The sequence below is a fragment of the Rhinolophus hipposideros genome (assembly GCF_964194185.1).
Source record: "Rhinolophus hipposideros genome assembly, chromosome: 21".
Taxonomy (NCBI): domain Eukaryota; kingdom Metazoa; phylum Chordata; class Mammalia; order Chiroptera; family Rhinolophidae; genus Rhinolophus; species Rhinolophus hipposideros.
The window spans coordinates 50657453-50724612 of record NC_138067.1 but is presented as its reverse complement, the minus strand read 5'-3'; positions in this window follow the sequence as shown (position 1 = coordinate 50724612).

Below are 67160 nucleotides of genomic sequence, written 5' to 3'. Positions count from 1 at the left end.
CCCTCCCACTACCCATCCCCTCCACCCCGCCCAGCCCCGCTGGCCAGGGGTCCTGTGGCGGGGTTGGCGGCTGCAGAAGGTCCTGGGGCATGGGGGCCGCAAAAGGAGTGGCGGGCAAAAGCCTAGAGCACCCGGTATTATCAGGCGGTCTCCCATGCAAGTACTAACCAGGCCAAACCCTGCTTAGCTTCCGAGATCAGACGAGATCGAGCGCGAGCAGGGTGGTATGGCCGTAGATGCTGTGACCGGGCTCCCGGCGCCCCAAGAGCAGCCGCCCGGCCTGCGTGGTGAGCGCGCACCAGGTTGTTGGGCCTCGCCAGGTTGTTGGGCCGCGCAGGCGGCGAGCCTCTCCCCGTCGGCCGGCTCCAGCAGCGCCGCGCCTCCCGCCTGCTCCCCGCCTCCTCAGGCCGCGGCGGGCGTGGGCAGCGGGTTACTCTTTGCCTGCAGTGAGGCCCCTTCGGGCCACCCGTGGCTCCACGGGGCCTCTGCCACTTCCCAGGCGGTGACAGAAGCCAGAGAGACAGCGGTTGGGAGTGGGGGGGGGGAGCAAGGAGGGACGCACAGGCTGTGTCACGAAATGGGACCGACGCAAGGGGGCAGTGTTGAAGCGACAGCTCCTCCACTGGCGAAGGATCTCGCCCGGTGCTGGGCTCCGTTAAGGATGTAGAGCCCGGGGGGGTGGGCAGTCACCGTGGGACCCCGGGGCAGGCCTCCAGTGTCTGCGGAGGGCCGGTGGGGTCCGAACCCGCCCGGGGTCGCGCAAGCGGGAGGAGAGGCTCAGGCCCAGGCACCCTACTCCTGTGGGTTGTGTGCCTGCCTGCCTGCCTGCTTTTCCCGTGTGGTGGTCTCTCCTGGAGGCCCGGGGAGAGGGCCGCGCGCGTGCAGGTGTGGCGCTCCATCCCTCCGCTGCTTTGGCCGGGCTCTTTTGTGGCTCTGCGCCAGGGGCCGCCTCGGCCGGCCAGCGGGAACCGAGCGCGCAGGGCTCTCCTGGGAGAAGGAAGGGCGCTGGGGGAGGGGCCGCGGTGCCTGCCCGCGGAGACGGAGTCCTCCGGTGGGGTGAAGCGGCTGGGCGTCCCCTTGGCTTGCTATCCTGGCACAACCGGTCCCTCTGTCTCCGGGCCCGGGTGCAGGCAGTGGGACGGTCACCCCTGTGCCAAGGTCACCGAGGTGCCAAGGAGCCGCACTGCCTTGGCAGGAGAAAGCCGCCCGAGGCCGTTTGGAGGCCTGCGCCGGCAGGCAGCCCTGAGCTTGGGCTTTGGCGGCGGGATAGTGGGCGCAGCGAAGGTCTGCGGGTTGACCGCTTGTGCTTGCGGGGATAAAAGAGGCTATAGAAGGGGCTGTGGGGGGAGACCTGGCCAGGCGCCTGGCGTGAGGCCCGGTCTGCGAGGTTGTAGTTCTCGGCGGCGGCCCGGACCCCACCCTCCCACCACCCACCCCCCCTACCCAGCCCAGCCCCGCTGGCCAGGGATCCTGTGGCGGGGTTGGCGGCTGCAGAGGGTCCTGGGGCTTGGCGGCCGCAAAAGGAGTGGCGGGCAAAAGCCTAGAGCAGCCCGGTATTCCCAGGCGGTCTCCCATCCAAGTTCTAACCAGGCCCAACCCTGCTTAGCTTCCGAGATCAGAGGAGATCGAGCGCGAGCAGGGTGGTATGGCCGTAGACGCTGGGACCGGGCTCCCGGCGCCCCAAGAGCAGCCGCCCGGCCTGCGTGGTGAGCGCGCGCCAGGTTGTTGGGCCGCGCCAGGTTGTTGGGCCGCGCAGGCGGCGAGCCTCTTCCCGCCGGCCGGCTCCAGCAGCGCCGCGACCCCCGACTGCTCCCCGCCTCCTCAGGACGCCGCGGGCGTGGGCAGCGGGTTACTCTTTGCCGGCAGCGAGGCCCCTTCGGCCACCCGTGGCTCCACGGGGCCTCTGCCACTTCCCTGGGTGTGACAGAAGCCAGAGAGACAGCGGTTGGGAGTGGGGGGGGGGAGCAAGGAGGGACGCACAGGCTGTGTCACGGAATGGGACCGACGCACGGGGGCAGTGTTGAAGCGACAGCTCCTCCACTGGCGGACGGTCGAGCCCGGTGCTGGGCTCCTTTAAGGATGTAGAGCCCGGGTTTGTGGGCAGTCACCGTGGGACCTTGGGGCAGGCCTCCAGTGTCTGCGGAGTGCCGGTGGGGTCCGAGCCCCGCCCGGGGTCCTGCACGCGGGAGGAGAGGCTCAGGCCCAGGCACCCTACTCCTGTGGGTTGTTTGCCTGCCTGCCTGCCTGCTTTTCCCGTGTGGCGGTCTCTCCTGGAGGCCCGGGGAGAGGGCCGCGCGCGTGCAGGTGTGGCGCTCCATCCCTCCGCTGCTTTGGCCGGGCTCTTTTGTGGGTGTGCGCCGGGGGCCGCCGTGGCCGGCGGGAACCGAGGGCGCAGGGCTCTCCTGGGAGAAGGAAGGGCGCTGGGGGAGGGGCCGCGGTGCCTGCCGGCGGAGATGGAGGCCTCCGGTGGGCTGGGGCGGCTGGGCGTCCCCTAGGTTGCTGTCCTGGGACAACCAGTCCCTCTGTCTCCGGGCCCGGGTGCAGGCAGTGGGACGGTCACCCCTGTGCCAAGGACACGGAGTTGCCAAGGAGCCGCAATGCCTTGGCAGGAGAAAGCCGCCCGAGGCAGTTTGTAGGCCAGCGCCGGCAGGCAGTCCTGGGCTTGGACATTGGGGGCGGGGTAGTGGGCGCGGCAAAGGTCTGTGGGTTGACCGCTTGCGCTTGCGGGGAAAAAAGAGGCTATAGAGGGGCTGTGGGGGGAGACCTCGCCAGGCGCCTGGCGTGAGGCCGGGTCTGCGAGGCTGTAGGTCTCGGCGGCGGCCCGGATCCCACCCTCCCACTACCCATCCCCTCCACCCCGCCCAGCCCCGCTGGCCAGGGGTCCCGTGGCGGGGTTGGCGGCTGCAGAAGGTCCTGGGGCATGGGGGCCACAAAAGGAGTGGCGGGCAAAAGCCTAGAGCACCCGGTATTCCCAGGCGGTCTCCCATCCAAGTACTAACCAGGCCGAACCCTGCTTAGCTTCCGAGATCAGACGAGATCGAGCGCGAGCAGGGTGGTATGGCCGTAGACGCTGGGACCGGGCTCCCGGCGCCCCAAGAGCAGCCGCCCGGCCTGCGTGGTGAGCGCACCAGGTTGTTGGGTCGCGCCAGGTTGTTGGGCCGCGCAGGCGGCGAGCCTCTCCCCTCCGGCCGGCTCCAGCAGCGCCGCGCCTCCCGCCTGCTCCCCGCCTCCTCAGGCCGCCGCGGGCGTGGGCAGCGGGTTACTCTTTGCCTGCAGTGAGGCCCCTTCGGGCCACCCGTGGCTCCACGGGGCCTCTGCCACTTCCCAGGCGGTGACAGAAGCCAGAGAGACAGCGGTTGGGAGTGGGGGGGGGGAGCAAGGAGGGACGCACAGGCTTTGTCACGGAATGGGACCGACGCAAGGGGGCAGTGTTGAAGCGACAGCTCCTCCACTGGCGGACGATCTCGCCCGGTGCTGGGCTCCGTTAAGGATGTAGAGCCCGGGGGGGTGGGCAGTCACCGTGGGACCCCGGGGCAGGCCTCCAGTGTCTGCGGAGTGCCGGTGGGGTCCAAGCCCCGCCCGGGGTATCGCACGCGGGAGGAGAGGCTCAGGCCCAGGCACCCTACTCCTGTGGGTTGTGTGCCTGCCTGACTGCCTGCTTTTCCCGTGTGGCGGTCTCTCCTGGAGGCCCCGGGAGAAGGCCGCGCGCGTGCAGGTGTGGCGCTCCATCCCTCCGCTGCTTTGGCCGGGCTCTTTTGTGGGTGTGCGCCGGGGGCCGCCGTGGCCGGCGGGAACCGAGGGCGCAGGGCTCTCCTGGGAGATGGAAGGGCGCTGGGGGAGGGGCCGCGGTGCCTGCCGGCGGAGATGGAGGCCTCCGGTGGGGTGGGGCGGCTGGGCGTCCCCTAGGTTGCTGTCCTGGGACAACCAGTCCCTCCGTCTCCGGGCCCGGGTGCAGGCAGTGGGACGATCACCCCTGTGCCAAGGACACGGAGTTGCCAAGGAGCCGCAATGCCTTGGCAGGAGAAAGCCGCCCGAGGCAGTTTGTAGGCCAGCGCCGACAGGCAGTCCTGGGCTTGGACATTGGGGGCGGGGTAGTGGGCGCTGCGAAGGTCTGTGGGTTGACCGCTTGCGCTTGCGGGGAAAAAAGAGGCTATAGAGGGGCTGTGGGGGGAGACCTCGCCAGGCGCCTGGCGTGAGGCCGGGTCTGCGAGGCTGTAGGTCTCGGCGGCGGCCCGGATCCCACCCTCCCACTACCCATCCCCTCCACCACGCCCAGCCCCGCTGGCCAGGGGTCCTGTGGCGGGGTTGGCGGCTGCAGAGGGTCCTGGGGCTTGGCGGCCGCAAAAGGAGTGGCGGGCAAAAGCCTAGAGCAGCCCGGTATTCCCAGGCGGTCTCCCATCCAAGTTCTAACCAGGCCCAACCCTGCTTAGCTTCCGAGATCAGAGGAGATCGAGCGCGAGCAGGGTGGTATGGCCGTAGACGCTGGGACCGGGCTCCCGGCGCCCCAAGAGCAGCCGCCCGGCCTGCGTGGTGAGCGCGCGCCAGGTTGTTGGGCCGCGCCAGGTTGTTGGGCCGCGCAGGCGGCGAGCCTCTTCCCGCCGGCCGGCTCCAGCAGCGCCGCGACCCCCGACTGCTCCCCGCCTCCTCAGGACGCCGCGGGCGTGGGCAGCGGGTTACTCTTTGCCGGCAGCGAGGCCCCTTCGGCCACCCGTGGCTCCACGGGGCCTCTGCCACTTCCCTGGGTGTGACAGAAGCCAGAGAGACAGCGGTTGGGAGTGGGGGGGGGGAGCAAGGAGGGACGCACAGGCTGTGTCACGGAATGGGACCGACGCACGGGGGCAGTGTTGAAGCGACAGCTCCTCCACTGGCGGACGGTCGAGCCCGGTGCTGGGCTCCTTTAAGGATGTAGACCCCGGGTTTGTGGGCAGTCACCGTGGGACCCCGGGGCAGGCCTCCAGTGTCTGCGGAGTGCCGGTGGGGTCCGAGCCCCGCCCGGGGTCCCGCACGCGGGAGGAGAGGCTCAGGCCCAGGCACCCTACTCCTGTGGGTTGTTTGCCTGCCTGCCTGCCTGCTTTTCCCGTGTGGCGGTCTCTCCTGGAGGCCCGGGGAGAGGGCCGCGCGCGTGCAGGTGTGGTGCTCCATCCCTCCGCTGCTTTGGCCGGGCTCTTTTGTGGGTGTGCGCCGGGGGCCGCCGCGGCCGGCGGGAACCGAGGGCGCAGGGCTCTCCTGGGAGAAGGAAGGGCGCTGGGGGAGGGGCCGCGGTGCCTGCCTGCGGAGATGGAGGCCTCCGGTGGGGTGGGGCGGCTGGGCGTCCCCTAGGTTGCTGTCCTGGGACAACCAGTCCCTCTGTCTCCGGGCCCGGGTGCAGGCAGTGGGACGGTCACCCCTGTGCCAAGGACACGGAGTTGCCAAGGAGCCGCAATGCCTTTGCAGGAGAAAGCCGCCCGAGGCAGTTTGTAGGCCAGCGCCGGCAGGCAGCCCTGGGCTTGGGCTTTGGCGGCGGGGTAGTGGGCGCGGCGAAGGTCTGCGGGTTGACCGCTTGCGCTTGCGGGGAAAAAAGAGGCTATAGAAGGGGCTGTGGGGAAAGACCTGGCCAGGCGCCTGGCGTGAGGCCCGGTCTGCGAGGCTGTAGTTCTCCACGGCGGCCCGGACCCCACCCTCCCACCACCCACCCCCCCCACCCCGCCCAGCCCCGCTGGCCAGGGGTCCTGTGGCGGGGTTGGCGGCTGCAGAGGGTCCTGGGGCATGGGGGCCGCAAAAGGAGTGGCGGGCAAAAGCCTAGAGCACCCGGTATTCCCAGGCGGTCTCCCATCCAAGTACTAACCAGGCCGAACCCTGCTTAGCTTCCGAGATCAGACGAGATCGAGCGCGAGCAGGGTGGTATGGCCGTAGATGCTGTGACCGGGCTCCCGGCGCCCCAAGAGCAGCCGCCCGGCCTGCGTGGTGAGCGCGCACCAGGTTGTTGGGCCTCGCCAGGTTGTTGGGCCGCGCAGGCGGCGAGCCTCTCCCCGTCGGCCGGCTCCAGCAGCGCCGCGCCTCCCGCCTGCTCCCCGCCTCCTCAGGCCGCGGCGGGCGTGGGCAGCGGGTTACTCTTTGCCTGCAGTGAGGCCCCTTCGGGCCACCCGTGGCTCCACGGGGCCTCTGCCACTTCCCAGGCGGTGACAGAAGCCAGAGAGACAGCGGTTGGGAGTGGGGGGGGGGGAGCAAGGAGGGACGCACAGGCTGTGTCACGGAATGGGACCGACGCAAGGGGGCAGTGTTGAAGCGACAGCTCCTCCACTGGCGGAGGATCTCGCCCGGTGCTGGGCTCCGTTAAGGATGTAGAGCCCGGGGGGGTGGGCAGTCACCGTGGGACCCCGGGGCAGGCCTCCAGTGTCTGCGGAGGGCCGATGGGGTCCGAGCCACGCCCGGGGTCGCGCAAGCGGGAGGAGAGGCTCAGGCCCAGGCACCCTACTCCTGTGGGTTGTGTGCCTGCCTGCCTGCCTGCTTTTCCCGTGTGGTGGTCTCTCCTGGAGGCCCGGGGAGAGGGCCGCGCGCGTGCAGGTGTGGCGCACCATCCCTCCGCTGCTTTGGCCGGGCTCTTTTGTGGCTGTGCGCCAGGGGCCGCCTCGGCCGGCCGGCGGGAACCGAGCGCGCAATGCTCTCCTGGGAGAAGAAAGGGCGCTGGGGGAGGGGCCGCGGTGCCTGCCCGCGGAGACGGAGTCCTCCGGTGGGGTGGGGCGGCTGGGCGTCCCCTTGGCTTGCTATCCTGGCACAACCGGTCCCTCTGTCTCCGGGCCCGGGTGCAGGCAGTGGGACGGTCACCCCTGTGCCAAGGTCACCAAGGTGCCAAGTAGCCGCACTGCCTTGGCAGGAGAAAGCCGCCCGAGGCCGTTTGGAGGCCTGCGCCGGCAGGCAGCCCTGGGCTTGGGCTTTGGCGGCGGGATAGTGGGCGCGGCGAAGGTCTGCGGGTTGACCGCTTGTGCTTGCGGGGATAAAAGAGGCTATAGAAGGGGCTGTGGGGGGAGACCTGGCCAGGCGCCTGGCGTGAGGCCCGGTCTGCGAGGCTGTAGTTCTCCACGGCGGCCCGGACCCCACCCTCCCACCACCCACCGCCCCCACCCCGCCCAGCCCCGCTGGCCAGGGATCCTGTGGCGGGGTTGGCGGCTGCAGAGGGTCCTGGGGCTTGGCGGCCGCAAAAGGAGTGGCGGGCAAAAGCCTAGAGCAGCCCGGTATTCCCAGGCGGTCTCCCATCCAAGTTCTAACCAGGCCCAACCCTGCTTAGCTTCCGAGATCAGACGAGATCGGGCGCGTGCAGGGTGGTATGGCCGTAGACGCTGGGACCGGGCTCCCGGCGCCCCAAGAGCAGCCGCCCGGCCTGCGTGGTGAGCGCGCGCCAGGTTGTTGGGCCGCGCCAGGTTGTTGGGCCGCGCAGGCGGCGAGCCTCTTCCCGCCGGCCGACTCCAGCAGCGCCGCGACTCCCGACTGCTCCCCGCCTCCTCAGGACGCCGCGGGCGTGGGCAGCGGGTTACTCTTTGCCGGCAGCGAGGCCCCTTCGGCCACCCGTGGCTCCACGGGGCCTCTGCCACTTCCCTGGGTGTGACAGAAGCCAGAGAGACAGCGGTTGGGAGTGGGGGGGGGAGCAAGGAGGGACGCACAGCCTGTGTCACGGAATGGGACCGACGCACGGGGGCAGTGTTGAAGCGACAGCTCCTCCACTGGCGGACGGTCGAGCCCGGTGCTGGGCTCCTTTAAGGATGTAGAGCCCGGGTTTGTGGGCAGTCACCGTGGGACCTTGGGGCAGGCCTCCAGTGTCTGCGGAGTGCCGGTGGGGTCCGAGCCCCGCCCGGGGTCCTGCACGCGGGAGGAGAGGCTCAGGCCCAGGCACCCTACTCCTGTGGGTTGTTTGCCTGCCTGCCTGCCTGCTTTTCCCGTGTGGCGGTCTCTCCTGGAGGCCCGGGGAGAGGGCCGCGCGCGTGCAGGTGTGGCGCTCCATCCCTCCGCTGCTTTGGCCGGGCTCTTTTGTGGGTGTGCGCCGGGGGCCGCCGCGGCCGGCGGGAACCGAGGGCGCAGGGCTCTCCTGGGAGAAGGAAGGGCGCTGGGGGAGGGGCCGCGGTGCCTGCCGGCGGAGATGGAGGCCTCCGGTGGGGTGGGGCGGCTGGGCGTCCCCTAGGTTGCTGTCCTGGGACAACCAGTCCCTCTGTCTCCGGGCCCGGGTGCAGGCAGTGGGACGGTCACCCCTGTGCCAAGGACACGGAGTTGCCAAGGAGCCGCAATGCCTTGGCAGGAGAAAGCCGCCCGAGGCAGTTTGTAGGCCAGCGCCGGCAGGCAGTCCTGGGCTTGGACATTGGGGGCGGGGTAGTGGGCGCGGCAAAGGTCTGTGGGTTGACCGCTTGCGCTTGCGGGGAAAAAAGAGGCTATAGAGGGGCTGTGGGGGGAGACCTCGCCAGGCGCCTGGCGTGAGGCCGGGTCTGCGAGGCTGTAGGACTCGGCGGCGGCCCGGATCCCACCCTCCCACTACCCATCCCCTCCACCCCGCCCAGCCCCGCTGGCCAGGGGTCCCGTGGCGGGGTTGGCGGCTGCAGAAGGTCCTGGGGCATGGGGGCCACAAAAGGAGTGGCGGGCAAAAGCCTAGAGCACCCGGTATTCCCAGGCGGTCTCCCATCCAAGTACTAACCAGGCCGAACCCTGCTTAGCTTCCGAGATCAGACGAGATCGAGCGCGAGCAGGGTGGTATGGCCGTAGACGCTGGGACCGGGCTCCCGGCGCCCCAAGAGCAGCCGCCCGGCCTGCGTGGTGAGCGCACCAGGTTGTTGGGTCGCGCCAGGTTGTTGGGCCGCGCAGGCGGCGAGCCTCTCCCCTCCGGCCGGCTCCAGCAGCGCCGCGCCTCCCGCCTGCTCCCCGCCTCCTCAGGCCGCCGCGGGCGTGGGCAGCGGGTTACTCTTTGCCTGCAGTGAGGCCCCTTCGGGCCACCCGTGGCTCCACGGGGCCTCTGCCACTTCCCAGGCGGTGACAGAAGCCAGAGAGACAGCGGTTGGGAGTGGGGGCGGGGAGCAAGGAGGGACGCACAGGCTTTGTCACGGAATGGGACCGACGCAAGGGGGCAGTGTTGAAGCGACAGCTCCTCCACTGGCGGACGATCTCGCCCGGTGCTGGGCTCCGTTAAGGATGTAGAGCCCGGGGGGGTGGGCAGTCACCGTGGGACCCCGGGGCAGGCCTCCAGTGTCTGCGGAGTGCCGGTGGGGTCCAAGCCCCGCCCGGGGTATCGCACGCGGGAGGAGAGGCTCAGGCCCAGGCACCCTACTCCTGTGGGTTGTGTGCCTGCCTGACTGCCTGCTTTTCCCGTGTGGCGGTCTCTCCTGGAGGCCCCGGGAGAAGGCCGCGCGCGTGCAGGTGTGGCGCTCCATCCCTCCGCTGCTTTGGCCGGGCTCTTTTGTGGGTGTGCGCCGGGGGCCGCCGTGGCCGGCGGGAACCGAGGGCGCAGGGCTCTCCTGGGAGATGGAAGGGCGCTGGGGGAGGGGCCGCGGTGCCTGCCGGCGGAGATGGAGGCCTCCGGTGGGGTGGGGCGGCTGGGCGTCCCCTAGGTTGCTGTCCTGGGACAACCAGTCCCTCCGTCTCCGGGCCCGGGTGCAGGCAGTGGGACGATCACCCCTGTGCCAAGGACACGGAGTTGCCAAGGAGCCGCAATGCCTTGGCAGGAGAAAGCCGCCCGAGGCAGTTTGTAGGCCAGCGCCGACAGGCAGTCCTGGGCTTGGACATTGGGGGCGGGGTAGTGGGCGCTGCGAAGGTCTGTGGGTTGACCGCTTGCGCTTGCGGGGAAAAAAGAGGCTATAGAGGGGCTGTGGGGGGAGACCTCGCCAGGCGCCTGGCGTGAGGCCGGGTCTGCGAGGCTGTAGGTCTCGGCGGCGGCCCGGATCCCACCCTCCCACTACCCATCCCCTCCACCACGCCCAGCCCCGCTGGCCAGGGGTCCTGTGGCGGGGTTGGCGGCTGAAGAAGCTCCTGGGGCATGGGGGCCGCAAAAGGAGTGGCGGGCAAAAGCCTAGAGCACCCGGTATTCCCAGGCGGTCTCCCATCCAAGTACTAACCAGGCCGAACCCTGCTTAGCTTCCGAGATCAGACGAGATCGAGCGCGAGCAGGGTGGTATGGCCGTAGATGCTGTGACCGGGCTCCCGGCGCCCCAAGAGCAGCCGCGCAGCCTGCGTGGTGAGCGCGCACCAGGTTGTTGGGCCTCGCCAGGTTGTTGGGCCGCGCAGGCGGCGAGCCTCTACCCGCCGGCCGGCTCCAGCAGCGCCGCGCCTCCCGCCTGCTCCCCGCCTCCTCAGGCCGCGGCGGGCGTGGGCAGCGGGTTACTCTTTGCCTGCAGTGAGGCCCCTTCGGGCCACCCGTGGCTCCACGGGGCCTCTGCCACTTCCCAGGCGGTGACAGAAGCCAGAGAGACAGCGGTTGGGAGTGGGGGGGGGGAGCAAGGAGGGACGTACAGGCTGTGTCACGAAATGGTACCGACGCAAGGGGGCAGTGTTGAAGCGACAGCTCCTCCACTGGCGAAGGATCTCGCCCGGTGCTGGGCTCCGTTAAGGATGTAGAGCCCGGGGGGGTGGGCAGTCACCGTGGGACCCCGGGGCAGGCCTCCAGTGTCTGCGGAGGGCCGATGGGGTCCGAGCCACGCCCGGGGTCGCGCAAGCGGGAGGAGAGGCTCAGGCCCAGGCACCCTACTCCTGTGGGTTGTGTGCCTGCCTGCCTGCCTGCTTTTCCCGTGTGGTGGTCTCTCCTGGAGGCCCGGGGAGAGGGCCGCGCGCGTGCAGGTGTGGCGCACCATCCCTCCGCTGCTTTGGCCGGGCTCTTTTGTGGCTGTGCGCCAGGGGCCGCCTCGGCCGGCCGGCGGGAACCGAGCGCGCAATGCTCTCCTGGGAGAAGGAAGGGCGCTGGGGGAGGGGCCGCGGTGCCTGCCCGCGGAGACGGAGTCCTCCGGTGGGGTGGGGCGGCTGGGCGTCCCCTTGGCTTGCTATCCTGGCACAACCGGTCCCTCTGTCTCCGGGCCCGGGTGCAGGCAGTGGGACGGTCACCCCTGTGCCAAGGTCACCAAGGTGCCAAGTAGCCGCACTGCCTTGGCAGGAGAAAGCCGCCCGAGGCCGTTTGGAGGCCTGCGCCGGCAGGCAGCCCTGGGCTTGGGCTTTGGCGGCGGGATAGTGGGCGCGGCGAAGGTCTGCGGGTTGACCGCTTGTGCTTGCGGGGATAAAAGAGGCTATAGAAGGGGCTGTGGGGGGAGACCTGGCCAGGCGCCTGGCGTGAGGCCCGGTCTGCGAGGCTGTAGTTCTCCACGGCGGCCCGGACCCCACCCTCCCACCACCCACCGCCCCCACCCCGCCCAGCCCCGCTGGCCAGGGATCCTGTGGCGGGGTTGGCGGCTGCAGAGGGTCCTGGGGCTTGGCGGCCGCAAAAGGAGTGGCGGGCAAAAGCCTAGAGCAGCCCGGTATTCCCAGGCGGTCTCCCATCCAAGTACTAACCAGGCCCAACCCTGCTTAGCTTCCGAGATCAGACGAGATCGGGCGCGTGCAGGGTGGTATGGCCGTAGACGCTGGGACCGGGCTCCCGGCGCCCCAAGAGCAGCCGCCCGGCCTGCGTGGTGAGCGCGCGCCAGGTTGTTGGGCCGCGCCAGGTTTTTGGGCCGCGCAGGCGGCGAGCCTCTTCCCGCCGGCCGGCTCCAGCAGCGCCGCGACTCCCGACTGCTCCCCGCCTCCTCAGGACGCCGCGGGCGTGGGCAGCGGGTTACTCTTTGCCGGCAGCGAGGCCCCTTCGGCCACCCGTGGCTCCACGGGGCCTCTGCCACTTCCCTGGGTGTGACAGAATCCAGAGAGACAGCGGTTGGGAGTGGGGGGGGGGAGCAAGGAGGGACGCACAGCCTGTGTCACGGAATGGGAGCGACGCACGGGGGCAGTGTTGAAGCGACAGCTCCTCCACTGGCGGACGATCTCGCCCGGTGCTGGGCTCCGTTAAGGATGTAGAGCCCGGGGGGGTGGGCAGTCACCGTGGGACCCCGGGGCAGGCCTCCAGTGTCTGCGGAGTGCCGGTGGGGTCCGAGCCCCGCCCGGGGTCCCGCACGCGGGAGGAGAGGCTCAGGCCCAGGCACCCTACTCCTGTGGGTTGTTTGCCTGCCTGCCTGCCTGCTTTTCCCGTGTGGCGGTCTCTCCTGGAGGCCCGGGGAGAGGGCCGCGCGCGTGCAGGTGTGGCGCTCCATCCCTCCGCTGCTTTGGCCGGGCTCTTTTGTGGGTGTGCGCCGGGGGCCGCCGCGGCCGGCGGGAACCGAGGGCGCAGGGCTCTCCTGGGAGAAGGAAGGGCGCTGGGGGAGGGGCCGCGGTGCCTGCCGGCGGAGATGGAGGCCTCCGGTGGGGTGGGGCGGCTGGGCGTCCCCTAGGTTGCTGTCCTGGGACAACCAGTCCCTCTGTCTCCGGGCCCGGGTGCAGGCAGTGGGACGGTCACCCCTGTGCCAAGGACACGGAGTTGCCAAGGAGCCGCAATGCCTTGGCAGGAGAAAGCCGCCCGAGGCAGTTTGTAGGCCAGCGCCGGCAGGCAGTCCTGGGCTTGGACATTGGGGGCGGGGTAGTGGGCGCTGCGAAGGTCTGTGGGTTGACCGCTTGCGCTTGCGGGGAAAAAAGAGGCTATAGAGGGGCTTTGGGGGGAGACCTCGCCAGGCGCCTGGCGTGAGGCCGGGTCTGCGAGGCTGTAGGTCTCGGCGGCGGCCCGGATCCCACCCTCCCACTACCCATCCCCTCCACCCCGCCCAGCCCCGCTGGCCAGGGGTCCTGTGGCGGGGTTGGCGGCTGCAGAAGGTCCTGGGGCATGGGGGCCGCAAAAGGAGTGGCGGGCAAAAGCCTAGAGCACCCGGTATTATCAGGCGGTCTCCCATGCAAGTACTAACCAGGCCAAACCCTGCTTAGCTTCCGAGATCAGACGAGATCGAGCGCGAGCAGGGTGGTATGGCCGTAGATGCTGTGACCGGGCTCCCGGCGCCCCAAGAGCAGCCGCCCGGCCTGCGTGGTGAGCGCGCACCAGGTTGTTGGGCCTCGCCAGGTTGTTGGGCCGCGCAGGCGGCGAGCCTCTCCCCGTCGGCCGGCTCCAGCAGCGCCGCGCCTCCCGCCTGCTCCCCGCCTCCTCAGGCCGCGGTGGGCGTGGGCAGCGGGTTACTCTTTGCCTGCAGTGAGGCCCCTTCGGGCCACCCGTGGCTCCACGGGGCCTCTGCCACTTCCCAGGCGGTGACAGAAGCCAGAGAGACAGCGGTTGGGAGTGGGGGGGGGGAGCAAGGAGGGACGCACAGGCTGTGTCACGAAATGGGACCGACGCAAGGGGGCAGTGTTGAAGCGACAGCTCCTCCACTGGCGAAGGATCTCGCCCGGTGCTGGGCTCCGTTAAGGATGTAGAGCCCGGGGGGGTGGGCAGTCACCGTGGGACCCCGGGGCAGGCCTCCAGTGTCTGCGGAGGGCCGGTGGGGTCCGAACCCGCCCGGGGTCGCGCAAGCGGGAGGAGAGGCTCAGGCCCAGGCACCCTACTCCTGTGGGTTGTGTGCCTGCCTGCCTGCCTGCTTTTCCCGTGTGGTGGTCTCTCCTGGAGGCCCGGGGAGAGGGCCGCGCGCGTGCAGGTGTGGCGCTCCATCCCTCCGCTGCTTTGGCCGGGCTCTTTTGTGGCTCTGCGCCAGGGGCCGCCTCGGCCGGCCAGCGGGAACCGAGCGCGCAGGGCTCTCCTGGGAGAAGGAAGGGCGCTGGGGGAGGGGCCGCGGTGCCTGCCCGCGGAGACGGAGTCCTCCGGTGGGGTGAAGCGGCTGGGCGTCCCCTTGGCTTGCTATCCTGGCACAACCGGTCCCTCTGTCTCCGGGCCCGGGTGCAGGCAGTGGGACGGTCACCCCTGTGCCAAGGTCACCGAGGTGCCAAGGAGCCGCACTGCCTTGGCAGGAGAAAGCCGCCCGAGGCCGTTTGGAGGCCTGCGCCGGCAGGCAGCCCTGAGCTTGGGCTTTGGCGGCGGGATAGTGGGCGCAGCGAAGGTCTGCGGGTTGACCGCTTGTGCTTGCGGGGATAAAAGAGGCTATAGAAGGGGCTGTGGGGGGAGACCTGGCCAGGCGCCTGGCGTGAGGCCCGGTCTGCGAGGTTGTAGTTCTCGGCGGCGGCCCGGACCCCACCCTCCCACCACCCACCCCCCCTACCCAGCCCAGCCCCGCTGGCCAGGGATCCTGTGGCGGGGTTGGCGGCTGCAGAGGGTCCTGGGGCTTGGCGGCCGCAAAAGGAGTGGCGGGCAAAAGCCTAGAGCAGCCCGGTATTCCCAGGCGGTCTCCCATCCAAGTTCTAACCAGGCCCAACCCTGCTTAGCTTCCGAGATCAGAGGAGATCGAGCGCGAGCAGGGTGGTATGGCCGTAGACGCTGGGACCGGGCTCCCGGCGCCCCAAGAGCAGCCGCCCGGCCTGCGTGGTGAGCGCGCGCCAGGTTGTTGGGCCGCGCCAGGTTGTTGGGCCGCGCAGGCGGCGAGCCTCTTCCCGCCGGCCGGCTCCAGCAGCGCCGCGACCCCCGACTGCTCCCCGCCTCCTCAGGACGCCGCGGGCGTGGGCAGCGGGTTACTCTTTGCCGGCAGCGAGGCCCCTTCGGCCACCCGTGGCTCCACGGGGCCTCTGCCACTTCCCTGGGTGTGACAGAAGCCAGAGAGACAGCGGTTGGGAGTGGGGGGGGGAGCAAGGAGGGACGCACAGGCTGTGTCACGGAATGGGACCGACGCACGGGGGCAGTGTTGAAGCGACAGCTCCTCCACTGGCGGACGGTCGAGCCCGGTGCTGGGCTCCTTTAAGGATGTAGACCCCGGGTTTGTGGGCAGTCACCGTGGGACCCCGGGGCAGGCCTCCAGTGTCTGCGGAGTGCCGGTGGGGTCCGAGCCCCGCCCGTGGTCCCGCACGCGGGAGGAGAGGCTCAGGCCCAGGCACCCTACTCCTGTGGGTTGTTTGCCTGCCTGCCTGCCTGCTTTTCCCGTGTGGCGGTCTCTCCTGGAGGCCCGGGGAGAGGGCCGCGCGCGTGCAGGTGTGGTGCTCCATCCCTCCGCTGCTTTGGCCGGGCTCTTTTGTGGGTGTGCGCCGGGGGCCGCCGCGGCCGGCGGGAACCGAGGGCGCAGGGCTCTCCTGGGAGAAGGAAGGGCGCTGGGGGAGGGGCCGCGGTGCCTGCCGGCGGAGATGGAGGCCTCCGGTGGGGTGGGGCGGCTGGGCGTCCCCTAGGTTGCTGTCCTGGGACAACCAGTCCCTCTGTCTCCGGGCCCGGGTGCAGGCAGTGGGACGGTCACCCCTGTGCCAAGGACACGGAGTTGCCAAGGAGCCGCAATGCCTTTGCAGGAGAAAGCCGCCCGAGGCAGTTTGTAGGCCAGCGCCGGCAGGCAGCCCTGGGCTTGGGCTTTGGCGGCGGGGTAGTGGGCGCGGCGAAGGTCTGCGGGTTGACCGCTTGCGCTTGCGGGGAAAAAAGAGGCTATAGAAGGGGCTGTGGGGGGAGACCTGGCCAGGCGCCTGGCGTGAGGCCCGGTCTGCGAGGCTGTAGTTCTCCACGGCGGCCCGGACCCCACCCTCCCACCACCCACCCCCCCCACCCCGCCCAGCCCCGCTGGCCAGGGGTCCTGTGGCGGGGTTGGCGGCTGCAGAGGGTCCTGGGGCATGGGGGCCGCAAAAGGAGTGGCGGGCAAAAGCCTAGAGCACCCGGTATTCCCAGGCGGTCTCCCATCCAAGTACTAACCAGGCCGAACCCTGCTTAGCTTCCGAGATCAGACGAGATCGAGCGCGAGCAGGGTGGTATGGCCGTAGATGCTGTGACCGGGCTCCCGGCGCCCCAAGAGCAGCCGCCCGGCCTGCGTGGTGAGCGCGCACCAGGTTGTTGGGCCTCGCCAGGTTGTTGGGCCGCGCAGGCGGCGAGCCTCTCCCCGTCGGCCGGCTCCAGCAGCGCCGCGCCTCCCGCCTGCTCCCCGCCTCCTCAGGCCGCGGCGGGCGTGGGCAGCGGGTTACTCTTTGCCTGCAGTGAGGCCCCTTCGGGCCACCCGTGGCTCCACGGGGCCTCTGCCACTTCCCAGGCGGTGACAGAAGCCAGAGAGACAGCGGTTGGGAGTGGGGGGGGGGGAGCAAGGAGGGACGCACAGGCTGTGTCACGGAATGGGACCGACGCAAGGGGGCAGTGTTGAAGCGACAGCTCCTCCACTGGCGGAGGATCTCGCCCGGTGCTGGGCTCCGTTAAGGATGTAGAGCCCGGGGGGGTGGGCAGTCACCGTGGGACCCCGGGGCAGGCCTCCAGTGTCTGCGGAGGGCCGATGGGGTCCGAGCCACGCCCGGGGTCGCGCAAGCGGGAGGAGAGGCTCAGGCCCAGGCACCCTACTCCTGTGGGTTGTGTGCCTGCCTGCCTGCCTGCTTTTCCCGTGTGGTGGTCTCTCCTGGAGGCCCGGGGAGAGGGCCGCGCGCGTGCAGGTGTGGCGCACCATCCCTCCGCTGCTTTGGCCGGGCTCTTTTGTGGCTGTGCGCCAGGGGCCGCCTCGGCCGGCCGGCGGGAACCGAGCGCGCAATGCTCTCCTGGGAGAAGGAAGGGCGCTGGGGGAGGGGCCGCGGTGCCTGCCCGCGGAGACGGAGTCCTCCGGTGGGGTGGGGCGGCTGGGCGTCCCCTTGGCTTGCTATCCTGGCACAACCGGTCCCTCTGTCTCCGGGCCCGGGTGCAGGCAGTGGGACGGTCACCCCTGTGCCAAGGTCACCAAGGTGCCAAGTAGCCGCACTGCCTTGGCAGGAGAAAGCCGCCCGAGGCCGTTTGGAGGCCTGCGCCGGCAGGCAGCCCTGGGCTTGGGCTTTGGCGGCGGGATAGTGGGCGCGGCGAAGGTCTGCGGGTTGACCGCTTGTGCTTGCGGGGATAAAAGAGGCTATAGAAGGGGCTGTGGGGGGAGACCTGGCCAGGCGCCTGGCGTGAGGCCCGGTCTGCGAGGCTGTAGTTCTCCACGGCGGCCCGGACCCCACCCTCCCACCACCCACCGCCCCCACCCCGCCCAGCCCCGCTGGCCAGGGATCCTGTGGCGGGGTTGGCGGCTGCAGAGGGTCCTGGGGCTTGGCGGCCGCAAAAGGAGTGGCGGGCAAAAGCCTAGAGCAGCCCGGTATTCCCAGGCGGTCTCCCATCCAAGTTCTAACCAGGCCCAACCCTGCTTAGCTTCCGAGATCAGACGAGATCGGGCGCGTGCAGGGTGGTATGGCCGTAGACGCTGGGACCGGGCTCCCGGCGCCCCAAGAGCAGCCGCCCGGCCTGCGTGGTGAGCGCGCGCCAGGTTGTTGGGCCGCGCCAGGTTGTTGGGCCGCGCAGGCGGCGAGCCTCTTCCCGCCGGCCGACTCCAGCAGCGCCGCGACTCCCGACTGCTCCCCGCCTCCTCAGGACGCCGCGGGCGTGGGCAGCGGGTTACTCTTTGCCGGCAGCGAGGCCCCTTCGGCCACCCGTGGCTCCACGGGGCCTCTGCCACTTCCCTGGGTGTGACAGAAGCCAGAGAGACAGCGGTTGGGAGTGGGGGGGGGAGCAAGGAGGGACGCACAGCCTGTGTCACGGAATGGGACCGACGCACGGGGGCAGTGTTGAAGCGACAGCTCCTCCACTGGCGGACGGTCGAGCCCGGTGCTGGGCTCCTTTAAGGATGTAGAGCCCGGGTTTGTGGGCAGTCACCGTGGGACCTTGGGGCAGGCCTCCAGTGTCTGCGGAGTGCCGGTGGGGTCCGAGCCCCGCCCGGGGTCCTGCACGCGGGAGGAGAGGCTCAGGCCCAGGCACCCTACTCCTGTGGGTTGTTTGCCTGCCTGCCTGCCTGCTTTTCCCGTGTGGCGGTCTCTCCTGGAGGCCCGGGGAGAGGGCCGCGCGCGTGCAGGTGTGGCGCTCCATCCCTCCGCTGCTTTGGCCGGGCTCTTTTGTGGGTGTGCGCCGGGGGCCGCCGTGGCCGGCGGGAACCGAGGGCGCAGAGCTCTCCTGGGAGAAGGAAGGGCGCTGGGGGAGGGGCCGCGGTGCCTGCCGGCGGAGATGGAGGCCTCCGGTGGGCTGGGGCGGCTGGGCGTCCCCTAGGTTGCTGTCCTGGGACAACCAGTCCCTCTGTCTCCGGGCCCGGGTGCAGGCAGTGGGACGGTCACCCCTGTGCCAAGGACACGGAGTTGCCAAGGAGCCGCAACCTTGGCAGGAGAAAGCCGCCCGAGGCAGTTTGTAGGCCAGCGCCGGCAGGCAGTCCTGGGCTTGGACATTGGGGGCGGGGTAGTGGGCGCGGCAAAGGTCTGTGGGTTGACCGCTTGCGCTTGCGGGGAAAAAAGAGGCTATAGAGGGGCTGTGGGGGGAGACCTCGCCAGGCGCCTGGCGTGAGGCCGGGTCTGCGAGGCTGTAGGTCTCGGCGGCGGCCCGGATCCCACCCTCCCACTACCCATCCCCTCCACCCCGCCCAGCCCCGCTGGCCAGGGGTCCCGTGGCGGGGTTGGCGGCTGCAGAAGGTCCTGGGGCATGGGGGCCACAAAAGGAGTGGCGGGCAAAAGCCTAGAGCACCCGGTATTCCCAGGCGGTCTCCCATCCAAGTACTAACCAGGCCGAACCCTGCTTAGCTTCCGAGATCAGACGAGATCGAGCGCGAGCAGGGTGGTATGGCCGTAGACGCTGGGACCGGGCTCCCGGCGCCCCAAGAGCAGCCGCCGGCCTGCGTGGTGAGCGCACCAGGTTGTTGGGTCGCGCCAGGTTGTTGGGCCGCGCAGGCGGCGAGCCTCTCCCCTCCGGCCGGCTCCAGCAGCGCCGCGCCTCCCGCCTGCTCCCCGCCTCCTCAGGCCGCCGCGGGCGTGGGCAGCGGGTTACTCTTTGCCTGCAGTGAGGCCCCTTCGGGCCACCCGTGGCTCCACGGGGCCTCTGCCACTTCCCAGGCGGTGACAGAAGCCAGAGAGACAGCGGTTGGGAGTGGGGGCGGGGAGCAAGGAGGGACGCACAGGCTTTGTCACGGAATGGGACCGACGCAAGGGGGCAGTGTTGAAGCGACAGCTCCTCCACTGGCGGACGATCTCGCCCGGTGCTGGGCTCCGTTAAGGATGTAGAGCCCGGGGGGGTGGGCAGTCACCGTGGGACCCCGGGGCAGGCCTCCAGTGTCTGCGGAGTGCCGGTGGGGTCCAAGCCCCGCCCGGGGTATCGCACGCGGGAGGAGAGGCTCAGGCCCAGGCACCCTACTCCTGTGGGTTGTGTGCCTGCCTGACTGCCTGCTTTTCCCGTGTGGCGGTCTCTCCTGGAGGCCCCGGGAGAAGGCCGCGCGCGTGCAGGTGTGGCGCTCCATCCCTCCGCTGCTTTGGCCGGGCTCTTTTGTGGGTGTGCGCCGGGGGCCGCCGTGGCCGGCGGGAACCGAGGGCGCAGGGCTCTCCTGGGAGATGGAAGGGCGCTGGGGGAGGGGCCGCGGTGCCTGCCGGCGGAGATGGAGGCCTCCGGTGGGGTGGGGCGGCTGGGCGTCCCCTAGGTTGCTGTCCTGGGACAACCAGTCCCTCCGTCTCCGGGCCCGGGTGCAGGCAGTGGGACGATCACCCCTGTGCCAAGGACACGGAGTTGCCAAGGAGCCGCAATGCCTTGGCAGGAGAAAGCCGCCCGAGGCAGTTTGTAGGCCAGCGCCGACAGGCAGTCCTGGGCTTGGACATTGGGGGCGGGGTAGTGGGCGCTGCGAAGGTCTGTGGGTTGACCGCTTGCGCTTGCGGGGAAAAAAGAGGCTATAGAGGGGCTGTGGGGGGAGACCTCGCCAGGCGCCTGGCGTGAGGCCGGGTCTGCGAGGCTGTAGGTCTCGGCGGCGGCCCGGATCCCACCCTCCCACTACCCATCCCCTCCACCACGCCCAGCCCCGCTGGCCAGGGGTCCTGTGGCGGGGTTGGCGGCTGCAGAGGGTCCTGGGGCTTGGCGGCCGCAAAAGGAGTGGCGGGCAAAAGCCTAGAGCAGCCCGGTATTCCCAGGCGGTCTCCCATCCAAGTTCTAACCAGGCCCAACCCTGCTTAGCTTCCGAGATCAGAGGAGATCGAGCGCGAGCAGGGTGGTATGGCCGTAGACGCTGGGACCGGGCTCCCGGCGCCCCAAGAGCAGCCGCCCGGCCTGCGTGGTGAGCGCGCGCCAGGTTGTTGGGCCGCGCCAGGTTGTTGGGCCGCGCAGGCGGCGAGCCTCTTCCCGCCGGCCGGCTCCAGCAGCGCCGCGACCCCCGACTGCTCCCCGCCTCCTCAGGACGCCGCGGGCGTGGGCAGCGGGTTACTCTTTGCCGGCAGCGAGGCCCCTTCGGCCACCCGTGGCTCCACGGGGCCTCTGCCACTTCCCTGGGTGTGACAGAAGCCAGAGAGACAGCGGTTGGGAGTGGGGGGGGGAGCAAGGAGGGACGCACAGGCTGTGTCACGGAATGGGACCGACGCACGGGGGCAGTGTTGAAGCGACAGCTCCTCCACTGGCGGACGGTCGAGCCCGGTGCTGGGCTCCTTTAAGGATGTAGACCCCGGGTTTGTGGGCAGTCACCGTGGGACCCCGGGGCAGGCCTCCAGTGTCTGCGGAGTGCCGGTGGGGTCCGAGCCCCGCCCGGGGTCCCGCACGCGGGAGGAGAGGCTCAGGCCCAGGCACCCTACTCCTGTGGGTTGTTTGCCTGCCTGCCTGCCTGCTTTTCCCGTGTGGCGGTCTCTCCTGGAGGCCCGGGGAGAGGGCCGCGCGCGTGCAGGTGTGGTGCTCCATCCCTCCGCTGCTTTGGCCGGGCTCTTTTGTGGGTGTGCGCCGGGGGCCGCCGCGGCCGGCGGGAACCGAGGGCGCAGGGCTCTCCTGGGAGAAGGAAGGGCGCTGGGGGAGGGGCCGCGGTGCCTGCCGGCGGAGATGGAGGCCTCCGGTGGGGTGGGGCGGCTGGGCGTCCCCTAGGTTGCTGTCCTGGGACAACCAGTCCCTCTGTCTCCGGGCCCGGGTGCAGGCAGTGGGACGGTCACCCCTGTGCCAAGGACACGGAGTTGCCAAGGAGCCGCAATGCCTTTGCAGGAGAAAGCCGCCCGAGGCAGTTTGTAGGCCAGCGCCGGCAGGCAGCCCTGGGCTTGGGCTTTGGCGGCGGGGTAGTGGGCGCGGCGAAGGTCTGCGGGTTGACCGCTTGCGCTTGCGGGGAAAAAAGAGGCTATAGAAGGGGCTGTGGGGAAAGACCTGGCCAGGCGCCTGGCGTGAGGCCCGGTCTGCGAGGCTGTAGTTCTCCACGGCGGCCCGGACCCCACCCTCCCACCACCCACCCCCCCCACCCCGCCCAGCCCCGCTGGCCAGGGGTCCTGTGGCGGGGTTGGCGGCTGCAGAGGGTCCTGGGGCATGGGGGCCGCAAAAGGAGTGGCGGGCAAAAGCCTAGAGCACCCGGTATTCCCAGGCGGTCTCCCATCCAAGTACTAACCAGGCCGAACCCTGCTTAGCTTCCGAGATCAGACGAGATCGAGCGCGAGCAGGGTGGTATGGCCGTAGATGCTGTGACCGGGCTCCCGGCGCCCCAAGAGCAGCCGCCCGGCCTGCGTGGTGAGCGCGCACCAGGTTGTTGGGCCTCGCCAGGTTGTTGGGCCGCGCAGGCGGCGAGCCTCTCCCCGTCGGCCGGCTCCAGCAGCGCCGCGCCTCCCGCCTGCTCCCCGCCTCCTCAGGCCGCGGCGGGCGTGGGCAGCGGGTTACTCTTTGCCTGCAGTGAGGCCCCTTCGGGCCACCCGTGGCTCCACGGGGCCTCTGCCACTTCCCAGGCGGTGACAGAAGCCAGAGAGACAGCGGTTGGGAGTGGGGGGGGGGGAGCAAGGAGGGACGCACAGGCTGTGTCACGGAATGGGACCGACGCAAGGGGGCAGTGTTGAAGCGACAGCTCCTCCACTGGCGGAGGATCTCGCCCGGTGCTGGGCTCCGTTAAGGATGTAGAGCCCGGGGGGGTGGGCAGTCACCGTGGGACCCCGGGGCAGGCCTCCAGTGTCTGCGGAGGGCCGATGGGGTCCGAGCCACGCCCGGGGTCGCGCAAGCGGGAGGAGAGGCTCAGGCCCAGGCACCCTACTCCTGTGGGTTGTGTGCCTGCCTGCCTGCCTGCTTTTCCCGTGTGGTGGTCTCTCCTGGAGGCCCGGGGAGAGGGCCGCGCGCGTGCAGGTGTGGCGCACCATCCCTCCGCTGCTTTGGCCGGGCTCTTTTGTGGCTGTGCGCCAGGGGCCGCCTCGGCCGGCCGGCGGGAACCGAGCGCGCAATGCTCTCCTGGGAGAAGGAAGGGCGCTGGGGGAGGGGCCGCGGTGCCTGCCCGCGGAGACGGAGTCCTCCGGTGGGGTGGGGCGGCTGGGCGTCCCCTTGGCTTGCTATCCTGGCCAACCGGTCCCTCTGTCTCCGGGCCCGGGTGCAGGCAGTGGGACGGTCACCCCTGTGCCAAGGTCACCAAGGTGCCAAGTAGCCGCACTGCCTTGGCAGGAGAAAGCCGCCCGAGGCCGTTTGGAGGCCTGCGCCGGCAGGCAGCCCTGGGCTTGGGCTTTGGCGGCGGGATAGTGGGCGCGGCGAAGGTCTGCGGGTTGACCGCTTGTGCTTGCGGGGATAAAAGAGGCTATAGAAGGGGCTGTGGGGGGAGACCTGGCCAGGCGCCTGGCGTGAGGCCCGGTCTGCGAGGCTGTAGTTCTCCACGGCGGCCCGGACCCCACCCTCCCACCACCCACCGCCCCCACCCCGCCCAGCCCCGCTGGCCAGGGATCCTGTGGCGGGGTTGGCGGCTGCAGAGGGTCCTGGGGCTTGGCGGCCGCAAAAGGAGTGGCGGGCAAAAGCCTAGAGCAGCCCGGTATTCCCAGGCGGTCTCCCATCCAAGTTCTAACCAGGCCCAACCCTGCTTAGCTTCCGAGATCAGACGAGATCGGGCGCGTGCAGGGTGGTATGGCCGTAGACGCTGGGACCGGGCTCCCGGCGCCCCAAGAGCAGCCGCCCGGCCTGCGTGGTGAGCGCGCGCCAGGTTGTTGGGCCGCGCCAGGTTGTTGGGCCGCGCAGGCGGCGAGCCTCTTCCCGCCGGCCGACTCCAGCAGCGCCGCGACTCCCGACTGCTCCCCGCCTCCTCAGGACGCCGCGGGCGTGGGCAGCGGGTTACTCTTTGCCGGCAGCGAGGCCCCTTCGGCCACCCGTGGCTCCACGGGGCCTCTGCCACTTCCCTGGGTGTGACAGAAGCCAGAGAGACAGCGGTTGGGAGTGGGGGGGGGAGCAAGGAGGGACGCACAGCCTGTGTCACGGAATGGGACCGACGCACGGGGGCAGTGTTGAAGCGACAGCTCCTCCACTGGCGGACGGTCGAGCCCGGTGCTGGGCTCCTTTAAGGATGTAGAGCCCGGGTTTGTGGGCAGTCACCGTGGGACCTTGGGGCAGGCCTCCAGTGTCTGCGGAGTGCCGGTGGGGTCCGAGCCCCGCCCGGGGTCCTGCACGCGGGAGGAGAGGCTCAGGCCCAGGCACCCTACTCCTGTGGGTTGTTTGCCTGCCTGCCTGCCTGCTTTTCCCGTGTGGCGGTCTCTCCTGGAGGCCCGGGGAGAGGGCCGCGCGCGTGCAGGTGTGGCGCTCCATCCCTCCGCTGCTTTGGCCGGGCTCTTTTGTGGGTGTGCGCCGGGGGCCGCCGCGGCCGGCGGGAACCGAGGGCGCAGGGCTCTCCTGGGAGAAGGAAGGGCGCTGGGGGAGGGGCCGCGGTGCCTGCCGGCGGAGATGGAGGCCTCCGGTGGGCTGGGGCGGCTGGGCGTCCCCTAGGTTGCTGTCCTGGGACAACCAGTCCCTCTGTCTCCGGGCCCGGGTGCAGGCAGTGGGACGGTCACCCCTGTGCCAAGGACACGGAGTTGCCAAGGAGCCGCAATGCCTTGGCAGGAGAAAGCCGCCCGAGGCAGTTTGTAGGCCAGCGCCGGCAGGCAGTCCTGGGCTTGGACATTGGGGGCGGGGTAGTGGGCGCGGCAAAGGTCTGTGGGTTGACCGCTTGCGCTTGCGGGGAAAAAAGAGGCTATAGAGGGGCTGTGGGGGGAGACCTCGCCAGGCGCCTGGCGTGAGGCCGGGTCTGCGAGGCTGTAGGACTCGGCGGCGGCCCGGATCCCACCCTCCCACTACCCATCCCCTCCACCCCGCCCAGCCCCGCTGGCCAGGGGTCCCGTGGCGGGGTTGGCGGCTGCAGAAGGTCCTGGGGCATGGGGGCCACAAAAGGAGTGGCGGGCAAAAGCCTAGAGCACCCGGTATTCCCAGGCGGTCTCCCATCCAAGTACTAACCAGGCCGAACCCTGCTTAGCTTCCGAGATCAGACGAGATCGAGCGCGAGCAGGGTGGTATGGCCGTAGACGCTGGGACCGGGCTCCCGGCGCCCCAAGAGCAGCCGCCCGGCCTGCGTGGTGAGCGCACCAGGTTGTTGGGTCGCGCCAGGTTGTTGGGCCGCGCAGGCGGCGAGCCTCTCCCCTCCGGCCGGCTCCAGCAGCGCCGCGCCTCCCGCCTGCTCCCCGCCTCCTCAGGCCGCCGCGGGCGTGGGCAGCGGGTTACTCTTTGCCTGCAGTGAGGCCCCTTCGGGCCACCCGTGGCTCCACGGGGCCTCTGCCACTTCCCAGGCGGTGACAGAAGCCAGAGAGACAGCGGTTGGGAGTGGGGGCGGGGAGCAAGGAGGGACGCACAGGCTTTGTCACGGAATGGGACCGACGCAAGGGGGCAGTGTTGAAGCGACAGCTCCTCCACTGGCGGACGATCTCGCCCGGTGCTGGGCTCCGTTAAGGATGTAGAGCCCGGGGGGGTGGGCAGTCACCGTGGGACCCCGGGGCAGGCCTCCAGTGTCTGCGGAGTGCCGGTGGGGTCCAAGCCCCGCCCGGGGTATCGCACGCGGGAGGAGAGGCTCAGGCCCAGGCACCCTACTCCTGTGGGTTGTGTGCCTGCCTGACTGCCTGCTTTTCCCGTGTGGCGGTCTCTCCTGGAGGCCCCGGGAGAAGGCCGCGCGCGTGCAGGTGTGGCGCTCCATCCCTCCGCTGCTTTGGCCGGGCTCTTTTGTGGGTGTGCGCCGGGGGCCGCCGTGGCCGGCGGGAACCGAGGGCGCAGGGCTCTCCTGGGAGATGGAAGGGCGCTGGGGGAGGGGCCGCGGTGCCTGCCGGCGGAGATGGAGGCCTCCGGTGGGGTGGGGCGGCTGGGCGTCCCCTAGGTTGCTGTCCTGGGACAACCAGTCCCTCCGTCTCCGGGCCCGGGTGCAGGCAGTGGGACGATCACCCCTGTGCCAAGGACACGGAGTTGCCAAGGAGCCGCAATGCCTTGGCAGGAGAAAGCCGCCCGAGGCAGTTTGTAGGCCAGCGCCGACAGGCAGTCCTGGGCTTGGACATTGGGGGCGGGGTAGTGGGCGCTGCGAAGGTCTGTGGGTTGACCGCTTGCGCTTGCGGGGAAAAAAGAGGCTATAGAGGGGCTGTGGGGGGAGACCTCGCCAGGCGCCTGGCGTGAGGCCGGGTCTGCGAGGCTGTAGGTCTCGGCGGCGGCCCGGATCCCACCCTCCCACTACCCATCCCCTCCACCACGCCCAGCCCCGCTGGCCAGGGGTCCTGTGGCGGGGTTGGCGGCTGAAGAAGGTCCTGGGGCATGGGGGCCGCAAAAGGAGTGGCGGGCAAAAGCCTAGAGCACCCGGTATTCCCAGGCGGTCTCCCATCCAAGTACTAACCAGGCCGAACCCTGCTTAGCTTCCGAGATCAGACGAGATCGAGCGCGAGCAGGGTGGTATGGCCGTAGATGCTGTGACCGGGCTCCCGGCGCCCCAAGAGCAGCCGCGCAGCCTGCGTGGTGAGCGCGCACCAGGTTGTTGGGCCTCGCCAGGTTGTTGGGCCGCGCAGGCGGCGAGCCTCTACCCGCCGGCCGGCTCCAGCAGCGCCGCGCCTCCCGCCTGCTCCCCGCCTCCTCAGGCCGCGGCGGGCGTGGGCAGCGGGTTACTCTTTGCCTGCAGTGAGGCCCCTTCGGGCCACCCGTGGCTCCACGGGGCCTCTGCCACTTCCCAGGCGGTGACAGAAGCCAGAGAGACAGCGGTTGGGAGTGGGGGGGGGGAGCAAGGAGGGACGTACAGGCTGTGTCACGAAATGGTACCGACGCAAGGGGGCAGTGTTGAAGCGACAGCTCCTCCACTGGCGAAGGATCTCGCCCGGTGCTGGGCTCCGTTAAGGATGTAGAGCCCGGGGGGGTGGGCAGTCACCGTGGGACCCCGGGGCAGGCCTCCAGTGTCTGCGGAGGGCCGGTGGGGTCCGAACCCGCCCGGGGTCGCGCAAGCGGGAGGAGAGGCTCAGGCCCAGGCACCCTACTCCTGTGGGTTGTGTGCCTGCCTGCCTGCCTGCTTTTCCCGTGTGGTGGTCTCTCCTGGAGGCCCGGGGAGAGGGCCGCGCGCGTGCAGGTGTGGCGCTCCATCCCTCCGCTGCTTTGGCCGGGCTCTTTTGTGGCTCTGCGCCAGGGGCCGCCTCGGCCGGCCAGCGGGAACCGAGCGCGCAGGGCTCTCCTGGGAGAAGGAAGGGCGCTGGGGGAAGGGCCGCGGTGCCTGCCCGCGGAGACGGAGTCCTCCGGTGGGGTGAAGCGGCTGGGCGTCCCCTTGGCTTGCTATCCTGGCACAACCGGTCCCTCTGTCTCCGGGCCCGGGTGCAGGCAGTGGGACGGTCACCCCTGTGCCAAGGTCACCGAGGTGCCAAGGAGCCGCACTGCCTTGGCAGGAGAAAGCCGCCCGAGGCCGTTTGGAGGCCTGCGCCGGCAGGCAGCCCTGAGCTTGGGCTTTGGCAGCGGGATAGTGGGCGCGGCTTAGGTCTGCGGGTTGACAGCTTGTGCTTGCGGGGATAAAAGAGGCTATAGAAGGGGCTGTGGGGGGAGACCTGGCCAGGCGCCTGGCGTGAGGCCCGGTCTGCGAGGTTGTAGTTCTCGGCGGCGGCCCGGACCCCACCCTCCCACCACCCACCCCCCCTACCCAGCCCAGCCCCGCTGGCCAGGGATCCTGTGGCGGGGTTGGCGGCTGCAGAGGGTCCTGGGGCTTGGCGGCCGCAAAAGGAGTGGCGTGCAAAAGCCTAGAGCAGTTCGGTATTCCCAGGCGGTCTCCCATCCAAGTTCTAACCAGGCCCAACCCTGCTTAGCTTCCGAGATCAGAGGAGATCGAGCGCGAGCAGGGTGGTATGGCCGTAGACGCTGGGACCGGGCTCCCGGCGCCCCAAGAGCAGCCGCCCGGCCTGCGTGGTGAGCGCGCGCCAGGTTGTTGGGCCGCGCCAGGTTGTTGGGCCGCGCAGGCGGCGAGCCTCTTCCCGCCGGCCGGCTCCAGCAGCACCGCGACCCCCGACTGCTCCCCGCCTCCTCAGGACGCCGCGGGCGTGGGCAGCGGGTTACTCTTTGCCGGCAGCGAGGCCCCTTCGGCCACCCGTGGCTCCACGGGGCCTCTGCCACTTCCCTGGGTGTGACAGAAGCCAGAGAGACAGCGGTTGGGAGTGGGGGGGGGAGCAAGGAGGGACGCACAGGCTGTGTCACGGAATGGGACCGACGCACGGGGGCAGTGTTGAAGCGACAGCTCCTCCACTGGCGGACGGTCGAGCCCGGTGCTGGGCTCCTTTAAGGATGTAGACCCCGGGTTTGTGGGCAGTCACCGTGGGACCCCGGGGCAGGCCTCCAGTGTCTGCGGAGTGCCGGTGGGGTCCGAGCCCCGCCCGGGGTCCCGCACGCGGGAGGAGAGGCTCAGGCCCAGGCACCCTACTCCTGTGGGTTGTTTGCCTGCCTGCCTGCCTGCTTTTCCCGTGTGGCGGTCTCTCCTGGAGGCCCGGGGAGAGGGCCGCGCGCGTGCAGGTGTGGTGCTCCATCCCTCCGCTGCTTTGGCCGGGCTCTTTTGTGGGTGTGCGCCGGGGGCCGCCGCGGCCGGCGGGAACCGAGGGCGCAGGGCTCTCCTGGGAGAAGGAAGGGCGCTGGGGGAGGGGCCGCGGTGCCTGCCGGCGGAGATGGAGGCCTCCGGTGGGGTGGGGCGGCTGGGCGTCCCCTAGGTTGCTGTCCTGGGACAACCAGTCCCTCTGTCTCCGGGCCCGGGTGCAGGCAGTGGGACGGTCACCCCTGTGCCAAGGACACGGAGTTGCCAAGGAGCCACAATGCCTTTGCAGGAGAAAGCCGCCCGAGGCAGTTTGTAGGCCAGCGCCGGCAGGCAGCCCTGGGCTTGGGCTTTGGCGGCGGGGTAGTGGGCGCGGCGAAGGTCTGCGGGTTGACCGCTTGTGCTTGCGGGGATAAAAGAGGCTATAGAAGGGGCTGTGGGGGGAGACCTGGCCAGGCGCCTGGCGTGAGGCCCGGTCTGCGAGGCTGTAGTTCTCCACGGCGGCCCGGACCCCACCCTCCCACCACCCACCCCCCCCACCCCGCCCAGCCCCGCTGGCCAGGGGTCCTGTGGCGGGGTTGGCGGCTGCAGAGGGTCCTGGGGCATGGGGGCCGCAAAAGGAGTGGCGGGCAAAAGCCTAGAGCACCCGGTATTCCCAGGCGGTCTCCCATCCAAGTACTAACCAGGCCAAACCCTGCTTAGCTTCCGAGATCAGACGAGATCGAGCGCGAGCAGGGTGGTATGGCCGTAGATGCTGTGACCGGGCTCCCGGCGCCCCAAGAGCAGCCGCCCGGCCTGCGTGGTGAGCGCGCACCAGGTTGTTGGGCCTCGCCAGGTTGTTGGGCCGCGCAGGCGGCGAGCCTCTCCCCGTCGTCCGGCTCCAGCAGCGCCGCGCCTCCCGCCTGCTCCCCGCCTCCTCAGGCCGCGGCGGGCGTGGGCAGCGGGTTACTCTTTGCCTGCAGTGAGGCCCCTTCGGGCCACCCGTGGCTCCACGGGGCCTCTGCCACTTCCCAGGCGGTGACAGAAGCCAGAGAGACAGCGGTTGGGAGTGGGGGGGGGGGAGCAAGGAGGGACGCACAGGCTGTGTCACGGAATGGGACCGACGCAAGGGGGCAGTGTTGAAGCGACAGCTCCTCCACTGGCGGAGGATCTCGCCCGGTGCTGGGCTCCGTTAAGGATGTAGAGCCCGGGGGGGTGGGCAGTCACCGTGGGACCCCGGGGCAGGCCTCCAGTGTCTGCGGAGGGCCGATGGGGTCCGAGCCACGCCCGGGGTCGCGCAAGCGGGAGGAGAGGCTCAGGCCCAGGCACCCTACTCCTGTGGGTTGTGTGCCTGCCTGCCTGCCTGCTTTTCCCGTGTGGTGGTCTCTCCTGGAGGCCCGGGGAGAGGGCCGCGCGCGTGCAGGTGTGGCGCACCATCCCTCCGCTGCTTTGGCCGGGCTCTTTTGTGGCTGTGCGCCAGGGGCCGCCTCGGCCGGCCGGCGGGAACCGAGCGCGCAATGCTCTCCTGGGAGAAGGAAGGGCGCTGGGGGAGGGGCCGCGGTGCCTGCCCGCGGAGACGGAGTCCTCCGGTGGGGTGGGGCGGCTGGGCGTCCCCTTGGCTTGCTATCCTGGCACAACCGGTCCCTCTGTCTCCGGGCCCGGGTGCAGGCAGTGGGACGGTCACCCCTGTGCCAAGGTCACCAAGGTGCCAAGTAGCCGCACTGCCTTGGCAGGAGAAAGCCGCCCGAGGCCGTTTGGAGGCCTGCGCCGGCAGGCAGCCCTGGGCTTGGGCTTTGGCGGCGGGATAGTGGGCGCGGCGAAGGTCTGCGGGTTGACCGCTTGTGCTTGCGGGGATAAAAGAGGCTATAGAAGGGGCTGTGGGGGGAGACCTGGCCAGGCGACTGGCGTGAGGCCCGGTCTGCGAGGCTGTAGTTCTCCACGGCGGCCCGGACCCCACCCTCCCACCACCCACCGCCCCCACCCCGCCCAGCCCCGCTGGCCAGGGATCCTGTGGCGGGGTTGGCGGCTGCAGAGGGTCCTGGGGCTTGGCGGCCGCAAAAGGAGTGGCGGGCAAAAGCCTAGAGCAGCCCGGTATTCCCAGGCGGTCTCCCATCCAAGTTCTAACCAGGCCCAACCCTGCTTAGCTTCCGAGATCAGACGAGATCGGGCGCATGCAGGGTGGTATGTCCGTAGACGCTGGGACCGGGCTCCCGGCACCCCAAGAGCAGCCGCCCGGCCTGCGTGGTGAGCGCGCGCCAGGTTGTTGGGCCGCGCCAGGTTTTTGGGCCGCGCAGGCGGCGAGCCTCTTCCCGCCGGCCGGCTCCAGCAGCGCCGCGACTCCCGACTGCTCCCCGCCTCCTCAGGACGCCGCGGGCGTGGGCAGCGGGTTACTCTTTGCCGGCAGCGAGGCCCCTTCGGCCACCCGTGGCTCCACGGGGCCTCTGCCACTTCCCTGGGTGTGACAGAATCCAGAGAGACAGCGGTTGGGAGTGGGGGGGGGGAGCAAGGAGGGACGCACAGCCTGTGTCACGGAATGGGAGCGACGCACGGGGGCAGTGTTGAAGCGACAGCTCCTCCACTGGCGGACGATCTCGCCCGGTGCTGGGCTCCGTTAAGGATGTAGAGCCCGGGGGGGTGGGCAGTCACCGTGGGACCCCGGGGCAGGCCTCCAGTGTCTGCGGAGTGCCGGTGGGGTCCGAGCCCCGCCCGGGGTCCCGCACGCGGGAGGAGAGGCTCAGGCCCAGGCACCCTACTCCTGTGGGTTGTTTGCCTGCCTGCCTGCCTGCTTTTCCCGTGTGGCGGTCTCTCCTGGAGGCCCGGGGAGAGGGCCGCGCGCGTGCAGGTGTGGCGCTCCATCCCTCCGCTGCTTTGGCCGGGCTCTTTTGTGGGTGTGCGCCGGGGGCCGCCGCGGCCGGCGGGAACCGAGGGCGCAGGGCTCTCCTGGGAGAAGGAAGGGCGCTGGGGGAGGGGCCGCGGTGCCTGCCGGCGGAGATGGAGGCCTCCGGTGGGGTGGGGCGGCTGGGCGTCCCCTAGGTTGCTGTCCTGGGACAACCAGTCCCTCTGTCTCCGGGCCCGGGTGCAGGCAGTGGGACGGTCACCCCTGTGCCAAGGACACGGAGTTGCCAAGGAGCCGCAATGCCTTGGCAGGAGAAAGCCGCCCGAGGCAGTTTGTAGGCCAGCGCCGGCAGGCAGTCCTGGGCTTGGACATTGGGGGCGGGGTAGTGGGCGCTGCGAAGGTCTGTGGGTTGACCGCTTGCGCTTGCGGGGAAAAAAGAGGCTATAGAGGGGCTTTGGGGGGAGACCTCGCCAGGCGCCTGGCGTGAGGCCGGGTCTGCGAGGCTGTAGGTCTCGGCGGCGGCCCGGATCCCACCCTCCCACTACCCATCCCCTCCACCCCGCCCAGCCCCGCTGGCCAGGGGTCCTGTGGCGGGGTTGGCGGCTGCAGAAGGTCCTGGGGCATGGGGGCCGCAAAAGGAGTGGCGGGCAAAAGCCTAGAGCACCCGGTATTATCAGGCGGTCTCCCATGCAAGTACTAACCAGGCCGAACCCTGCTTAGCTTCCGAGATCAGACGAGATCGAGCGCGAGCAGGGTGGTATGGCCGTAGATGCTGTGACCGGGCTCCCGGCGCCCCAAGAGCAGCCGCCCGGCCTGCGTGGTGAGCGCGCACCAGGTTGTTGGGCCTCGCCAGGTTGTTGGGCCGCGCAGGCGGCGAGCCTCTCCCCGTCGGCCGGCTCCAGCAGCGCCGCGCCTCCCGCCTGCTCCCCGCCTCCTCAGGCCGCGGCGGGCGTGGGCAGCGGGTTACTCTTTGCCTGCAGTGAGGCCCCTTCGGGCCACCCGTGGCTCCACGGGGCCTCTGCCACTTCCCAGGCGGTGACAGAAGCCAGAGAGACAGCGGTTGGGAGTGGGGGGGGGAGCAAGGAGGGACGCACAGGCTGTGTCACGAAATGGGACCGACGCAAGGGGGCAGTGTTGAAGCGACAGCTCCTCCACTGGCGAAGGATCTCGCCCGGTGCTGGGCTCCGTTAAGGATGTAGAGCCCGGGGGGGTGGGCAGTCACCGTGGGACCCCGGGGCAGGCCTCCAGTGTCTGCGGAGGGCCGGTGGGGTCCGAACCCGCCCGGGGTCGCGCAAGCGGGAGGAGAGGCTCAGGCCCAGGCACCCTACTCCTGTGGGTTGTGTGCCTGCCTGCCTGCCTGCTTTTCCCGTGTGGTGGTCTCTCCTGGAGGCCCGGGGAGAGGGCCGCGCGCGTGCAGGTGTGGCGCTCCATCCCTCCGCTGCTTTGGCCGGGCTCTTTTGTGGCTCTGCGCCAGGGGCCGCCTCGGCCGGCCAGCGGGAACCGAGCGCGCAGGGCTCTCCTGGGAGAAGGAAGGGCGCTGGGGGAGGGGCCGCGGTGCCTGCCCGCGGAGACGGAGTCCTCCGGTGGGGTGAAGCGGCTGGGCGTCCCCTTGGCTTGCTATCCTGGCACAACCGGTCCCTCTGTCTCCGGGCCCGGGTGCAGGCAGTGGGACGGTCACCCCTGTGCCAAGGTCACCGAGGTGCCAAGGAGCCGCACTGCCTTGGCAGGAGAAAGCCGCCCGAGGCCGTTTGGAGGCCTGCGCCGGCAGGCAGCCCTGAGCTTGGGCTTTGGCGGCGGGATAGTGGGCGCAGCGAAGGTCTGCGGGTTGACCGCTTGTGCTTGCGGGGATAAAAGAGGCTATAGAAGGGGCTGTGGGGGGAGACCTGGCCAGGCGCCTGGCGTGAGGCCCGGTCTGCGAGGTTGTAGTTCTCGGCGGCGGCCCGGACCCCACCCTCCCACCACCCACCCCCCCTACCCAGCCCAGCCCCGCTGGCCAGGGATCCTGTGGCAGGGTTGGCGGCTGCAGAGGGTCCTGGGGCTTGGCGGCCGCAAAAGGAGTGGCGGGCAAAAGCCTAGAGCAGCCCGGTATTCCCAGGCGGTCTCCCATCCAAGTTCTAACCAGGCCCAACCCTGCTTAGCTTCCGAGATCAGAGGAGATCGAGCGCGAGCAGGGTGGTATGGCCGTAGACGCTGGGACCGGGCTCCCGGCGCCCCAAGAGCAGCCGCCCGGCCTGCGTGGTGAGCGCGCGCCAGGTTGTTGGGCCGCGCCAGGTTGTTGGGCCGCGCAGGCGGCGAGCCTCTTCCCGCCGGCCGGCTCCAGCAGCGCCGCGACCCCCGACTGCTCCCCGCCTCCTCAGGACGCCGCGGGCGTGGGCAGCGGGTTACTCTTTGCCGGCAGCGAGGCCCCTTCGGCCACCCGTGGCTCCACGGGGCCTCTGCCACTTCCCTGGGTGTGACAGAAGCCAGAGAGACAGCGGTTGGGAGTGGGGGGGGGGAGCAAGGAGGGACGCACAGGCTGTGTCACGGAATGGGACCGACGCACGGGGGCAGTGTTGAAGCGACAGCTCCTCCACTGGCGGACGGTCGAGCCCGGTGCTGGGCTCCTTTAAGGATGTAGACCCCGGGTTTGTGGGCAGTCACCGTGGGACCCCGGGGCAGGCCTCCAGTGTCTGCGGAGTGCCGGTGGGGTCCGAGCCCCGCCCGGGGTCCCGCACGCGGGAGGAGAGGCTCAGGCCCAGGCACCCTACTCCTGTGGGTTGTTTGCCTGCCTGCCTGCCTGCTTTTCCCGTGTGGCGGTCTCTCCTGGAGGCCCGGGGAGAGGGCCGCGCGCGTGCAGGTGTGGTGCTCCATCCCTCCGCTGCTTTGGCCGGGCTCTTTTGTGGGTGTGCGCCGGGGGCCGCCGCGGCCGGCGGGAACCGAGGGCGCAGGGCTCTCCTGGGAGAAGGAAGGGCGCTGGGGGAGGGGCCGCGGTGCCTGCCGGCGGAGATGGAGGCCTCCGGTGGGGTGGGGCGGCTGGGCGTCCCCTAGGTTGCTGTCCTGGGACAACCAGTCCCTCTGTCTCCGGGCCCGGGTGCAGGCAGTGGGACGGTCACCCCTGTGCCAAGGACACGGAGTTGCCAAGGAGCCGCAATGCCTTTGCAGGAGAAAGCCGCCCGAGGCAGTTTGTAGGCCAGCGCCGGCAGGCAGCCCTGGGCTTGGGCTTTGGCGGCGGGGTAGTGGGCGCGGCGAAGGTCTGCGGGTTGACCGCTTGCGCTTGCGGGGAAAAAAGAGGCTATAGAAGGGGCTGTGGGGGGAGACCTGGCCAGGCGCCTGGCGTGAGGCCCGGTCTGCGAGGCTGTAGTTCTCCACGGCGGCCCGGACCCCACCCTCCCACCACCCACCCCCCCCACCCCGCCCAGCCCCGCTGGCCAGGGGTCCTGTGGCGGGGTTGGCGGCTGCAGAGGGTCCTGGGGCATGGGGGCCGCAAAAGGAGTGGCGGGCAAAAGCCTAGAGCACCCGGTATTATCAGGCGGTCTCCCATCCAAGTACTAACCAGGCCGAACCCTGCTTAGCTTCCGAGATCAGACGAGATCGAGCGCGAGCAGGGTGGTATGGCCGTAGATGCTGTGACCGGGCTCCCGGCGCCCCAAGAGCAGCCGCCCGGCCTGCGTGGTGAGCGCGCACCAGGTTGTTGGGCCTCGCCAGGTTGTTGGGCCGCGCAGGCGGCGAGCCTCTCCCCGCCGGCCGGCTCCAGCAGCGCCGCGCCTCCCGCCTGCTCCCCGCCTCCTCAGGCCGCGGCGGGCGTGGGCAGCGGGTTACTCTTTGCCTGCAGTGAGGCCCCTTCGGGCCACCCGTGGCTCCACGGGGCCTCTGCCACTTCCCAGGCGGTGACAGAAGCCAGAGAGACAGCGGTTGGGAGTGGGGGGGGGGAGCAAGGAGGGACGCACAGGCTGTGTCACGAAATGGGACCGACGCAAGGGGGCAGTGTTGAAGCGACAGCTCCTCCACTGGCGGAGGATCTCGCCCGGTGCTGGGCTCCGTTAAGGATGTAGAGCCCGGGGGGGTGGGCAGTCACCGTGGGACCCCGGGGCAGGCCTCCAGTGTCTGCGGAGGGCCGGTGGGGTTTGAGCCCCGCCCGGGGTCGCGCAAGCGGGAGGAGAGGCTCAGGCCCAGGCACCCTACTCCTGTGGGTTGTGTGCCTGCCTGCCTGCCTGCTTTTCCCGTGTGGTGGTCTCTCCTGGAGGCCCGGGGAGAGGGCCGCGCGCGTGCAGGTGTGGCGCACCATCCCTCCGCTGCTTTGGCCGGGCTCTTTTGTGGCTGTGCGCCAGGGGCCGCCTCGGCCGGCCGGCGGGAACCGAGCGCGCAATGCTCTCCTGGGAGAAGGAAGGGCGCTGGGGGAGGGGCCGCGGTGCCTGCCCGCGGAGACGGAGTCCTCCGGTGGGGTGGGGCGGCTGGGCGTCCCCTTGGCTTGCTATCCTGGCACAACCGGTCCCTCTGTCTCCGGGCCCGGGTGCAGGCAGTGGGACGGTCACCCCTGTGCCAAGGTCACCAAGGTGCCAAGTAGCCGCACTGCCTTGGCAGGAGAAAGCCGCCCGAGGCCGTTTGGAGGCCTGCGCCGGCAGGCAGCCCTGGGCTTGGGCTTTGGCGGCGGGATAGTGGGCGCGGCGAAGGTCTGCGGGTTGACCGCTTGTGCTTGCGGGGATAAAAGAGGCTATAGAAGGGGCTGTGGGGGGAGACCTGGCCAGGCGACTGGCGTGAGGCCCGGTCTGCGAGGCTGTAGTTCTCCACGGCGGCCCGGACCCCACCCTCCCACCACCCACCGCCCCCACCCCGCCCAGCCCCGCTGGCCAGGGATCCTGTGGCGGGGTTGGCGGCTGCAGAGAGTCCTGGGGCTTGGCGGCCGCAAAAGGAGTGGCGGGCAAAAGCCTAGAGCAGCCCGGTATTCCCAGGCGGTCTCCCATCCAAGTTCTAACCAGGCCCAACCCTGCTTAGCTTCCGAGATCAGACGAGATCGGGCGCATGCAGGGTGGTATGTCCGTAGACGCTGGGACCGGGCTCCCGGCACCCCAAGAGCAGCCGCCCGGCCTGCGTGGTGAGCGCGCGCCAGGTTGTTGGGCCGCGCCAGGTTTTTGGGCCGCGCAGGCGGCGAGCCTCTTCCCGCCGGCCGGCTCCAGCAGCGCCGCGACTCCCGACTGCTCCCCGCCTCCTCAGGACGCCGCGGGCGTGGGCAGCGGGTTACTCTTTGCCGGCAGCGAGGCCCCTTCGGCCACCCGTGGCTCCACGGGGCCTCTGCCACTTCCCTGGGTGTGACAGAATCCAGAGAGACAGCGGTTGGGAGTGGGGGGGGGGAGCAAGGAGGGACGCACAGCCTGTGTCACGGAATGGGAGCGACGCACGGGGGCAGTGTTGAAGCGACAGCTCCTCCACTGGCGGACGATCTCGCCCGGTGCTGGGCTCCGTTAAGGATGTAGAGCCCGGGGGGGTGGGCAGTCACCGTGGGACCCCGGGGCAGGCCTCCAGTGTCTGCGGAGGGCCGGTGGGGTCCGAACCCGCCCGGGGTCGCGCAAGCGGGAGGAGAGGCTCAGGCCCAGGCACCCTACTCCTGTGGGTTGTGTGCCTGCCTGCCTGCCTGCTTTTCCCGTGTGGTGGTCTCTCCTGGAGGCCCGGGGAGAGGGCCGCGCGCGTGCAGGTGTGGCGCTCCATCCCTCCGCTGCTTTGGCCGGGCTCTTTTGTGGCTCTGCGCCAGGGGCCGCCTCGGCCGGCCAGCGGGAACCGAGCGCGCAGGGCTCTCCTGGGAGAAGGAAGGGCGCTGGGGGAGGGGCCGCGGTGCCTGCCCGCGGAGACGGAGTCCTCCGGTGGGGTGAAGCGGCTGGGCGTCCCCTTGGCTTGCTATCCTGGCACAACCGGTCCCTCTGTCTCCGGGCCCGGGTGCAGGCAGTGGGACGGTCACCCCTGTGCCAAGGTCACCGAGGTGCCAAGGAGCCGCACTGCCTTGGCAGGAGAAAGCCGCCCGAGGCCGTTTGGAGGCCTGCGCCGGCAGGCAGCCCTGAGCTTGGGCTTTGGCGGCGGGATAGTGGGCGCAGCGAAGGTCTGCGGGTTGACCGCTTGTGCTTGCGGGGATAAAAGAGGCTATAGAAGGGGCTGTGGGGGGAGACCTGGCCAGGCGCCTGGCGTGAGGCCCGGTCTGCGAGGTTGTAGTTCTCGGCGGCGGCCCGGACCCCACCCTCCCACCACCCACCCCCCCTACCCAGCCCAGCCCCGCTGGCCAGGGATCCTGTGGCGGGGTTGGCGGCTGCAGAGGGTCCTGGGGCTTGGCGGCCGCAAAAGGAGTGGCGGGCAAAAGCCTAGAGCAGCCCGGTATTCCCAGGCGGTCTCCCATCCAAGTTCTAACCAGGCCCAACCCTGCTTAGCTTCCGAGATCAGAGGAGATCGAGCGCGAGCAGGGTGGTATGGCCGTAGACGCTGGGACCGGGCTCCCGGCGCCCCAAGAGCAGCCGCCCGGCCTGCGTGGTGAGCGCGCGCCAGGTTGTTGGGCCGCGCCAGGTTGTTGGGCCGCGCAGGCGGCGAGCCTCTTCCCGCCGGCCGGCTCCAGCAGCGCCGCGACCCCCGACTGCTCCCCGCCTCCTCAGGACGCCGCGGGCGTGGGCAGCGGGTTACTCTTTGCCGGCAGCGAGGCCCCTTCGGCCACCCGTGGCTCCACGGGGCCTCTGCCACTTCCCTGGGTGTGACAGAAGCCAGAGAGACAGCGGTTGGGAGTGGGGGGGGGGAGCAAGGAGGGACGCACAGGCTGTGTCACGGAATGGGACCGACGCACGGGGGCAGTGTTGAAGCGACAGCTCCTCCACTGGCGGACGGTCGAGCCCGGTGCTGGGCTCCTTTAAGGATGTAGACCCCGGGTTTGTGGGCAGTCACCGTGGGACCCCGGGGCAGGCCTCCAGTGTCTGCGGAGTGCCGGTGGGGTCCGAGCCCCGCCCGGGGTCCCGCACGCGGGAGGAGAGGCTCAGGCCCAGGCACCCTACTCCTGTGGGTTGTTTGCCTGCCTGCCTGCCTGCTTTTCCCGTGTGGCGGTCTCTCCTGGAGGCCCGGGGAGAGGGCCGCGCGCGTGCAGGTGTGGTGCTCCATCCCTCCGCTGCTTTGGCCGGGCTCTTTTGTGGGTGTGCGCCGGGGGCCGCCGCGGCCGGCGGGAACCGAGGGCGCAGGGCTCTCCTGGGAGAAGGAAGGGCGCTGGGGGAGGGGCCGCGGTGCCTGCCGGCGGAGATGGAGGCCTCCGGTGGGGTGGGGCGGCTGGGCGTCCCCTAGGTTGCTGTCCTGGGACAACCAGTCCCTCTGTCTCCGGGCCCGGGTGCAGGCAGTGGGACGGTCACCCCTGTGCCAAGGACACGGAGTTGCCAAGGAGCCGCAATGCCTTTGCAGGAGAAAGCCGCCCGAGGCAGTTTGTAGGCCAGCGCCGGCAGGCAGCCCTGGGCTTGGGCTTTGGCGGCGGGGTAGTGGGCGCGGCGAAGGTCTGCGGGTTGACCGCTTGCGCTTGCGGGGAAAAAAGAGGCTATAGAAGGGGCTGTGGGGGGAGACCTGGCCAGGCGCCTGGCGTGAGGCCCGGTCTGCGAGGCTGTAGTTCTCCACGGCGGCCCGGACCCCACCCTCCCACCACCCACCCCCCCCACCCCGCCCAGCCCCGCTGGCCAGGGGTCCTGTGGCGGGGTTGGCGGCTGCAGAGGGTCCTGGGGCATGGGGGCCGCAAAAGGAGTGGCGGGCAAAAGCCTAGAGCACCCGGTATTCCCAGGCGGTCTCCCATCCAAGTACTAACCAGGCCGAACCCTGCTTAGCTTCCGAGATCAGACGAGATCGAGCGCGAGCAGGGTGGTATGGCCGTAGATGCTGTGACCGGGCTCCCGGCGCCCCAAGAGCAGCCGCCCGGCCTGCGTGGTGAGCGCGCACCAGGTTGTTGGGCCTCGCCAGGTTGTTGGGCCGCGCAGGCGGCGAGCCTCTCCCCGTCGGCCGGCTCCAGCAGCGCCGCGCCTCCCGCCTGCTCCCCGCCTCCTCAGGCCGCGGCGGGCGTGGGCAGCGGGTTACTCTTTGCCTGCAGTGAGGCCCCTTCGGGCCACCCGTGGCTCCACGGGGCCTCTGCCACTTCCCAGGCGGTGACAGAAGCCAGAGAGACAGCGGTTGGGAGTGGGGGGGGGGGAGCAAGGAGGGACGCACAGGCTGTGTCACGGAATGGGACCGACGCAAGGGGGCAGTGTTGAAGCGACAGCTCCTCCACTGGCGGAGGATCTCGCCCGGTGCTGGGCTCCGTTAAGGATGTAGAGCCCGGGGGGGTGGGCAGTCACCGTGGGACCCCGGGGCAGGCCTCCAGTGTCTGCGGAGGGCCGATGGGGTCCGAGCCACGCCCGGGGTCGCGCAAGCGGGAGGAGAGGCTCAGGCCCAGGCACCCTACTCCTGTGGGTTGTGTGCCTGCCTGCCTGCCTGCTTTTCCCGTGTGGTGGTCTCTCCTGGAGGCCCGGGGAGAGGGCCGCGCGCGTGCAGGTGTGGCGCACCATCCCTCCGCTGCTTTGGCCGGGCTCTTTTGTGGCTGTGCGCCAGGGGCCGCCTCGGCCGGCCGGCGGGAACCGAGCGCGCAATGCTCTCCTGGGAGAAGGAAGGGCGCTGGGGGAGGGGCCGCGGTGCCTGCCCGCGGAGACGGAGTCCTCCGGTGGGGTGGGGCGGCTGGGCGTCCCCTTGGCTTGCTATCCTGGCACAACCGGTCCCTCTGTCTCCGGGCCCGGGTGCAGGCAGTGGGACGGTCACCCCTGTGCCAAGGTCACCAAGGTGCCAAGTAGCCGCACTGCCTTGGCAGGAGAAAGCCGCCCGAGGCCGTTTGGAGGCCTGCGCCGGCAGGCAGCCCTGGGCTTGGGCTTTGGCGGCGGGATAGTGGGCGCGGCGAAGGTCTGCGGGTTGACCGCTTGTGCTTGCGGGGATAAAAGAGGCTATAGAAGGGGCTGTGGGGGGAGACCTGGCCAGGCGCCTGGCGTGAGGCCCGGTCTGCGAGGCTGTAGTTCTCCACGGCGGCCCGGACCCCACCCTCCCACCACCCACCGCCCCCACCCCGCCCAGCCCCGCTGGCCAGGGATCCTGTGGCGGGGTTGGCGGCTGCAGAGGGTCCTGGGGCTTGGCGGCCGCAAAAGGAGTGGCGGGCAAAAGCCTAGAGCAGCCCGGTATTCCCAGGCGGTCTCCCATCCAAGTTCTAACCAGGCCCAACCCTGCTTAGCTTCCGAGATCAGACGAGATCGGGCGCGTGCAGGGTGGTATGGCCGTAGACGCTGGGACCGGGCTCCCGGCGCCCCAAGAGCAGCCGCCCGGCCTGCGTGGTGAGCGCGCGCCAGGTTGTTGGGCCGCGCCAGGTTGTTGGGCCGCGCAGGCGGCGAGCCTCTTCCCGCCGGCCGACTCCAGCAGCGCCGCGACTCCCGACTGCTCCCCGCCTCCTCAGGACGCCGCGGGCGTGGGCAGCGGGTTACTCTTTGCCGGCAGCGAGGCCCCTTCGGCCACCCGTGGCTCCACGGGGCCTCTGCCACTTCCCTGGGTGTGACAGAAGCCAGAGAGACAGCGGTTGGGAGTGGGGGGGGGAGCAAGGAGGGACGCACAGCCTGTGTCACGGAATGGGACCGACGCACGGGGGCAGTGTTGAAGCGACAGCTCCTCCACTGGCGGACGGTCGAGCCCGGTGCTGGGCTCCTTTAAGGATGTAGAGCCCGGGTTTGTGGGCAGTCACCGTGGGACCTTGGGGCAGGCCTCCAGTGTCTGCGAAGTGCCGGTGGGGTCCGAGCCCCGCCCGGGGTCCTGCACGCGGGAGGAGAGGCTCAGGCCCAGGCACCCTACTCCTGTGGGTTGTTTGCCTGCCTGCCTGCCTGCTTTTCCCGTGTGGCGGTCTCTCCTGGAGGCCCGGGGAGAGGGCCGCGCGCGTGCAGGTGTGGCGCTCCATCCCTCCGCTGCTTTGGCCGGGCTCTTTTGTGGGTGTGCGCCGGGGGCCGCCGTGGCCGGCGGGAACCGAGGGCGCAGGGCTCTCCTGGTAGAAGGAAGGGCGCTGGGGGAGGGGCCGCGGTGCCTGCCGGCGGAGATGGAGGCCTCCGGTGGGCTGGGGCGGCTGGGCGTCCCCTAGGTTGCTGTCCTGGGACAACCAGTCCCTCTGTCTCCGGGCCCGGGTGCAGGCAGTGGGACGGTCACCCCTGTGCCAAGGACACGGAGTTGCCAAGGAGCCGCAATGCCTTGGCAGGAGAAAGCCGCCCGAGGCAGTTTGTAGGCCAGCGCCGGCAGGCAGTCCTGGGCTTGGACATTGGGGGCGGGGTAGTGGGCGCGGCAAAGGTCTGTGGGTTGACCGCTTGCGCTTGCGGGGAAAAAAGAGGCTATAGAGGGGCTGTGGGGGGAGACCTCGCCAGGCGCCTGGCGTGAGGCCGGGTCTGCGAGGCTGTAGGTCTCGGCGGCGGCCCGGATCCCACCCTCCCACTACCCATCCCCTCCACCCCGCCCAGCCCCGCTGGCCAGGGGTCCCGTGGCGGGGTTGGCGGCTGCAGAAGGTCCTGGGGCATGGGGGCCACAAAAGGAGTGGCGGGCAAAAGCCTAGAGCACCCGGTATTCCCAGGCGGTCTCCCATCCAAGTACTAACCAGGCCGAACCCTGCTTAGCTTCCGAGATCAGACGAGATCGAGCGCGAGCAGGGTGGTATGGCCGTAGACGCTGGGACCGGGCTCCCGGCGCCCCAAGAGCAGCCGCCCGGCCTGCGTGGTGAGCGCACCAGGTTGTTGGGTCGCGCCAGGTTGTTGGGCCGCGCAGGCGGCGAGCCTCTCCCCTCCGGCCGGCTCCAGCAGCGCCGCGCCTCCCGCCTGCTCCCCGCCTCCTCAGGCCGCCGCGGGCGGGGGCAGCGGGTTACTCTTTGCCTGCAGTGAGGCCCCTTCGGGCCACCCGTGGCTCCACGGGGCCTCTGCCACTTCCCAGGCGGTGACAGAAGCCAGAGAGACAGCGGTTGGGAGTGGGGGGGGGGAGCAAGGAGGGACGCACAGGCTTTGTCACGGAATGGGACCGACGCAAGGGGGCAGTGTTGAAGCGACAGCTCCTCCACTGGCGGACGATCTCGCCCGGTGCTGGGCTCCGTTAAGGATGTAGAGCCCGGGGGGGTGGGCAGTCACCGTGGGACCCCGGGGCAGGCCTCCAGTGTCTGCGGAGTGCCGGTGGGGTCCAAGCCCCGCCCGGGGTATCGCACGCGGGAGGAGAGGCTCAGGCCCAGGCACCCTACTCCTGTGGGTTGTGTGCCTGCCTGACTGCCTGCTTTTCCCGTGTGGCGGTCTCTCCTGGAGGCCCCGGGAGAAGGCCGCGCGCGTGCAGGTGTGGCGCTCCATCCCTCCGCTGCTTTGGCCGGGCTCTTTTGTGGGTGTGCGCCGGGGGCCGCCGTGGCCGGCGGGAACCGAGGGCGCAGGGCTCTCCTGGGAGATGGAAGGGCGCTGGGGGAGGGGCCGCGGTGCCTGCCGGCGGAGATGGAGGCCTCCGGTGGGGTGGGGCGGCTGGGCGTCCCCTAGGTTGCTGTCCTGGGACAACCAGTCCCTCCGTCTCCGGGCCCGGGTGCAGGCAGTGGGACGATCACCCCTGTGCCAAGGACACGGAGTTGCCAAGGAGCCGCAATGCCTTGGCAGGAGAAAGCCGCCCGAGGCAGTTTGTAGGCCAGCGCCGACAGGCAGTCCTGGGCTTGGACATTGGGGGCGGGGTAGTGGGCGCTGCGAAGGTCTGTGGGTTGACCGCTTGCGCTTGCGGGGAAAAAAGAGGCTATAGAGGGGCTTTGGGGGGAGACCTCGCCAGGCGCCTGGCGTGAGGCCGGGTCTGCGAGGCTGTAGGTCTCGGCGGCGGCCCGGATCCCACCCTCCCACTACCCATCCCCTCCACCACGCCCAGCCCCGCTGGCCAGGGGTCCTGTGGCGGGGTTGGCGGCTGCAGAGGGTCCTGGGGCTTGGCGGCCGCAAAAGGAGTGGCGGGCAAAAGCCTAGAGCAGCCCGGTATTCCCAGGCGGTCTCCCATCCAAGTTCTAACCAGGCCCAACCCTGCTTAGCTTCCGAGATCAGAGGAGATCGAGCGCGAGCAGGGTGGTATGGCCGTAGACGCTGGGACCGGGCTCCCGGCGCCCCAAGAGCAGCCGCCCGGCCTGCGTGGTGAGCGCGCGCCAGGTTGTTGGGCCGCGCCAGGTTGTTGGGCCGCGCAGGCGGCGAGCCTCTTCCCGCCGGCCGGCTCCAGCAGCGCCGCGACCCCCGACTGCTCCCCGCCTCCTCAGGACGCCGCGGGCGTGGGCAGCGGGTTACTCTTTGCCGGCAGCGAGGCCCCTTCGGCCACCCGTGGCTCCACGGGGCCTCTGCCACTTCCCTGGGTGTGACAGAAGCCAGAGAGACAGCGGTTGGGAGTGGGGGGGGGGAGCAAGGAGGGACGCACAGGCTGTGTCACGGAATGGGACCGACGCACGGGGGCAGTGTTGAAGCGACAGCTCCTCCACTGGCGGACGGTCGAGCCCGGTGCTGGGCTCCTTTAAGGATGTAGACCCCGGGTTTGTGGGCAGTCACCGTGGGACCCCGGGGCAGGCCTCCAGTGTCTGCGGAGTGCCGGTGGGGTCCGAGCCCCGCCCGGGGTCCCGCACGCGGGAGGAGAGGCTCAGGCCCAGGCACCCTACTCCTGTGGGTTGTTTGCCTGCCTGCCTGCCTGCTTTTCCCGTGTGGCGGTCTCTCCTGGAGGCCCGGGGAGAGGGCCGCGCGCGTGCAGGTGTGGTGCTCCATCCCTCCGCTGCTTTGGCCGGGCTCTTTTGTGGGTGTGCGCCGGGGGCCGCCGCGGCCGGCGGGAACCGAGGGCGCAGGGCTCTCCTGGGAGAAGGAAGGGCGCTGGGGGAGGGGCCGCGGTGCCTGCCGGCGGAGATGGAGGCCTCCGGTGGGGTGGGGCGGCTGGGCGTCCCCTAGGTTGCTGTCCTGGGACAACCAGTCCCTCTGTCTCCGGGCCCGGGTGCAGGCAGTGGGACGGTCACCCCTGTGCCAAGGACACGGAGTTGCCAAGGAGCCGCAATGCCTTTGCAGGAGAAAGCCGCCCGAGGCAGTTTGTAGGCCAGCGCCGGCAGGCAGCCCTGGGCTTGGGCTTTGGCGGCGGGGTAGTGGGCGCGGCGAAGGTCTGCGGGTTGACCGCTTGCGCTTGCGGGGAAAAAAGAGGCTATAGAAGGGGCTGTGGGGGGAGACCTCGCCAGGCGCCTGGCGTGAGGCCGGGTCTGCGAGGCTGTAGGTCTCGGCGGCGGCCCGGATCCCACCCTCCCACTACCCATCCCCTCCACCCCGCCCAGCCCCGCTGGCCAGGGGTCCCGTGGCGGGGTTGGCGGCTGCAGAAGGTCCTGGGGCATGGGGGCCACAAAAGGAGTGGCGGGCAAAAGCCTAGAGCACCCGGTATTCCCAGGCGGTCTCCCATCCAAGTACTAACCAGGCCGAACCCTGCTTAGCTTCCGAGATCAGACGAGATCGAGCGCGAGCAGGGTGGTATGGCCGTAGACGCTGGGACCGGGCTCCCGGCGCCCCAAGAGCAGCCGCCCGGCCTGCGTGGTGAGCGCACCAGGTTGTTGGGTCGCGCCAGGTTGTTGGGCCGCGCAGGCGGCGAGCCTCTCCCCTCCGGCCGGCTCCAGCAGCGCCGCGCCTCCCGCCTGCTCCCCGCCTCCTCAGGCCGCCGCGGGTGTGGGCAGCGGGTTACTCTTTGCCTGCAGTGAGGCCCCTTCGGGCCACCCGTGGCTCCACGGGGCCTCTGCCACTTCCCAGGCGGTGACAGAAGCCAGAGAGACAGCGGTTGGGAGTGGGGGGGGGGAGCAAGGAGGGACGCACAGGCTTTGTCACGGAATGGGACCGACGCAAGGGGGCAGTGTTGAAGCGACAGCTCCTCCACTGGCGGACAATCTCGCCCGGTGCTGGGCTCCGTTAAGGATGTAGAGCCCGGGGGGGTGGGCAGTCACCGTGGGACCCCGGGGCAGGCCTCCAGTGTCTGCGGAGTGCCGGTGGGGTCCAAGCCCCGCCCGGGGTATCGCACGCGGGAGGAGAGGCTCAGGCCCAGGCACCCTACTCCTGTGGGTTGTGTGCCTGCCTGACTGCCTGCTTTTCCCGTGTGGCGGTCTCTCCTGGAGGCCCCGGGAGAAGGCCGCGCGCGTGCAGGTGTGGCGCTCCATCCCTCCGCTGCTTTGGCCGGGCTCTTTTGTGGGTGTGCGCCGGGGGCCGCCGTGGCCGGCGGGAACCGAGGGCGCAGGGCTCTCCTGGGAGATGGAAGGGCGCTGGGGGAGGGGCCGCGGTGCCTGCCGGCGGAGATGGAGGCCTCCGGTGGGGTAGGGCGGCTGGGCGTCCCCTAGGTTGCTGTCCTGGGACAACCAGTCCCTCCGTCTCCGGGCCCGGGTGCAGGCAGTGGGACGATCACCCCTGTGCCAAGGACACGGAGTTGCCAAGGAGCCGCAATGCCTTGGCAGGAGAAAGCCGCCCGAGGCAGTTTGTAGGCCAGCGCCGACAGGCAGTCCTGGGCTTGGACATTGGGGGCGGGGTAGTGGGCGCTGCGAAGGTCTGTGGGTTGACCGCTTGCGCTTGCGGGGAAAAAAGAGGCTATAGAGGGGCTTTGGGGGGAGACCTCGCCAGGCGCCTGGCGTGAGGCCGGGTCTGCGAGGCTGTAGGTCTCGGCGGCGGCCCGGATCCCACCCTCCCACTACCCATCCCCTCCACCACGCCCAGCCCCGCTGGCCAGGGGTCCTGTGGCGGGGTTGGCGGCTGCAGAGGGTCCTGGGGCTTGGCGGCCGCAAAAGGAGTGGCGGGCAAAAGCCTAGAGCAGCCCGGTATTCCCAGGCGGTCTCCCATCCAAGTTCTAACCAGGCCCAACCCTGCTTAGCTTCCGAGATCAGAGGAGATCGAGCGCGAGCAGGGTGGTATGGCCGTAGACGCTGGGACCGGGCTCCCGGCGCCCCAAGAGCAGCCGCCCGGCCTGCGTGGTGAGCGCGCGCCAGGTTGTTGGGCCGCGCCAGGTTGTTGGGCCGCGCAGGCGGCGAGCCTCTTCCCGCCGGCCGGCTCCAGCAGCGCCGCGACCCCCGACTGCTCCCCGCCTCCTCAGGACGCCGCGGGCGTGGGCAGCGGGTTACTCTTTGCCGGCAGCGAGGCCCCTTCGGCCACCCGTGGCTCCACGGTTCCTCTGCCACTTCCCTGGGTGTGACAGAAGCCAGAGAGACAGCGGTTGGGAGTGGGGGGGGGGAGCAAGGAGGGACGCACAGGCTGTGTCACGGAATGGGACCGACGCACGGGGGCAGTGTTGAAGCGACAGCTCCTCCACTGGCGGACGGTCGAGCCCGGTGCTGGGCTCCTTTAAGGATGTAGACCCCGGGTTTGTGGGCAGTCACCGTGGGACCCCGGGGCAGGCCTCCAGTGTCTGCGGAGTGCCGGTGGGGTCCGAGCCCCGCCCGGGGTCCCGCACGCGGGAGGAGAGGCTCAGGCCCAGGCACCCTACTCCTGTGGGTTGTTTGCCTGCCTGCCTGCCTGCTTTTCCCGTGTGGCGGTCTCTCCTGGAGGCCCGGGGAGAGGGCCGCGCGCGTGCAGGTGTGGTGCTCCATCCCTCCGCTGCTTTGGCCGGGCTCTTTTGTGGGTGTGCGCCGGGGGCCGCCGCGGCCGGCGGGAACCGAGGGCGCAGGGCTCTCCTGGGAGAAGGAAGGGCGCTGGGGGAGGGGCCGCGGTGCCTGCCGGCGGAGATGGAGGCCTCCGGTGGGGTGGGGCGGCTGGGCGTCCCCTAGGTTGCTGTCCTGGGACAACCAGTCCCTCTGTCTCCGGGCCCGGGTGCAGGCAGTGGGACTGTCACCCCTGTGCCAAGGACACGGAGTTGCCAAGGAGCCGCAATGCCTTTGCAGGAGAAAGCCGCCCGAGGCAGTTTGTAGGCCAGCGCCGGCAGGCAGCCCTGGGCTTGGGCTTTGGCGGCGGGGTAGTGGGCGCGGCGAAGGTCTGCGGGTTGACCGCTTGCGCTTGCGGGGAAAAAAGAGGCTATAGAAGGGGCTGTGGGGGGAGACCTGGCCCGGCGCCTGGCGTGAGGCCCGGTCTGCGAGGCTGTAGTTCTCCACGGCGGCCCGGACCCCACCCTCCCACCACCCACCCCCCCCACCCCGCCCAGCCCCGCTGGCCAGGGGTCCTGTGGCGGGGTTGGCGGCTGCAGAGGGTCCTGGGGCATGGGGGCCGCAAAAGGAGTGGCGGGCAAAAGCCTAGAGCACCCGGTATTCCCAGGCGGTCTCCCATCCAAGTACTAACCAGGCCGAACCCTGCTTAGCTTCCGAGATCAGACGAGATCGAGCGCGAGCAGGGTGGTATGGCCGTAGATGCTGTGACCGGGCTCCCGGCGCCCCAAGAGCAGCCGCCCGGCCTGCGTGGTGAGCGCGCACCAGGTTGTTGGGCCTCGCCAGGTTGTTGGGCCGCGCAGGCGGCGAGCCTCTCCCCGTCGGCCGGCTCCAGCAGCGCCGCGCCTCCCGCCTGCTCCCCGCCTCCTCAGGCCGCGGCGGGCGTGGGCAGCGGGTTACTCTTTGCCTGCAGTGAGGCCCCTTCGGGCCACCCGTGGCTCCACGGGGCCTCTGCCACTTCCCAGGCGGTGACAGAAGCCAGAGAGACAGCGGTTGGGAGTGGGGGGGGGGGAGCAAGGAGGGACGCACAGGCTGTGTCACGGAATGGGACCGACGCAAGGGGGCAGTGTTGAAGCGACAGCTCCTCCACTGGCGGAGGATCTCGCCCGGTGCTGGGCTCCGTTAAGGATGTAGAGCCCGGGGGGGTGGGCAGTCACCGTGGGACCCCGGGGCAGGCCTCCAGTGTCTGCGGAGGGCCGATGGGGTCCGAGCCACGCCCGGGGTCGCGCAAGCGGGAGGAGAGGCTCAGGCCCAGGCACCCTACTCCTGTGGGTTGTGTGCCTGCCTGCCTGCCTGCTTTTCCCGTGTGGTGGTCTCTCCTGGAGGCCCGGGGAGAGGGCCGCGCGCGTGCAGGTGTGGCGCACCATCCCTCCGCTGCTTTGGCCGGGCTCATTTGTGGCTGTGCGCCAGGGGCCGCCTCGGCCGGCCGGCGGGAACCGAGCGCGCAATGCTCTCCTGGGAGAAGGAAGGGCGCTGGGGGAGGGGCCGCGGTGCCTGCCCGCGGAGACGGAGTCCTCCGGTGGGGTGGGGCGGCTGGGCGTCCCCTTGGCTTGCTATCCTGGCACAACCGGTCCCTCTGTCTCCGGGCCCGGGTGCAGGCAGTGGGACGGTCACCCCTGTGCCAAGGTCACCAAGGTGCCAAGTAGCCGCACTGCCTTGGCAGGAGAAAGCCGCCCGAGGCCGTTTGGAGGCCTGCGCCGGCAGGCAGCCCTGGGCTTGGGCTTTGGCGGCGGGATAGTGGGCGCGGCGAAGGTCTGCGGGTTGACCGCTTGTGCTTGCGGGGATAAAAGAGGCTATAGAAGGGGCTGTGGGGGGAGACCTGGCCAGGCGCCTGGCGTGAGGCCCGGTCTGCGAGGCTGTAGTTCTCCACGGCGGCCCGGACCCCACCCTCCCACCACCCACCGCCCCCACCCCGCCCAGCCCCGCTGGCCAGGGATCCTGTGGCGGGGTTGGCGGCTGCAGAGGGTCCTGGGGCTTGGCGGCCGCAAAAGGAGTGGCGGGCAAAAGCCTAGAGCAGCCCGGTATTCCCAGGCGGTCTCCCATCCAAGTACTAACCAGGCCCAACCCTGCTTAGCTTCCGAGATCAGACGAGATCGGGCGCGTGCAGGGTGGTATGGCCGTAGACGCTGGGACCGGGCTCCCGGCGCCCCAAGAGCAGCCGCCCGGCCTGCGTGGTGAGCGCGCGCCAGGTTGTTGGGCCGCGCCAGGTTGTTGGGCCGCGCAGGCGGCGAGCCTCTTCCCGCCGGCCGACTCCAGCAGCGCCGCGACTCCCGACTGCTCCCCGCCTCCTCAGGACGCCGCGGGCGTGGGCAGCGGGTTACTCTTTGCCGGCAGCGAGGCCCCTTCGGCCACCCGTGGCTCCACGGGGCCTCTGCCACTTCCCTGGGTGTGACAGAAGCCAGAGAGACAGCGGTTGGGAGTGGGGGGGGGAGCAAGGAGGGACGCACAGCCTGTGTCACGGAATGGGACCGACGCACGGGGGCAGTGTTGAAGCGACAGCTCCTCCACTGGCGGACGGTCGAGCCCGGTGCTGGGCTCCTTTAAGGATGTAGAGCCCGGGTTTGTGGGCAGTCACCGTGGGACCTTGGGGCAGGCCTCCAGTGTCTGCGGAGTGCCGGTGGGGTCCGAGCCCCGCCCGGGGTCCTGCACGCGGGAGGAGAGGCTCAGGCCCAGGCACCCTACTCCTGTGGGTTGTTTGCCTGCCTGCCTGCCTGCTTTTCCCGTGTGGCGGTCTCTCCTGGAGGCCCGGGGAGAGGGCCGCGCGCGTGCAGGTGTGGCGCTCCATCCCTCCGCTGCTTTGGCCGGGCTCTTTTGTGGGTGTGCGCCGGGGGCCGCCGCGGCCGGCGGGAACCGAGGGCGCAGGGCTCTCCTGGGAGAAGGAAGGGCGCTGGGGGAGGGGCCGCGGTGCCTGCCGGCGGAGATGGAGGCCTCCGGTGGGCTGGGGCGGCTGGGCGTCCCCTAGGTTGCTGTCCTGGGACAACCAGTCCCTCTGTCTCCGGGCCCGGGTGCAGGCAGTGGGACGGTCACCCCTGTGCCAAGGACACGGAGTTGCCAAGGAGCCGCAATGCCTTGGCAGGAGAAAGCCGCCCGAGGCAGTTTGTAGGCCAGCGCCGGCAGGCAGTCCTGGGCTTGGACATTGGGGGCGGGGTAGTGGGCGCGGCAAAGGTCTGTGGGTTGACCGCTTGCGCTTGCGGGGAAAAAAGAGGCTATAGAGGGGCTGTGGGGGGAGACCTCGCCAGGCGCCTGGCGTGAGGCCGGGTCTGCGAGGCTGTAGGACTCGGCGGCGGCCCGGATCCCACCCTCCCACTACCCATCCCCTCCACCCCGCCCAGCCCCGCTGGCCAGGGGTCCCGTGGCGGGGTTGGCGGCTGCAGAAGGTCCTGGGGCATGGGGGCCACAAAAGGAGTGGCGGGCAAAAGCCTAGAGCACCCGGTATTCCCAGGCGGTCTCCCATCCAAGTACTAACCAGGCCGAACCCTGCTTAGCTTCCGAGATCAGACGAGATCGAGCGCGAGCAGGGTGGTATGGCCGTAGACGCTGGGACCGGGCTCCCGGCGCCCCAAGAGCAGCCGCCCGGCCTGCGTGGTGAGCGCACCAGGTTGTTGGGTCGCGCCAGGTTGTTGGGCCGCGCAGGCGGCGAGCCTCTCCCCTCCGGCCGGCTCCAGCAGCGCCGCGCCTCCCGCCTGCTCCCCGCCTCCTCAGGCCGCCGCGGGCGTGGGCAGCGGGTTACTCTTTGCCTGCAGTGAGGCCCCTTCGGGCCACCCGTGGCTCCACGGGGCCTCTGCCACTTCCCAGGCGGTGACAGAAGCCAGAGAGACAGCGGTTGGGAGTGGGGGCGGGGAGCAAGGAGGGACGCACAGGCTTTGTCACGGAATGGGACCGACGCAAGGGGGCAGTGTTGAAGCGACAGCTCCTCCACTGGCGGACGATCTCGCCCGGTGCTGGGCTCCGTTAAGGATGTAGAGCCCGGGGGGGTGGGCAGTCACCGTGGGACCCCGGGGCAGGCCTCCAGTGTCTGCGGAGTGCCGGTGGGGTCCAAGCCCCGCCCGGGGTATCGCACGCGGGAGGAGAGGCTCAGGCCCAGGCACCCTACTCCTGTGGGTTGTGTGCCTGCCTGACTGCCTGCTTTTCCCGTGTGGCGGTCTCTCCTGGAGGCCCCGGGAGAAGGCCGCGCGCGTGCAGGTGTGGCGCTCCATCCCTCCGCTGCTTTGGCCGGGCTCTTTTGTGGGTGTGCGCCGGGGGCCGCCGTGGCCGGCGGGAACCGAGGGCGCAGGGCTCTCCTGGGAGATGGAAGGGCGCTGGGGGAGGGGCCGCGGTGCCTGCCGGCGGAGATGGAGGCCTCCGGTGGGGTGGGGCGGCTGGGCGTCCCCTAGGTTGCTGTCCTGGGACAACCAGTCCCTCCGTCTCCGGGCCCGGGTGCAGGCAGTGGGACGATCACCCCTGTGCCAAGGACACGGAGTTGCCAAGGAGCCGCAATGCCTTGGCAGGAGAAAGCCGCCCGAGGCAGTTTGTAGGCCAGCGCCGACAGGCAGTCCTGGGCTTGGACATTGGGGGCGGGGTAGTGGGCGCTGCGAAGGTCTGTGGGTTGACCGCTTGCGCTTGCGGGGAAAAAAGAGGCTATAGAGGGGCTGTGGGGGGAGACCTCGCCAGGCGCCTGGCGTGAGGCCGGGTCTGCGAGGCTGTAGGTCTCGGCGGCGGCCCGGATCCCACCCTCCCACTACCCATCCCCTCCACCACGCCCAGCCCCGCTGGCCAGGGGTCCTGTGGCGGGGTTGGCGGCTGAAGAAGGTCCTGGGGCATGGGGGCCGCAAAAGGAGTGGCGGGCAAAAGCCTAGAGCACCCGGTATTCCCAGGCGGTCTCCCATCCAAGTACTAACCAGGCCGAACCCTGCTTAGCTTCCGAGATCAGACGAGATCGAGCGCGAGCAGGGTGGTATGGCCGTAGATGCTGTGACCGGGCTCCCGGCGCCCCAAGAGCAGCCGCGCAGCCTGCGTGGTGAGCGCGCACCAGGTTGTTGGGCCTCGCCAGGTTGTTGGGCCGCGCAGGCGGCGAGCCTCTACCCGCCGGCCGGCTCCAGCAGCGCCGCGCCTCCCGCCTGCTCCCCGCCTCCTCAGGCCGCGGCGGGCGTGGGCAGCGGGTTACTCTTTGCCTGCAGTGAGGCCCCTTCGGGCCACCCGTGGCTCCACGGGGCCTCTGCCACTTCCCAGGCGGTGACAGAAGCCAGAGAGACAGCGGTTGGGAGTGGGGGGGGGGAGCAAGGAGGGACGTACAGGCTGTGTCACGAAATGGTACCGACGCAAGGGGGCAGTGTTGAAGCGACAGCTCCTCCACTGGCGAAGGATCTCGCCCGGTGCTGGGCTCCGTTAAGGATGTAGAGCCCGGGGGGGTGGGCAGTCACCGTGGGACCCCGGGGCAGGCCTCCAGTGTCTGCGGAGGGCCGGTGGGGTCCGAACCCGCCCGGGGTCGCGCAAGCGGGAGGAGAGGCTCAGGCCCAGGCACCCTACTCCTGTGGGTTGTGTGCCTGCCTGCCTGCCTGCTTTTCCCGTGTGGTGGTCTCTCCTGGAGGCCCGGGGAGAGGGCCGCGCGCGTGCAGGTGTGGCGCTCCATCCCTCCGCTGCTTTGGCCGGGCTCTTTTGTGGCTCTGCGCCAGGGGCCGCCTCGGCCGGCCAGCGGGAACCGAGCGCGCAGGGCTCTCCTGGGAGAAGGAAGGGCGCTGGGGGAAGGGCCGCGGTGCCTGCCCGCGGAGACGGAGTCCTCCGGTGGGGTGAAGCGGCTGGGCGTCCCCTTGGCTTGCTATCCTGGCACAACCGGTCCCTCTGTCTCCGGGCCCGGGTGCAGGCAGTGGGACGGTCACCCCTGTGCCAAGGTCACCGAGGTGCCAAGGAGCCGCACTGCCTTGGCAGGAGAAAGCCGCCCGAGGCCGTTTGGAGGCCTGCGCCGGCAGGCAGCCCTGAGCTTGGGCTTTGGCAGCGGGATAGTGGGCGCGGCGAAGGTCTGCGGGTTGACAGCTTGTGCTTGCGGGGATAAAAGAGGCTATAGAAGGGGCTGTGGGGGGAGACCTGGCCAGGCGCCTGGCGTGAGGCCCGGTCTGCGAGGCTGTAGTTCTCCACGGCGGCCCGGACCCCACCCTCCCACCACCCACCGCCCCCACCCCGCCCAGCCCCGCTGGCCAGGGATCCTGTGGCGGGGTTGGCGGCTGCAGAGAGTCCTGGGGCTTGGCGGCCGCAAAAGGAGTGGCGGGCAAAAGCCTAGAGCAGCCCGGTATTCCCAGGCGGTCTCCCATCCAAGTTCTAACCAGGCCCAACCCTGCTTAGCTTCCGAGATCAGACGAGATCGGGCGCGTGCAGGGTGGTATGTCCGTAGACGCTGGGACCGGGCTCCCGGCGCCCCAAGAGCAGCCGCCCGGCCTGCGTGGTGAGCGCGCGCCAGGTTGTTGGGCCGCGCCAGGTTTTTGGGCCGCGCAGGCGGCGAGCCTCTTCCCGCCGGCCGGCTCCAGCAGCGCCGCGACTCCCGACTGCTCCCCGCCTCCTCAGGACACCGCGGGCGTGGGCAGCGGGTTACTCTTTGCCGGCAGCGAGGCCCCTTCGGCCACCCGTGGCTCCACGGGGCCTCTGCCACTTCCCTGGGTGTGACAGAATCCAGAGAGACAGCGGTTGGGAGTGGGGGGGGGGAGCAAGGAGGGACGCACAGCCTGTGTCACGGAATGGGAGCGACGCACGGGGCAGTGTTGAAGCGACAGCTCCTCCACTGGCGGACGATCTCGCCCGGTGCTGGGCTTCGTTAAGGATGTAGAGCCCGGGGGGGTGGGCAGTCACCGTGGGAGTCCGGGGCAGGCCTCCAGTGTCTGCGGAGTGCCGGTGGGGTCCGAGCCCCGCCCGGGGTCCCGCACGCGGGAGGAGAGGCTCAGGCCCAGGCACCCTACTCCTGTGGGTTGTTTGCCTGCCTGCCTGCCTGCTTTTCCCGTGTGGCGGTCTCTCCTGGAGGCCCGGGGAGAGGGCCGCGCGCGTGCAGGTGTGGCGCTCCATCCCTCCGCTGCTTTGGCCGGGCTCTTTTGTGGGTGTGCGCCGGGGGCCGCCGCGGCCGGCGGGAACCGAGGGCGCAGGGCTCTCCTGGGAGAAGGAAGGGCGCTGGGGGAGGGGCCGCGGTGCCTGCCGGCGGAGATGGAGGCCTCCGGTGGGGTGGGGCGGCTGGGCGTCCCCTAGGTTGCTGTCCTGGGACAACCAGTCCCTCTGTCTCCGGGCCCGGGTGCAGGCAGTGGGACGGTCACCCCTGTGCCAAGGACACGGAGTTGCCAAGGAGCCGCAATGCCTTGGCAGGAGAAAGCCGCCCGAGGCAGTTTGTAGGCCAGCGCCGGCAGTCAGTCCTGGGCTTGGACATTGGGGGCGGGGTAGTGGGCGCGGCAGAGGTCTGTGGGTTGACCGCTTGCGCTTGCGGGGAAAAAAGAGGCTATAGAGGGGCTGTGGGGGGAGACCTCGCCAGTCGCCTGGCGTGAGGCCGGGTCTGCGAGGCTGTAGGTCTCGGCGGCGGCCCGGATCCCACCCTCCCACTACCCATCCCCTCCACCCCGCCCAGCCCCGCTGGCCAGGGGTCCTGTGGCGGGGTTGGCGACTGCAGAAGGTCCTGGGGCATGGGGGCCACAAAAGGAGTGGCGGGCAAAAGCCTAGAGCACCCGGTATTCCCAGGCGGTCTCCCATCCAAGTTCTAACCAGGCCCGACCTTGCTTAGCTTCCGAGATCAGACGAGATCGAGCGCGAGCAGGGTGGTATGGCCGTAGACGCTGGGACCGGGCTCCTGGCGCCCCAAGAGCAGCCGCCCGGCCTGCGTGGTGAGCGCGCACCAGGTTGTTGGGCCTCGCCAGGTTGTTGGGCCGCGCAGGCGGCGAGCCTCTCCCCGTCGGCCGGCTCCAGCAGCGCCGCGCCTCCCGCCTGCTCCCCGCCTCCTCAGGCCGCGGCGGGCGTGGGCAGCGGGTTACTCTTTGCCTGCAGTGAGGCCCCTTCGGGCCACCCGTGGCTCCACGGGGCCTCTGCCACTTCCCAGGCGGTGACAGAAGCCAGAGAGACAGCGGTTGGGAGTGGGGGGGGGGAGCAAGGAGGGACGCACTGGCTGTGTCACGGAATGGGACCGACGCAAGGGGGCAGTGTTGAAGCGACAGCTCCTCCACTGGCGGAGGATCTCGCCCGGTGCTGGGCTCCGTTAAGGATGTAGAGCCCGGGGGGGTGGGCAGTCACCGTGGGACCCCGGGGCAGGCCTCCAGTGTCTGCGGAGGGCCGATGGGGTCCGAGCCCCGCCCGGAGTCGCGCAAGCGGGAGGAGAGGCTCAGGCCCAGGCACCCTACTCCTGTGGGTTGTGTGCCTGCCTGCCTGCCTGCTTTTCCCGTGTGGCGGTCTCTCCTGGAGGCCCGGGGAGAGGGCCGCGCGCGTGCAGGTGTGGCGCTCCATCCCTCCGCTGCTTTGGCCGGGCTTTTTTGTGGGTGTGCGCCGGGGGCAGCCGCGGCCGGCGGGAACCGAGGGCGCAGGGCTCTCCTGGGAGAAGGAAGGGCGCTGGGGGAGGGGCCGCGGTGCCTGCCGGCGGAGATGGAGGCCTCCGGTGGGGTGGGGCGGCTGGGCGTCCCCTAGGTTGCTGTCCTGGGACAACCAGTCCCTCTGTCTCCGGGCCCGGGTGCAGGCAGTGGGACGGTCACCCCTGTGCCAAGGACACGGAGTTGCCAAGGAGCCGCAATGCCTTGGCAGGAGAAAGCCGCCCGAGGCAGTTTGTAGGCCAGCGCCGGCAGGCAGTCCTGGGCTTGGACATTGGGGGCGGGGTAGTGGGCGCGGCAAAGGTCTGTGGGTTGACCGCTTGCGCTTGCGGGGAAAAAAGAGGCTATAGAGGGGCTGTGGGGGGAGACCTCGCCAGGCGCCTGGCGTGAGGCCGGGTCTGCGAGGCTGTAGGTCTCGGCGGCGGCCCGGATCCCACCCTCCCACTACCCATCCCCTCCACCCCGCCCAGCCCCGCTGGCCAGGGGTCCTGTGGCGGGGTTGGCGGCTGCAGAAGGTCCTGGGGCATGGGGGCCACAAAAGGAGTGGCGGGCAAAAGCCTAGAGCACCCGGTATTCCCAGGCGGTCTCCCATCCAAGTACTAACCAGGCCGAACCCTGCTTAGCTTCCGAGATCAGACGAGATCGAGCGCGAGCAGGGTGGCATGGCCGCAGACGCTGGTACCGGGCTCCCGGCGCCCCAAGAGCAGCCGTCCGGCCTGCGTGGTGAGCGCGCACCAGGTTGTTGGGTCGCGCCAGGTTGTTGGGCCGCGCAGGCGGCGAGCCTCTCCCCTCCGGCCGGCTCCAGCAGCGCCGCGCCTCCCGCCTGCTCCCCGCCTCCTCAGGCCGCCGCGGGCGTGGGCAGCGGGTTACTCTTTGCCTGCAGTGAGGCCCCTTCGGGCCACCCGTGGCTCCACGGGGCCTCTGCCACTTCCCAGGAGGTGACAGAAGCCAGAGAGACAGCGGTTGGGAGTGGGGGGGGGGAGCAAGGAGGGACGCACAGGCTTTGTCACGGAATGGGACCGACGCAAGGGGGCAGTGTTGAAGCGACAGCTCCTCCACTGGCGGAGGATCTCGCCCGGTGCTGGGCTCCGTTAAGGATGTAGAGCCCGGGGGGGGTGGGCAGTCACCGTGGGACCCCGGGGCAGGCCTCCAGTGTCTGCGGAGTGCCGGTGGGGTTCGAGCCCCGCCCGGGGTCGCGCAAGCGGGAGGAGAGGCTCAGGCCCAGGCACCCTACTCCTGTGGGTTGTGTGCCTGCCTGACTGCCTGCTTTTCCCGTGTGGCGGTCTCTCCTGGAGGCCCCGGGAGAAGGCCGCGCGCGTGCAGGTGTGGCGCTCCATCCCTCCGCTGCTTTGGCCGGGCTCTTTTGTGGGTGTGCGCCGGGGGCCGCCGTGGCCGGCGGGAACCGAGGGCGCAGGGCTCTCCTGGGAGAAGGAAGGGCGCTGGGGGAGGGGCCGCGGTGCCTGCCGGCGGAGATGGAGGCCTCCGGTGGGGTGGGGCGGCTGGGCGTCCCCTAGGTTGCTGTCCTGGGACAACCAGTCTGTGGGGACAAAACCCCAAAAAACAGTTTCCAGGCTCTCGGCCTCACATAGAAAGGTGCTGGCTCGGGTAGTAAATGGCCATCAACTGTGATCAGATGCCAGCAGCTGTGGCTAGTTGGCCGTCAGCTGTAACCCGTAAGCCATTGGCCACTAATATAACTGCTGTGGCTACGCTAGCAGAAAGGGAATGGGGGCTAGCAAGAAGATGGTGGCTGGCAAGCGCGGACTGCTGTTAGGCAGATTATGTAGATCCTGCTTCCTGTGTCTCCAGCCCAGCCGCCAGCGAGAATATATTGGTTTTACTCCCCTATCTATGGCTCCGTGGGTGTTCCTGTTTGGCCTTACCGTGTCCTGCGTTCTTGGGCGGGGAGCGGGAGCAGAGACCCTGCACGACAAATGGCGCAGCGAGCAGGGTCCCCTGCGCGACACATGGCGTAGTCGGCAGGATACGGTGCTGGCCAAAGCTTTCCGAAGGGCAGTGGAGCAGTTTGTGCGTATGAAAGCTCAGTCTGAGGAAGACCAGGAGGAGCAGCTGCCGGAGAGCTCGATCCCCGTGGAGGGGTGGAAAGATGTGGATGGTTCCCCAACCAGCAGAGGCCGAAGAAAGCGGAGAAAGCGAAGGTTGTTGCTGCCCTGTGGGCTGGGAACTGCTTGCTGAGCAGCCCGGATGCAGGACTTGTCCCAGGAGGAAATGCATGCTGAGTCCTCCGTGGGACATGAGGGTGAGGTCAAGGTCTTCCCTCACCCCCAGGACAGCCCTGGCGAATGACTATGGACTATGAGGAACTGCCTTCTATCCCTGATTTAATGGACGCTTGACTGTTTGGGAACATACCACCATGTAGTGGGACTGGTTTGATGTTTGCTTTTGTGTCTTGACTGGCCGCCATTGATAATATGTAAGCACCTTGATGTGAGCCGCTGTTGTTCCAGCACAGTACCCCGAGAGGCCCAGAGAGAGAGTGGCAGTGCCCTGAGAGCCCTGGCTGTGTCCAGGAAGTCTGGCTGTGCCCAGAGAGAGTGGCAGTGCCCTGAGGCCCTGGCTGTGTCCAGGAAGTCTGGCTGTGTCCAGAGAGAGTGGCAGTGCCCTGAGAGGCCCTGGCTGTGTCCAGGAAGTCTGGCTGTGTCCAGAGAGAGTGGCAGTGCCCTGAGAGGCCCTGGCTGAGTCCAGGAAGTCTGGCTGTGTCCAGAGAGAGTGGCAGTGCCCTGAGAAACTCTGGCTGTGCCCGGGGAGACAGGTGGTACCCTAAGAAGCCCAGGAAGTCTGGCTGTGACCAGAAGTACTGTGGTGGTCCCCTGAGAAAACCTGGCTGTGCCCGGGGAGACAGGTGGTACCCTAAGAAGCCCAGGATGTCTGGCTGTGCCCAGAAGTACTGGTGGTGCCCTGAGAAACCCTGCCTGTGCCCAGAGAGCCTGGCTGTGTTCAGGATAGTGCATTCACCTCCAGGCTCCTTGCACAGGGCCCCTCACAGAAGATGCTTATCGGGTAGATTGTGAGGCGAGACCCTGTAGGGGTGGAGTGTGGGGACAAAACCCCAAAAAACAGTTTCCAGGCTCTCGGCCTCACATAGAAAGGTGCTGGCTCGGGTAGTAAATGGCCATCAACTGTGATCAGATGCCAGCAGCTGTGGCTAGTTGGCCGTCAGCTGTAACCCGTAAGCCATTGGCCACTAATATAACTGCTGTGGCTACGCTAGCAGAAAGGGAATGGGGGCTAGCAAGAAGATGGTGGCTGGCAAGCGCGGACTGCTGTTAGGCAGATTATGTAGATCCTGCTTCCTGTGTCTCCAGCCCAGCCGCCAGCGAGAATATATTGGTTTTACTCCCCTATCTATGGCTCCGTGGGTGTTCCTGTTTGGCCTTACCGTGTCCTGCGTTCTTGGGCGGGGAGCGGGAGCAGAGACCCTGCACGACACAGTCCCTCCGTCTCCGGGCCCGGGTGCAGGCAGTGGGACGGTCACCCCTGTGCCAAGGACACGGAGTTGCCAAGGAGCCGCAATGCCTTGGCAGGAGAAAGCCGCCCGAGGCAGTTTGTAGGCCAGCGCCGGCAGGCAGTCCTGGGCTTGGACATTGGGGGCGGGGTAGTGGGCGCTGCGAAGGTCTGTGGGTTGACCGCTTGCGCTTGCGGGGAAAAAAGAGGCTATAGAGGGGCTGTGGGGGGAAACCTCGCCAGGCGCCTGGCGTGAGGCCGGGTCTGCGAGGCTGTAGGTCTCGGCGGCGGCCCGGATCCCACCCTCCCACTACCCATCCCCTCCACCCCGCCCAGCCCCGCTGGCCAGGGGTCCTGTGGCGGGGTTGGCGGCTGCAGAAGGTCCTGGGGCATGGGGGCCGCAAAAGGAGTGGCGGGCAAAAGCCTAGAGCACCCGGTATTCCCAGGCGGTCTCCCATCCAAGTACTAACCAGGCCGAACCCTGCTTAGCTTCCGAGATCAGACGAGATCGAGCGCGAGCAGGGTGGTATGGCCGTAGATGCTGTGACCGAGCTCCCGGCGCCCCAAGAGCAGCCGCCCGGCCTGCGTGGTGAGCACGCACCAGGTTGTTGGGTCGCGCCAGGTTGTTGGGCCGCGCAGGCGGCGAGCCTCTCCCCTCCGGCCGGCTCCAGCAGCGCCGCGCCTCCCGCCTGCTCCCCGCCTCCTCAGGCCGCGGCGGGCGTGGGCAGCGGGTTACTCTTTGCCTGCAGTGAGGCCCCTTCGGGCCACCCGTGGCTCCACGGGGCCTCTGCCACTTCCCAGGCGGTGACAGAAGCCAGAGAGACAGCGGTTGGGAGTGGGGGGGGGGAGCAAGGAGGGACGCACAGGCTGTGTCACGGAATGGGACCGACGCAAGGGGGCAGTGTTGAAGCGACAGCTCCTCCACTGGCGGAGGATCTCGCCCGGTGCTGGGCTCCGTTAAGGATGTAGAGCCCGGGGGGGTGGGCAGTCACCGTGGGACCCCGGGGCAGGCCTCCAGTGTCTGCGGAGGGCCGGTGGGGTCCGAGCCCCGCCCGGGGTCGCGCAAGCGGGAGGAGAGGCTCAGGCCCAGACACCCTACTCCTGTGGGTTGTGTGCCTGCCTGCCTGCCTGCTTTTCCCGTGTGGTGGTCTCTCCTGGAGGCCCGGGGAGAGGGCCGCGCGCGTGCAGGTGTGGCGCACCATCCCTCCGCTGCTTTGGCCGGGCTCTTTTGTGGCTGTGCGCCAGGGGCCGCCTCGGCCGGCCGGCGGGAACCGAGCGCGCAATGCTCTCCTGGGAGAAGGAAGGGCGCTGGGGGAGGGGCCGCGGTGCCTGCCCGCGGAGACGGAGTCCTCCGATGGGGTGGGGCGGCTGGGCGTCCCCTTGGCTTGCTATCCTGGCACAACCGGTCCCTCTGTCTCCGGGCCCGGGTGCAGGCAGTGGGACGGTCACCCCTGTGCCAAGGTCACCAAGGTGCCAAGGAGCCGCACTGCCTTGGCAGGAGAAAGCCGCCCGAGGCCGCTTGGAGGCCTGCGCCGGCAGGCAGCCCTGGGCTTGGGCTTTGGCGGCGGGATAGTGGGCGCGGCGAAGGTCTGCGGGTTGACCGCTTGTGCTTGCAGGGATAAAAGAGGCTATAGAAGGGGCTGTGGGGGGAGACCTGGCCAGGCGCCTGGCGTGAGGCCCGGTCTGCGAGGCTGTAGTTCACCACGGCGGCCCGGACCCCACCCTCCCACCACCCACCCCCCCCACCCCGCCCAGCCCCGCTGGCCAGGGATCCTGTGGCGGGGTTGGCGGCTGCAGAGGGTCCTGGGGCTTGGCGGCCGCAAAAGGAGTGGCGGGCAAAAGCCTAGAGCAGCCCGGTATTCCCAGGCGGTCTCCCATCCAAGTTCTAACCAGGCCCAACCCTGCTTAGCTTCCGAGATCAGACGAGATCGGGCGCGTGCAGGGTGGTATGGCCGTAGACGCTGGGACCGGGCTCCCGGCGCCCCAAGAGCAGCCGCCCGGCCTGCGTGGTGAGCGCGCGCCAGGTTGTTGGGCCGCGCAGGCGGCGAGCCTCTTCCCGCCGGCCGGCTCGAGCAGCGCCGCGACTCCCGACTGCTCCCCGCCTCCTCAGGACGCCGCGGGCGTGGGCAGCGGGTTACTCTTTGCCGGAAGCGAGGCCCCTTCGGCCACCCGTGGCTCCACGGGGCCTCTGCCACTTCCCTGGGTGTGACAGAAGCCAGAGAGACAGCGGTTGGGAGTGGGGGGGGGAGCAAGGAGGGACGCACAGGCTGTGTCACGGAATGTGACCGACGCACGGGGGCAGTGTTGAAGCGACAGCTCCTCCACTGGCGGACGGTCGAGCCCGGTGCTGGGCTCCTTTAAGGATGTAGACCCCGGGTTTGTGGGCAGTCACCGTGGGACCCCGGGGCAGGCCTCCAGTGTCTGCGGAGTGCCGGTGGGGTCCGAGACCCGCCCGGGGTCCCGCACGCGGGAGGAGAGGCTCAGGCCCAGGCACCCTACTCCTGTGGGTTGTGTGCCTGCCTGACTGCCTGCTTTTCCCGTGTGGCGGTCTCTCCTGGAGGCCCGGGGAGAGGGCCGCGCGCGTGCAGGTGTGGCGCTCCATCCCTCCGCTGCTTTGGCCGGGCTCTTTTGTGGGTGTGCGCCGGGGGCCGCCGTGGCCGGCGGGAACCTAGGGCGCAGGGCTCTCCTGGGAGAAGGAAGGGCGCTGGGGGAGGGGCCGCGGTGCCTGCCGGCGGAGATGGAGGCCTCCGGTGGGGTGGGGCGGCTGGGCGTCCCCTAGGTTGCTGTCCTGGGACAACCAGTCCCTCTGTCTCCGGGCCCGGGTGCAGGCAGTGGGACGGTCACCCCTGTGCCAAGGACACGGAGTTGCCAAGGAGCTGCAATGCCTTGGCAGGAGAAAGCCGCCCGAGGCAGTTTGTAGGCCAGCGCCGGCAGGCAGTCCTGGGCTTGGACATTGGGGGCGGGGTAGTGGGCGCTGCGAAGGTCTGTGGGTTGACCGCTTGCGCTTGCGGGGAAAAAAGAGGCTATAGAGGGGCTTTGGGGGGAGACCTCGCCAGGCGCCTGGCGTGAGGCCGGGTCTGCGAGGCTGTAGGTCTCGGCGGCGGCCCGGATCCCACCCTCCCACTACCCATCCCCTCCACCCCGCCCAGCCCCGCTGGCCAGGGGTCCTGTGGCGGGGTTGGCGGCTGCAGAAGGTCCTGGGGCATGGGGGCCGCAAAAGGAGTGGCGGGCAAAAGCCTAGAGCACCCGGTATTATCAGGCGGTCTCCCATCCAAGTACTAACCAGGCCGAACCCTGCTTAGCTTCCGAGATCAGACGAGATCGAGCGCGAGCAGGGTGGTATGGCCGTAGATGCTGTGACCGGGCTCCCGGCGCCCCAAGAGCAGCCGCCCGGCCTGCGTGGTGAGCGCGCACCAGGTTGTTGGGCCTCGCCAGGTTGTTGGGCCGCGCAGGCGGCGAGCCTCTCCCCGCCGGCCGGCTCCAGCAGCGCCGCGCCTCCCGCCTGCTCCCCGCCTCCTCAGGCCGCGGCGGGCGTGGGCAGCGGGTTACTCTTTGCCTGCAGTGAGGCCCCTTCGGGCCACCCGTGGCTCCACGGGGCCTCTGCCACTTCCCAGGCGGTGACAGAAGCCAGAGAGACAGCGGTTGGGAGTGGGGGGGGGGAGCAAGGAGGGACGCACTGGCTGTGTCACGGAATGGGACCGACGCAAGGGGGCAGTGTTGAAGCGACAGCTCCTCCACTGGCGGAGGATCTCGCCCGGTGCTGGGCTCCGTTAAGGATGTAGAGCCCGGGGGGGTGGGCAGTCACCGTGGGACCCCGGGGCAGGCCTCCAGTGTCTGCGGAGGGCCGATGGGGTCCGAGCCCCGCCCGGGGTCGCGCAAGCGGGAGGAGAGGCTCAGGCCCAGGCACCCTACTCCTGTGGGTTGTGTGCCTGCCTGCCTGCCTGCTTTTCCCGTGTGGCGGTCTCTCCTGGAGGCCCGGGGAGAGGGCCGCGCGCGTGCAGGTGTGGCGCTCCATCCCTCCGCTGCTTTGGCCGGGCTTTTTTGTGGGTGTGCGCCGGGGGCAGCCGCGGCCGGCGGGAACCGAGGGCGCAGGGCTCTCCTGGGAGAAGGAAGGGCGCTGGGGGAGGGGCCGCGGTGCCTGCCGGCGGAGATGGAGGCCTCCGGTGGGGTGGGGCGGCTGGGCGTCCCCTAGGTTGCTGTCCTGGGACAACCAGTCCCTCTGTCTCCGGGCCCGGGTGCAGGCAGTGGGACGGTCACCCCTGTGCCAAGGACACGGAGTTGCCAAGGAGCCGCAATGCCTTGGCAGGAGAAAGCCGCCCGAGGCAGTTTGTAGGCCAGCGCCGGCAGGCAGTCCTGGGCTTGGACATTGGGGGCGGGGTAGTGGGCGCGGCAAAGGTCTGTGGGTTGACCGCTTGCGCTTGCGGGGAAAAAAGAGGCTATAGAGGGGCTGTGGGGGGAGACCTCGCCAGGCGCCTGGCGTGAGGCCGGGTCTGCGAGGCTGTAGGTCTCGGCGGCGGCCCGGATCCCACCCTCCCACTACCCATCCCCTCCACCCCGCCCAGCCCCGCTGGCCAGGGGTCCTGTGGCGGGGTTGGCGGCTGCAGAAGGTCCTGGGGCATGGGGGCCACAAAAGGAGTGGCGGGCAAAAGCCTAGAGCACCCGGTATTCCCAGGCGGTCTCCCATCCAAGTACTAACCAGGCCGAACCCTGCTTAGCTTCCGAGATCAGACGAGATCGAGCGCGAGCAGGGTGGCATGGCCGCAGACGCTGGTACCGGGCTCCCGGCGCCCCAAGAGCAGCCGTCCGGCCTGCGTGGTGAGCGCGCACCAGGTTGTTGGGTCGCGCCAGGTTGTTGGGCCGCGCAGGCGGCGAGCCTCTCCCCTCCGGCCGGCTCCAGCAGCGCCGCGCCTCCCGCCTGCTCCCCGCCTCCTCAGGCCGCCGCGGGCGTGGGCAGCGGGTTACTCTTTGCCTGCAGTGAGGCCCCTTCGGGCCACCCGTGGCTCCACGGGGCCTCTGCCACTTCCCAGGAGGTGACAGAAGCCAGAGAGACAGCGGTTGGGAGTGGGGGGGGGGAGCAAGGAGGGACGCACAGGCTTTGTCACGGAATGGGACCGACGCAAGGGGGCAGTGTTGAAGCGACAGCTCCTCCACTGGCGGAGGATCTCGCCCGGTGCTGGGCTCCGTTAAGGATGTAGAGCCCGGGGGGGGTGGGCAGTCACCGTGGGACCCCGGGGCAGGCCTCCAGTGTCTGCGGAGTGCCGGTGGGGTTCGAGCCCCGCCCGGGGTCGCGCAAGCGGGAGGAGAGGCTCAGGCCCAGGCACCCTACTCCTGTGGGTTGTGTGCCTGCCTGACTGCCTGCTTTTCCCGTGTGGCGGTCTCTCCTGGAGGCCCCGGGAGAAGGCCGCGCGCGTGCAGGTGTGGCGCTCCATCCCTCCGCTGCTTTGGCCGGGCTCTTTTGTGGGTGTGCGCCGGGGGCCGCCGTGGCCGGCGGGAACCGAGGGCGCAGGGCTCTCCTGGGAGAAGGAAGGGCGCTGGGGGAGGGGCCGCGGTGCCTGCCGGCGGAGATGGAGGCCTCCGGTGGGGTGGGGCGGCTGGGCGTCCCCTAGGTTGCTGTCCTGGGACAACCAGTCTGTGGGGACAAAACCCCAAAAAACAGTTTCCAGGCTCTCGGCCTCACATAGAAAGGTGCTGGCTCGGGTAGTAAATGGCCATCAACTGTGATCAGATGCCAGCAGCTGTGGCTAGTTGGCCGTCAGCTGTAACCCGTAAGCCATTGGCCACTAATATAACTGCTGTGGCTACGCTAGCAGAAAGGGAATGGGGGCTAGCAAGAAGATGGTGGCTGGCAAGCGCGGACTGCTGTTAGGCAGATTATGTAGATCCTGCTTCCTGTGTCTCCAGCCCAGCCGCCAGCGAGAATATATTGGTTTTACTCCCCTATCTATGGCTCCGTGGGTGTTCCTGTTTGGCCTTACCGTGTCCTGCGTTCTTGGGCGGGGAGCGGGAGCAGAGACCCTGCACGACAAATGGCGCAGCGAGCAGGGTCCCCTGCGCGACACATGGCGTAGTCGGCAGGATACGGTGCTGGCCAAAGCTTTCCGAAGGGCAGTGGAGCAGTTTGTGCGTATGAAAGCTCAGTCTGAGGAAGACCAGGAGGAGCAGCTGCCGGAGAGCTCGATCCCCGTGGAGGGGTGGAAAGATGTGGATGGTTCCCCAACCAGCAGAGGCCGAAGAAAGCGGAGAAAGCGAAGGTTGTTGCTGCCCTGTGGGCTGGGAACTGCTTGCTGAGCAGCCCGGATGCAGGACTTGTCCCAGGAGGAAATGCATGCTGAGTCCTCCGTGGGACATGAGGGTGAGGTCAAGGTCTTCCCTCACCCCCAGGACAGCCCTGGCGAATGACTATGGACTATGAGGAACTGCCTTCTATCCCTGATTTAATGGACGCTTGACTGTTTGGGAACATACCACCATGTAGTGGGACTGGTTTGATGTTTGCTTTTGTGTCTTGACTGGCCGCCATTGATAATATGTAAGCACCTTGATGTGAGCCGCTGTTGTTCCAGCACAGTACCCCGAGAGGCCCAGAGAGAGAGTGGCAGTGCCCTGAGAGCCCTGGCTGTGTCCAGGAAGTCTGGCTGTGCCCAGAGAGAGTGGCAGTGCCCTGAGGCCCTGGCTGTGTCCAGGAAGTCTGGCTGTGTCCAGAGAGAGTGGCAGTGCCCTGAGAGGCCCTGGCTGTGTCCAGGAAGTCTGGCTGTGTCCAGAGAGAGTGGCAGTGCCCTGAGAGGCCCTGGCTGAGTCCAGGAAGTCTGGCTGTGTCCAGAGAGAGTGGCAGTGCCCTGAGAAACTCTGGCTGTGCCCGGGGAGACAGGTGGTACCCTAAGAAGCCCAGGAAGTCTGGCTGTGACCAGAAGTACTGTGGTGGTCCCCTGAGAAAACCTGGCTGTGCCCGGGGAGACAGGTGGTACCCTAAGAAGCCCAGGATGTCTGGCTGTGCCCAGAAGTACTGGTGGTGCCCTGAGAAACCCTGCCTGTGCCCAGAGAGCCTGGCTGTGTTCAGGATAGTGCATTCACCTCCAGGCTCCTTGCACAGGGCCCCTCACAGAAGATGCTTATCGGGTAGATTGTGAGGCGAGACCCTGTAGGGGTGGAGTGTGGGGACAAAACCCCAAAAAACAGTTTCCAGGCTCTCGGCCTCACATAGAAAGGTGCTGGCTCGGGTAGTAAATGGCCATCAACTGTGATCAGATGCCAGCAGCTGTGGCTAGTTGGCCGTCAGCTGTAACCCGTAAGCCATTGGCCACTAATATAACTGCTGTGGCTACGCTAGCAGAAAGGGAATGGGGGCTAGCAAGAAGATGGTGGCTGGCAAGCGCGGACTGCTGTTAGGCAGATTATGTAGATCCTGCTTCCTGTGTCTCCAGCCCAGCCGCCAGCGAGAATATATTGGTTTTACTCCCCTATCTATGGCTCCGTGGGTGTTCCTGTTTGGCCTTACCGTCTCCTGCGTTCTTGGGCGGGGAGCGGGAGCAGAGACCCTGCACGACACAGTCCCTCCGTCTCCGGGCCCGGGTGCAGGCAGTGGGACGGTCACCCCTGTGCCAAGGACACGGAGTTGCCAAGGAGCCGCAATGCCTTGGCAGGAGAAAGCCGCCCGAGGCAGTTTGTAGGCCAGCGCCGGCAGGCAGTCCTGGGCTTGGACATTGGGGGCGGGGTAGTGGGCGCTGCGAAGGTCTGTGGGTTGACCGCTTGCGCTTGCGGGGAAAAAAGAGGCTATAGAGGGGCTGTGGGGGGAAACCTCGCCAGGCGCCTGGCGTGAGGCCGGGTCTGCGAGGCTGTAGGTCTCGGCGGCGGCCCGGATCCCACCCTCCCACTACCCATCCCCTCCACCCCGCCCAGCCCCGCTGGCCAGGGGTCCTGTAGCGGGGTTGGCGGCTGCAGAAGGTCCTCGGGCATGGGGGCCGCAAAAGGAGTGGCGGGCAAAAGCCTAGAGCACCCGGTATTCCCAGGCGGTCTCCCATCCAAGTACTAACCAGGCCGAACCCTGCTTAGCTTCCGAGATCAGACGAGATCGAGCGCGAGCAGGGTGGTATGGCCGTAGACGCTGGGACCGGGCTCCCGGCGCCCCAAGAGCAGCCGCCCGGCCTGCGTGGTGAGCGCACCAGGTTGTTGGGTCGCGCCAGGTTGTTGGGCCGCGCAGGCGGCGAGCCTCTCCCCTCCGGCCGGCTCCAGCAGCGCCGCGCCTCCCGCCTGCTCCCCGCCTCCTCAGGCCGCCGCGGGCGGGGGCAGCGGGTTACTCTTTGCCTGCAGTGAGGCCCCTTCGGGCCACCCGTGGCTCCACGGGGCCTCTGCCACTTCCCAGGCGGTGACAGAAGCCAGAGAGACAGCGGTTGGGAGTGGGGGGGGGGAGCAAGGAGGGACGCACAGGCTTTGTCACGGAATGGGACCGACGCAAGGGGGCAGTGTTGAAGCGACAGCTCCTCCACTGGCGGACGATCTCGCCCGGTGCTGGGCTCCGTTAAGGATGTAGAGCCCGGGGGGGTGGGCAGTCACCGTGGGACCCCGGGGCAGGCCTCCAGTGTCTGCGGAGTGCCGGTGGGGTCCAAGCCCCGCCCGGGGTCCCGCACGCGGGAGGAGAGGCTCAGGCCCAGGCACCCTACTCCTGTGGGTTGTGTGCCTGCCTGACTGCCTGCTTTTCCCGTGTGGCGGTCTCTCCTGGAGGCCCCGGGAGAAGGCCGCGCGCGTGCAGGTGTGGCGCTCCATCCCTCCGCTGCTTTGGCCGGGCTCTTTTGTGGGTGTGCGCCGGGGGCCGCCGTGGCCGGCGGGAACCGAGGGCGCAGGGCTCTCCTGGGAGATGGAAGGGCGCTGGGGGAGGGGCCGCGGTGCCTGCCGGCGGAGATGGAGGCCTCCGGTGGGGTGGGGCGGCTGGGCGTCCCCTAGGTTGCTGTCCTGGGACAACC